This window comes from Paramisgurnus dabryanus, chromosome 4 (assembly GCF_030506205.2).
Source record: "Paramisgurnus dabryanus chromosome 4, PD_genome_1.1, whole genome shotgun sequence".
Lineage (NCBI taxonomy): Eukaryota > Metazoa > Chordata > Actinopteri > Cypriniformes > Cobitidae > Paramisgurnus > Paramisgurnus dabryanus.
Genome location: NC_133340.1, coordinates 33288171 through 33349118, shown reverse-complemented (window position 1 = coordinate 33349118; position 60948 = coordinate 33288171). Strand labels below are relative to the sequence as shown.

At 37.5% G+C, this 60948-nt stretch overlaps 3 protein-coding genes across 5 annotated transcripts; 1 reads left to right on the top strand and 2 right to left on the bottom strand.

Annotated features, from left to right (window-relative positions):
• Nucleotides 1–334: 334 nt before the first annotated feature.
• Nucleotides 335–8783, bottom strand: LOC135735735 (protein disulfide-isomerase). Its single transcript, XM_065254252.1, has 11 exons — nt 7727–8783; nt 6704–6910; nt 5676–5809; nt 5231–5368; nt 4942–5049; nt 4722–4847; nt 3085–3282; nt 2584–2704; nt 2271–2452; nt 602–691; nt 335–514 (listed from the first exon to the last, which is right to left on the bottom strand). The coding sequence occupies exons 1-11, from the start codon at nt 7887–7889 to the stop codon at nt 452–454; spliced, it is 1530 nt and encodes a 509-aa protein (XP_065110324.1). The 5' UTR covers nt 7890–8783; the 3' UTR covers nt 335–451.
• A 144-nt stretch (nt 8784–8927) lies between these two features.
• Nucleotides 8928–25904, bottom strand: ubn1 (ubinuclein 1). 3 transcript variants are annotated; one of them, XM_065254250.2, is made up of 17 exons: nt 24715–25904; nt 24331–24429; nt 23551–23649; nt 23304–23444; nt 22555–22649; nt 21440–21845; nt 20768–20838; nt 20552–20681; nt 19724–19842; nt 19203–19325; nt 18853–18996; nt 18707–18757; nt 18308–18347; nt 15443–15901; nt 14934–15123; nt 12273–12368; nt 8928–9286 (listed from the first exon to the last, which is right to left on the bottom strand). In XM_065254250.2, the coding sequence occupies exons 1-17, from the start codon at nt 24943–24945 to the stop codon at nt 9234–9236; spliced, it is 2547 nt and encodes an 848-aa protein (XP_065110322.1). In that variant the 5' UTR covers nt 24946–25904; the 3' UTR covers nt 8928–9233. The 3 variants fall into 3 exon arrangements, with proteins under 3 accessions (XP_065110322.1, XP_065110321.1, XP_065110323.1); XM_065254249.2 differs by having other exon boundaries at nt 14880–15123; nt 24715–25897; XM_065254251.2 differs by lacking the exon at nt 12273–12368 and having other exon boundaries at nt 14880–15123; nt 24715–25901.
• Nucleotides 25905–31596: 5692 nt separating this feature from the next.
• uncx4.1 (Unc4.1 homeobox (C. elegans)) lies at nt 31597–38134 on the top strand. The gene is made up of 3 exons (XM_065253906.2): nt 31597–34210; nt 34950–35125; nt 36846–38134. Exons 1-3 carry the CDS (start codon nt 33949–33951, stop codon nt 37806–37808), a joined length of 1401 nt encoding a protein of 466 aa, XP_065109978.1. The 5' UTR covers nt 31597–33948; the 3' UTR covers nt 37809–38134.
• The last annotated feature ends 22814 nt before the right edge of the window (nt 38135–60948 follow it).

The window sequence follows — 60948 nt, the reverse complement described above, 5'->3', positions numbered from 1 at the left end:
AATTTTTCTGTGGCGTGACAATCTCAGTCAGTACACATTTAATATCACTTTACACGGACTTCAAAATGTGCGCATGCGCAGTAATAGAATAACATGATAAAGATGCATTTAAGCGGAATTTAAACTAAAGAAACACAATTTTTGGTTGATGTCAGCGGTTTTACAGATATCGGTATCCCTGATTCATAGGACTCATATGAGTGAAACAGCTGTAACATTAAATCCTCTAACATGGATGAATACCATGGTACATGTGCAGAAACCATGGTAATACCTTACATGGTAAGTTTAATGCTTTACATCTTCCAGCATTTAAACAACTCGTTATGTCGATTTAAGGTGTTTTAAAGAATATCAGTTTAATGTACAGAGCACATTAACCAACTTTATATCAAGTTTCAAGTTTTATTTCAAAAACTAACAAATGATAAAAAATGAAATAGTGGATGATTTAAAGTTCATCTTTCTCTGCAGCATTCTGATGATTAAGATGTTGCTTTCTCCATTCCTCCTCCTGTGGAAAATACACAAACATAAAAATGTAAACACAGCACTGTATAATATTCATGTGTGCAATGATGTGAGAGAGGGTGGACATTACCTTGACTCTTTCCTTTTTGGCCTTTTTCATTTCCTTTTCCATAAATTTAATTATAGCCTTCAACTTCCATTTGCCAGAATAAGACACCACCTTTCACATATTTATAATACAACTATTATTAAAAAGAAATACAGAAATAGTGCACTTAAAAGCACATTATTTCTCACAAAAACACTAAAAAAAAATTAAAAGCATCACAGAAATTTTCATAGATTTAAAGGTTACATTGCGAATTGTATTCGTTTTAATGGAAAAATCTTTTATATTATAAAGGAACTATCCCAGGTGAAAAAATGCACTAAACACTGTATTTAAGTACACTAAGTAAATGTATTTTAATTGATTTTGTACTTATTAATCAATAAATTTTTTTTTTTTTTGGTATTTAGTATACTTATACACTACAAATATACTAATTTAAAGTGTAGAACCTAACACAAAGTAAACTTATTACTTATTACAAAAATAACAATGTACTAAAATTGTACTTGTATTTAAAGGTGACATAGAATGATTGAACGGGGTATTTATCTTTGTTCTGTGATGTGACATGTAGACAAATTTTTTGTTGTTTGGGTCTGTAATGCCTTAGAAGCTTCCTAAAAACCTCTCTCAGATCGCTCTATTAGGGTGGGGGATTTTAAACAAGTGGTTTTGCACCTATTTGGTTCCCCCTACTGGCTTAACTTGCAATGTCATTACTGATTGGCTGACTTTGCTGCCACTCAAAAAATGTAGCCAATTATTTTAAAGTGGAGGGGCAGTGAGATGCCTGTGATGTCATAAGCATCAGTTTTTCAGATTGGGACGTTTTCTGGAATTTCTATGAGACTGAGATGTTTAGCATGTCTAGAACTTTTTGTATGTTCGTGAATGCGGGTAGACTACCATTATTCAACAAAGACAAGGTAAAAATGGTTTTTCATTCTCTGTCTCCTTTAAGTATACTTTATTTTTACCTTGCACACAGCGTTCAAATTATGTCAAAGATTACGGGTCCCCTAGCTAAGCCCTTGAGAGTTTACATTTATTTCATTGCAGAAATCTTTTGGAATAGTATATTTCGAAATTGGGACAAATAATGGACATTATCACTTTGTGGCAGCGCAGCATGAGAATTTTAAATTCATGCAGTTTTTTTATTTTAATAAAAACCAGGTTACGCCCCCTAATTTATATTTTTGTGCTCTATAGGGGGTCCCTCAATGCTTATTCTGTACGAGGTCCAGGACCACCCCAGCCCCCCGTAATTTGAGCACTGCTTCAGCTTGCGTGTAATGGTTTTAATGGTAAATAGCTAATGGTTCATAATGATATTTATAATGGAAACCATTAGAATTCATATTAATTTATTATAACAATAGAAAATATAACACGTAACATTGGGGGGGTTTCCCGGACAGGGATTAGACTAGTCCTAGACTAAAATAAATGTAAGAGCTGTCCAAACTGAAAACCACTTGCACTGACATATCTGAAAATAGATCAGTGCCCTTTGTTTTGCCTCAAAATGCACACAAGTAATGTTTTTAGTAATGCATGTTTGTTGAAACTAGTTATATTTCCTAATTTATCTAAGGTCTAGTCCTGGCTTAAACTAATCCCTGTCCGGGAAACCGCCCCAAAGCAATGTAAACATTTCAGTTGAGATATGATATCAGTTTCTTACCCTCTCTGAATAAACTGCAGGAAAAAATTGTATCGATGGATATTTTTCTCTTAGATGAATTTTTACATCATTGGCAGTGATGTCAATCTTGGCGACTACAATATCATCTACATCACTGAAGAGTTTTGCAAGCTCCTCCCACAATGGAAACGCAGCACGACTCTCTGGATCCCAGGGGGCATCTGTCAAACATTTATACTGCTTTTATTAAAAGTGTGCATATTGTATTATGCTAATATAGTAAGCAAAAATGCAGAAATATTATGATTTAGACATGTGATATACTTAAAAACTATTCTTTTGAAGTACGTACAGAACAAGATAATGACATTTTTGTCATGGTTGAAGGCCACTTTTTCAAAGTTCATCCCAACCAGTTCTTTCACTGGCTGTTTGTCCCAGTTTTCAGGAATTGGTTCACTTTGCAGCTTTGGCTACACACATGCAGACAATATATATACACAAGATAATTACATTTAACAGAATTATTAAACCTAAGACTTAAAGACATAAGTGACCCAGTCTGTGAATTTAGGCTAAAGTCTCATAAACTGATTTTGAGATTAAGTTTGATTTCAGTCATTGATTTAAAAAATTGACATGACCATACTCAGTCAATATTAAAGATATCAAGCTTATATTTTACAGAATGTTCTTTACATTAAATAAGGTGATTTTAAATGGTAAAAGAATAACTTAAGACTGGGTCACATATGTTATAATATAATTTTTTCTATTTGTATATTACTATAAATCATGTTGTGCTCTGTTAGGAGTAAACCAGAACACACAAATAGACTATGTAGAGACTAACCTTAGCTTTTCCCTCCAGGTAACTCAGACAGAACGTTGTAAGATTGGGTTCATCAAACTGATCGGAGGGCAGGTGGTATTGAACGTTATCTGATAAATTAACCATACGGACCAGAGGCGCCTCTTCCACCCTCACGCGAAAATACTCCATTATGCGCCCATTTCGTGTCTCGTTTACATCAACCATCACAAACAGAACCTAATAACAAAGTTAGTCTTTTAAGTGAGAATATAGACAGTTTCAGCAGTAACAACATAAACAAGCGGCTTTCGTGGTCAACACGTAACTTCCGGTTAACTCCGCTAAGAATAAATAACAACAAAGAAATTTAAACGTAGTTTATTTATATAACAAGCAAACTAAACAACACATAGATTACCTAGGAAACCAATTGTTATTTTCAATGAGGTATTTGTTCAAGAGTTCAGTTTAGCAACTAGTCAGACCATTAAAAAACTGTAACCGGAAGTAATTTTATAACCAGATGCGTATTGCGTCTCTGCACGTGCGTCCGATGAGACCGTCTAAACAGTACTGTGCAAAAATCTTAGGCCACCACCAGTTTTGTTGTTTTGGCAAAGTTTTTATTTTTCAATCTCTTTATTTAACTCATTCCCCGCCATTGACAAGTTATCTCGTCAATAAACATTTGCCTGAAAAAAATGTGTTCCTGATTAGTTTTTATGGTATTCTGTAACACCGCGATTATCCACTAGATGCCGCTCTTATTTATAAAAAACTGAAGCAATTTTTTAAAAATTAATTTTACACTCCGTGTATGTTTTAATAATCGTTCTGAATCTGAGCTCTAAAAAATTACTTCACAAAAATTCTATTATTTCAAGTTTTTGCTCAAAATCTTTCACTTTTGAAGAAAAATACCCATATTTAAGAGTTTATAAACAGAGAAAAAATAAAGACAGGATGAAACGTTTTGTTTGTTTGAAAGCAGAGGGGCTGTTCTTTCATTTGGTATATTTGTACGTATATATATATATATATATATATATATATATATATATATATATATATATATATATATATATATATATATATATATATATATATATATATATATATATATATATATATAAAAAAACTTTCAAAAAAAATCACAAAACAAGCAGGCGGGCAATATTTAAAAAAAGGCTAGCGGGGAATGGGTAAATACAAACAGGAAAAATGTACACAAAATGTAACCCCCCACAATTTTTCAAAATGGCTTCCCGAGGTATACATTTGTATTTATTGTGACCCTGGCTCTTTTGAGGAGACTGAAGTCATCATATTAGAAATAGAAATTAGATTTTATTTCAGACGACTTCGGACCAGATCTGTGCCAAAGTTGTCAGCTCCGGTGCGGACACAATGTGAGTCGTCTGCTGTACGGGTTAGGTTTAAAGAGAACCTGCAGGTTCCTGCTATAGCTCAAGTGTAAATTTCATTTAGTTTTTATAATGCATACAAATTTCCATTTATTTTCTAGTTGTATTTTTTTAAAAGAGAGATAGAAATAATCATATATGATCTTTATATGATTTCAAAAACAACAATTCTGACGGTGGCATGGTGGCCTTTGACTTTTGCACATTACTGTATAATTTTATTCTTCCAATCTTTACATATTTATCACTAACCTTTCCTTTGAATTTCTCTGCAGTGTTCTCAAACGCACGATATATCTCCCCAAACCCTCCCTCGACCTTATTAATGAACAAAAGCAAGTGATTCAGCACCACAGAGTTCAGGATCTTAGATGCTGTCTGGAGAGAAACACAAGGTAGTTTGTGTATGATGTCATTTGTGTATATATTTGTGTGTATAATTATATATAAAAGTGTATGTATGTACACTTACCATTCCATTATACTCGGTCACAAGTTCCATCTCATGGTGTCTGATAAACTCAACAACAACTTCCTTCGTTGTGCCGATTTCCATCTTAAGCTGTTTGTCAGGTTTATTCTAATGAGAAATTGATTCATTTATATGAATAAAATATTCAGTAGAAGTATATCCATAATTTTGCACACTTTTGACATTCACACCATTTTATGTCTTTCTGTCTTGTTAAGATTCCCGGGAAAGGACAGGTAATGGAGAGAAAGGCAACCTCTAATTTTTCCACATGTCGACAGTTTCTCACCTTCCTGATGAGGAGAACGGTGTCCGTGCTTATGTCAAACTTGCTGGAGATCTCATGACTTCCTGTTACTCCGAACGGCAGGTCAGGAATGTGAAGCGCTACTTCATAAAACACTTTCACAACATCACCTTTAAGATCCTGTAATGCACATCAATTCTTTTAAACACCTGATTCACAAACCGGCATTTTCAATATTTAATGTTCCTTACTTTACTTATGAGGTAAATAAGTGGGATAATGTAAAGGCAGCCGGTTGTTATCGCGGCATAAGCCCCTTCATTGTGATACAAGATCCTGGTCCTGATCACACTGTCGTTACTTATTTTACAATAACAACTGGCTGCCTATACATTTTTCCTTACATTAAACGTGATATAAGGGCTACTATACAGGCTAAGACATTGAAAATAAGCATTCAAATGAACTGATTTTCAAAAAATATCACCTTAAATAATCCCAGAACCACAAGTTCATCTTCACCCATAAACTTTTCCAGATGGGTGAGATCACTTATGATGTCAGCACTCGGCCCATCTCTTCTTTTAAGCCATGTCAGGATGGAGGAGGAGCTCTTTAGATCTGAGGGCGGAGCCACACAACAAACATTATGACATCATATAACCATAATAACTTGTATTGTTATTTACGGTTTTCTACATAAAATCATCCTATATAATGTAAAGAACACAAATAAATATTACCTTGATATCTCTTAATATTGACTGAGGTAAGGTCATGTCAAAGATTGAAATTAAAGTGAAATCAAATCAACTTTGATGCTCCTAATCTCATAATTTAATTAGTTTAAAGGGGCCATGGCATGAAAAACGTTTTCCATGTTTAAGTGCTATGATTGGGTCCCCAGTGCTTTTTTCAACCTAGAAAATGTGAAAAAGATCAACCCAGTAACTTAGTTTTGGTAAACCATTTTCTACAAGCACATAAAAATAGGTCATTGAAATTTGGCTCTCCTTATGATGTCATAAGGAGCTCTTATTATAATAATACCGCCCCCTTAATCTGCACTATCCAACCATCGCACTGCCATTTAGTGCAGAGAAAAATATATATAGTAAGAATAATTGACAGCACAATTGAGTTTCAATTGCAACAAACCACCATCATTGCGACCAGTTTTTGAACTTCATCCGCTCATTTGCATTTTAAAGGACACACCCAAAACGCCAAATTTTTGCACACGCCTACAAAGTGTCAATTTTAACATGTTATAATAAATTATTTATATGTTATTTTGAGCTAAAACTTCACATATGTGCTCTGGGGAAACCAAAGATTTATTTGACATCTTAAAAAAAAGTCTTGTGCCATGGCCCCTTTAAGTGAATCTTATAATTTTCATTTAAAATATTCATCACAGTGCATTCATGGAAACCGAATCCAAGTCCTTTTGCAGAAATCATTTGAATTACTAGAAAGTCTATAAGCAACATGAATGAAATGCTTGGACATTACCAGGACAGTACACCGGGTTGTTCTTATCTCCAGACAGGTACAGTCGCAGCGATGGCACTGACGTGACATTAAACGTTGCGGCGAGCTGTTTTTCCTTATTGACATCTATTCCTCCCAGCCTTACAGAAGACTGCGTGTCCTTCAGCACACCGGCTGCCTTTCTGAACTCCAGAATCGAGCCAAGAGACTCACGAGAGACAGGAGCATCTACAACAGGTACAAGAAAGAGTTTACAAAGTTTCATCACGTCAAACAAGAGCAATTTGGTCTCAAATGTGCAAGCGACACTGCCTTTAACGTACCTCGTGCTTTACTTTTTCAATGCTTGATTCTTAGAGAAACATCATGCTGTGTGTTTATGTGTCTTCATTAGCGAGTGAATAGTCATTTAGCCGACACTTTTATCTAAAGCAACTAATTATGAAGAGCAACCTGATGTTGGGTGCCTTTAAGGGCACAATTGTGACAGCACATGGATCATTTAGATGTGGGGATCGAACCAGGAACTTTCCAATTACCTTGCTCGTCCCACCTTAACTGTTGCCATTATTTGTGGTGGGCTAATTTAAAGGGGTCATAGCATATAAATCAGACTTTTTTCATGTTTAAGTGCTATAATTGGGTCCCAATTGCTTCTATCCATTCTCGTTTAGCATGTGAAAATTAGGATATTCAAATGTTTTTTTTTTTTACATAGGCACTACAATTTAGTGCAAAGAGAAAAAAATTTAAATTGAAAGTTTCACCTACAAAGTGGCATGTTTTAACATGTTATAATAAATTATTTGTGGGGTATTTTAAGCTAAAACTTTGCATACGCACTCTAGGGACACCACAGACTTATTTTACATCTTATAAAAAATCTCATAATATGACCCCTTTAAGGACATCTTTATATGTTAAAATCAACCACCAGGCACATTTGGAGCATCACACATCAGTTCTTTTAAGTCTCTTGCATTTACCGTTGCTACATTTATGACAGGAACTTCATAAAAGACACACCCAAGTATATATACTCACAAAAGTGCACCAATAGCTGCTCATGCCGTTTAAGTGCTCGTCTGAAGTTGTTTTTGGTCAGGATCAGAACGTTGTCATCCTCTTGGATTTCTGTTGAATCTCCTTCCAGAGCTCCAATTAAAAACACACACATGCTCAAACACAGCACACTGTATGCCTTCATGGCGTCTTTACACGCTGAGACGCGCTAACCTTTGAGTCTGTGAGAATGTGTGAATGTTAAAAGGTGTGTGTGTGTATGCATTAACCTTTGTTGTAGGCGATATCAGTGTGTACTTTGATAACGGCCACTTCTGAGCCAATAGCAAGAGAGACAGAAATCAAGCACAAGTCTCAGGGTACATGAGAACAATAGACTGACTTTGAGAAATATAGCTATTAAACTCTGAATAACATACTTTTATTTATTATTAGCTTATCCACAGTACAGGGTTGCATTAACCCATGAAGTGATGTTACTATTACTGCATGTCGATTAAAATAAATACGTTAAAGTTAGAAAAAGCATTGTTGGAGTAGAATTGAGTTGACTCAACAGAAATGATTTAAACTGAGGTTTTAGGTGTGTCAAAATTGTACATTTAAGTGTACGTAAAGTGTATTTTAGTGCATTTTTTCACTTGGATTGTAGTAATGATCTTATTGATAAGGTGTGGACCAGTCTGTGAACTTTTATATGATTGATATATGCAGTTTTTGCTATTTGTAATATCAATAGTTTCAACACAAATACATTTATATTTTAGGAAACTTTATTTTTCCATATATAATTTCAAATAATTATTTTCAAAAGTCACATTTTAGATTAGAGCGAGTCCAAAAACAAAAGCGAGTGCATGTTCTCATACATATTTTGCAGCATTTCTTTATAAGAACCCAGCCATATTACTTAAACAGCCCTGAGATGATCACAGAGGCATTAATACCATTCCACAGTCGGGTAAAAATAAACTAAAGCCGTCTCTGCAATTCATTACCACGTACAATGCATTCACAGCTCATTGACATAGTACACAGCGACACAAATACAGGTAGTTAATACTGTAGGGTGATGGCCCACCTCATCTGTAATTACTATTGTTCCAGTTTCATTTCATAAATGGGTTAGGATGATGGTTGTTAACTGGTCGAGAGAGAGAGAGAAAGTTTGAAAAACATCATAAATAGGAAAGGAGAAGATTTAGTCAAGTATCCGCCACTAAAGTGAGTGCATTCAATAAGTGCAAAGGCCTGTACTGAGGCCACATGGCTGATCATGAATCAAATTATAATCTTAAACAAAAACACCATTCACAATTTGCTTGATCAGTGCATTCTTCTTACTCACTTTTTTAGGAGTTTTGATTCTTAAAGTGTCCAAACTAAAGGTATAGATGTAGCCACAATTTGCTCGGTCAATTGTAATGTAAATCTTCGACACACCATTTCAATCATCTGCGCTCCAGCTGTACAAACTCATGAGTTTTGCTTGAGGTCACTCTTGTCTTCCATCTCACTGTAATGGCTATTAATGTAGTTTTCGGCGAGCGTTGAGCCCATCTGCGTGGATCTGGCTTCCATCTGTGTGCCAAAACAAACGTTTCATTTTTTGTTTTCGCTCTCAAAATAATCATAAAACTATTCCTTAACACATTGTTACTCAACACGTTAAAGTCAACATGAAACGTGACTTCTTTTACGTAGCACAGCTGACAAATAAAAGTTCAGAAGTGAAGCAAAATAATACTGTTTGATGAAAAACTTTTTTCTTTAGTATAAAAGTATAAACTCAATATTATGATTTCACATTGACTTGACAAACATCACAAAATTATATTAAATGGTTGACATCATATTGTGTAATTAGTTATGAACTATAATTGAGGAATTCAGATGCAAAACCCTCTAAGTGTGTCTGACATGAGCATTTTTAAGGCTTTTTTCTTGTTTAGTTTCAGTAATTTCACTTTAATGGCAATTAAAAGGTTATTAGTCAGTAACTGAAATGCTTTATTTTTTTTCACAAATGTCACTTTAGTCATTTCAGTGGTATGTAACGCTTTCCCCAGGATTGAGGAGTTTTTCCAGCAATCCATATTTCTGCTATTATCCACCAGGTGGCGCCCTTACCCAACTTAAACCCGGAAGCAACCCCTTAGGGAAAACTGTAAGAAGTCAGTGTGTTTTGATGATCGCTCTGAGTCTGTTCTCAATCAAAAGTCATTCACAAAAATGCTCAGCTTTTTGCTCAATTTTGTATTTTTGAAGAATATTTGAGAGATGATAAAAAGAGAACAAATGAAGGTATGATGAAATGCTTTTTTTGTTTAAAAGCAGAGTCTGTTCTTTCATTTGATATATTGTATGTTTATATATTTAAGGAAGACCATTTTCTGCAAGGCATTAAACTTTTGTGAAAATCATAAAAAAATGCTGGCACTTTTTTTTAAACGCTGGCGGGGAAGGTGTTAATAAATTTGTCTTTTGCTACAAAAGTACTTTTTGGCAAAAACCTCCACTACCAAAAAAATCCACTTCTTTGGACAGTAAACTTCCGACATGTGGTGTTCGATTCCCGGCTTGTGGTCATTTGCCGATCCCATACCCCCCTCTCCCTATACTTTCCTGTCCTCTCCTTAATCACTTTCAAATAAAAGGCAAAAACGGCCAAAAAATATAACGTAAAAAAAGAAAGAAATGCAACTACAAACATCACAAATGACGGAAGTCAAATTCTAAAAATAAAGAAACTGAACCACACACATTAGGGGGCGCTGTGATCCCTGTGAGACTTCCACATTCAGGTTGTATTCAGGTCCAAGTTCTCACAAGGGACACAAGTTTGAATGTGATCCATTTCGTCTTTTCGCGCACACGGTCGTCCATCCAATTCATCTTCCAGTGCAATTGGAGGAGTTCGCTGAACAATCAAAGCGGATTCTGCCAACAAATTGGTATTTCTAAATGGCCTGAGACGGGGATTAAGCTCATTTGAATCGAAGGTAATGGATGAATGTATAATACGTGTCGACAGAATATTGATAAAGTCATTATCTCAGTTTTTAACGAAGGTGGCGTTTGGCGGGTTTTGCATCAGAGTTCCTCAGTTAGTTATGATAGTGTAATTAGTTGTCTGAAAAGCATTAAATAATATGATTTCCTATAACAATTTTTACGGTGGCCCTGAAGTGCAAACCACAACAACAAATTACTAAACAACAACAAAAAATTAAAAAAACACCACAACAAATTAAAAAACACTGCAACAAATTAAAAAAACAACAACAACAAAAAAACACTACAGCAAATTTAAAACCACTACAGAAAATTAAAAAACACAACAAAATAAAAAACACAACAGCAGGTTAAAAAACACTACGGCAAATTAAAAAAACACAACTACAAATTAAAAAACACTACAACAAAATAAAAAACAACTACAAATTAAAAAACACAACAACAAATTAAAAACACAACTACAAATTGGACGACACTGCAGTTCGGCTTTTGAACCGGAAGTTATGTTTTTAATTTGTTGTTGTGTTTTTTATTTTGTAGTTGTTTTTTATTTTGTTGTAGTGTTTTTTATTTTGTTGTAGTGTTTTTTTAACTTGGTTTTGTGTTTTTTATTTTGTTATGGTTTTTTATTTTGTTGTAGTGTTTTTTAATTTGTAGTTGTGTTTTTTAATTTGCTGTAGTGTTTTTTAACTTGCTGTTGTGTTTTTATTTTGTATTTGTTTTTTTATTTTGTTGTAGTGTTTTTTAATTTGCTGTAGTGTTTTTTAATTTGCTGTAGTGTTTTTTAATTTGTTGTTGTTTTTTAATATGTTGCGGTGTTTTTTAAATTGTTGTAGTGTTTTTTAATTTGCTGTAGTGTTTTTTATTTGTTGTGGTGTTTTTTTTATTTGTTGTGGTGTTTTTTAATTTGTTGTGGTGTTTTTTAATTTGTTGTAGTGTTTTTTTAATTTGTTGTTGTTGTTGTTTAGTAATTTGTTGTTGTGGTTTGCACTTCAGGGCCACCGTACAATTTCTTTAATATTGCGTCTGATTTACAGTACATTGACATGACGATTTCAAACTAAAAACAAAAACGTTTCATGCATTTTAGCTGAAAACGCAAGATTTTGAAAATGGGTTTCAAAGTGCAAGTTTTTGAAAATAATAATTTGCATGTGCAAATGAGTCAAAATAGTGATGTCATGTGCATAGATTCAGTGTGACATCATCTACTTGCCTGACATGCATATTATTGTTTTGACGATGTCACAAAAACAAAACAGAAAAACGTTGACGTATAAATGTACACTTTCTAGTTCCTAGTCAAATATTTCCAGACTAGCAATCGGTGGCCCTATTGTAAGGATATTGATTAAGTTTAAATAGGTTTTGCTCAAGTACAAATAAAGGCTTGACATGCATTGCTTTGCATTATCAAACTTCTATAGGTTAGTGTTACGCGTTCAGCTACAGAACAGCAGGCCAAAAGAAACAAATTTGAAGCCGTGCACAATGAACAGGTGTGTGTAGGCGTGTGATTTAAATGTCCTGTGGGTTTTTCAAAAGTTACCTAAACCAAACAGCCATGGTGTTAAAGAATGAAGAGCAGGAGAGGAAACAGGGACAGACACGAGATGAAGAGTGCTTGAGCACAGCATGGAGTTACCTGAAAGAGGAAAGAAAAGCAGGAAGAAAACAACACCAGAATGACATTGGGTCCCATTCACTGCCAGTGTGAAGCTATGTATGTGCCTAAAATCTTTATGGTGAATGTTTTAAACAATAACGATATTTATTTTGTTTTTGCTATGAGCACATATTAAAAAGGCAGAGCAAGAAAAAGTAAAGTTGTACAGAAAGATGTGATATTTAGAAATACTCATCAGTAATAGACCAAGGATAAGATCAAAATAAACTGTATACAAATTGGAAGACATTTCGAACTTGTTCTACACACATAAATACACAACTATTTAAGCAATTATTAGTGAATGTGACCCATTGTTTAAGTACAGAGATGGAGTAAAGTGCTTTAAACATCACACCAGGGTTTAATTCTTGCTAAGTGTATGAATGTGTATGAATTTATTAAGGCCCTGCAAGCAAAAATACCAAAGTGTGTAACTCCTTACCCAGTATACAGAAAACAGTCAGTAATTAATGATACTGATCAATTTAACCAATGTTGAATGATGTACATCCAACCGGTTGTTAACTCTTTCCCCGCCATTGACGAGTTCTCTCCTCAATTAAGAAAAAAAACATTTGCATAAAAAACGGGTTTCTAAAGAATTTTTGTTATCTGCAATACCGTGATTATTCACTAGATGTCACTAGATTACCCAATTTATGAAAAAAATGTTGAAGAAAAATGTTATTTACTTATTTTAAACTCTGTGTATGTTTTGATAATCATTCTGAATCTGGGGCCGTATTCACAAAGAATTTTAAGGCTAAAAGTAGCTCCTAAGTGGCGAATTTAAGAGCAACTCCTAAAAATACTGGGTGTGTCACTCCTAAATTTAGGACTCCTAATTTTTTTCACTAAGAGTAATTCACAAAGCATTTTAGCCCTAAAAGTAGCACCTAAGTCTGGGACAGCTTAAAAGAAGTCAAGAGGACTCCTAACTCACTAAGACCTATTCACAAAGGATCTTAAAATGTCTTAGGTGCTGATCCTCCTTAACATGGACAGTTTCACCAACTCAAAAGCATTGCACATACTTAAAAGCACACTTTAATGTAAGCATATTGTTTATAACATTTGTTTCATAATTCATTACATTTATGGCAAGCAGGAAGTTTTTTAGAATTACATGAAACAATAATGAAATTAAATATTTAATATTATAGGCATACCTGTTGCCATGCTAGTCTGTTTAAAGGCTGCAATCTCAATCCTCTACTGCGATTGTAATGCATACCACCGCCTCTCGCAGTCGTCCGGGGTCCGCGACACAAGCGGGAATGCTGCATTGATCTGCAACAAATCCTCTCTCATCAGTAATGCGCGGGTTGATCCGAAATGAGCGGATGCCTGAGGTCACCCGCGGATTTTTTGCGGTCCGACTTGCGGGCGGGTTAGTTGAAAACGTTGGTCGGGTGCCGGTTGTTTTGTACATTGACCCGCGCATCATTGTCTCGCATGTCTCACGCTTAGTTTTGCTTGATATCTCAGTGCCGAATTTCCCTTTTATTACGTTTCTTTTTTCCAGCACCAACTGGGACAGCAGCAGTAACTGATCCTGCATCCATTTGGGCTTTCTTTTACGTTTTGGCGAGTTCATAATCCACCGTCATTTATTTATTAGCCTACATTAGGATTCTTCAATATGGGCAACATTTCCTTGCTTTAAGTAGTCTATTTAGGCTAATAGGATGTCAATTAATCAAGCAAGTGTTAATGTAATGTCGTTTTTTATTATTAGGCAATTGGCGGTTTTCATTTGGGTATTAGGCTACCTTGATTTAATTTAATTTCATTCACAATTTTTCTTTAATATATGCATTTCGATGGCATTACTATTATTATTTTGTATAGGACACAGACATATTTCGATGTTGTAATTCCATGATTTGATGCGTCTGTGTTATGTTACGCATGACAGCCCTGTCATCTAACAACCAATCACCGTGGTCATTGCGAGGCAGCTCGTGCATGAGAATTGACGTCATCCGTAGCAACGAAGACTCACTCTTAGTTTAGGAGTTATCATTTTTCCTTACTAAAAGTAGGTCTGAAAGGCATTGTGAATAACTTTTAAGAGAAAACTCCTAGCTAAAATCTTTTAGTGCGATTTAGGAGTACTCTTAGTGGTAAGATAAAATGCTTTGTGAATACGGCCCCTGATCTCTAACAAAATTTGATTAAATTATTTTAGCTTTTTGCTAAAAAAATATTTTTAAAGATAAATACCCATATTTAAGAGTTTATAAGCAGAGAAAAAATATAGATAGGATGAAACGGTATCTCCCCGTTTTGTTTGTTTGTTTGTTTGAAAGCAGAGGGTCTGTTCTTTCATTTGATATATTTGTATGTTTATATAGTTTTAGGAGAAAAATTTCCTGGAAGGCATTTTGGCTGGCGGGGAATGAGTTAATCGCAACATAAACTGTCTGGGTTCATTTTGTGATAACAACTATCTTTCTGTATCTTATCACTTCTTTATCTGCTCACCGTGTGTGAGACCATGCTGGAAGTTTCCAGGTGCTGGACCGGGTATAACCGCACCTTTGCAGCCTTGATGTTGCCCAGGAAGCTTGGTGCCAGGGCTTAGTCCAGGAAACGGGAGAGCATGCAAGGGCGCAAAGCTTGGTAAGATGCCCTGTTGATGCTGTGCTGTGGTGGGGTACGTGGATGGAAGTAGGGACAGTGAAGGTGTGGGAAGAGCTGGATTCCCACGTGAGACCTCACCAGCAGCCTGAAATACAAATAAAGAATATATTATAAAATGTTATATAAACTTTAAGTAAACAAGACTCGCTTACCTTACCCAAATAACAACATTAACATGAAATCATATCAAACATTCATGCGTTTTTTTGATAAGGCATTGTAAACAGCTACCCAAGGGAATAATAAGTGACCCTGTCTGTGAAATCACAGCTAGTCATTTTGTTTGGGTGATTTACTAAATTTTTAGGCTTTAGCATGAGAATCAAATATTTTGTATGACGCCATAACTCATAATAAATTAGTCTAATAGAACAACATATATGGAATGCCTCGTTTCTACTCACTGCTGCCATGGATACAGGTGCATCACCCATTGAGGTGGTAGTAAGAAGTCTGGCAACACCCTGCATCACTGATGGGCAGTGGCCCTGAGCACCATCAGGGGGCGCCACCAACGTCAGCTTCGGGGTCGCCTTTTCTCCAGCCTGGAATCGCTTTGAATCCGATTCCACACCAACTCTGTTCCACATCATCTGAACCGATCCAACTCCATTATGGTGGTCGTCCGGCTTGGTATTAACAGTAGCAGGGAGATTACCACCTACTGGCCCTTCCCTGTGTGTCTGATTAGCTGGATGAATGGAGAAGCTGGTTTGTGTGTTTGATGGAGTTTTGGCGGTGGTGCTCAGCGTGGCTGCAACTTCATGCTGGGTGCTCACGGGGACACTCAAACGCTTGCGTTTCAAAGCTGGCGGACACTGAATATCCAGACCGTTCTTATTGTCCTCGGTGACGGCACTGGCCTGTGCAGTTAACATTGTGATAAAGGTTGAAATTCAGAAGCTCAATGACATTTTTCCTTAATATGTATAGCCAATTATGCTAACCAGTGTTGGGTGTAACGCATTACAAGTAACGTGCATTATGTAATAATACTTTTCTGAAGTAACGAGTAAAGTAACACATTATTTTATAAATGTACAATTAATCTCAGTTACTTTTTAAAAAAAGTAATGCAAGTCACTTTTCAGTTTAATAAATTCTATTTAAAAAAAATTATGTACTGAATTAAACGCAACGTAGTCCCGTAGAATTATGCGCACTATGCGTTCGCGCCTGAGCTGGAATAGTTTGAGTTAGTAACGCAAAAGTAACGCAAGTATTACTTTCCATGAAAAATAACTAAGTAACGCAATTAGTTACTTTTTTGGGGAGTAACTTAATATTGTAATGCATTACTTTTAAAAGTAACTTTCCCCAACACTGATGCTAACACACAGTAGCGAAATAGATTACTGGATTGTTTCAACCCATGATTGGGTAAAATATGAACAAACCCAAATATAAGTTTAAATTAACCTACGAAATGTCCATATTTGACCCAAACGTAAGTCGATTGATACTTTTACGTAGGACCTACGCCGTAGCCTCTACGTGTCAGTTTTAATTTATACTTCTGCGTCACAATATGTGTCAAAGCGCAAATGCAGCTTTCTAGTAGGCAGAATCGAAGGCAAAAGCCAAAGAAGCAGCAGCTTGTTATGTACCGTAGTGATGCGCGGGTCATTTTTTGTTCAACCAGCGGGTCCCGCTTTTCTGAAATTATTTGGCCTGCCCCAGCCCACCCCACACCACTGTATCTATTTTTACAACCCGCCCTGCACCTGGGTGATTCTCACGAAAACTTGGTTTTAAAAATGTCAAGCATGAAAATGTAAAAATTGCATACATTTACTTTTTTTCCCACCAGACATTGAAAAACAAAGTCTGGAGTAAATGGGAACATTAATTTAAACACTTTTACTTATCATTTAACACTTTTTGTAACATAATTTAAAAAAATTAGTCCTAAAAAAATCTCATTACCGCAACAGTCAGAAAACATCAACACTGACATATTTTCAAAATGACATGACAAACCTGAAAGAACATAATTTGGAGATTCTGCACATGCATTTAAAATCAAAGTATTATGCTTCTATTAATTAAATCAACATTTAATAAGCATCTGTTGCGGTAATGATAATCAAAATGTCGTGTAAGCATTCTGACAAGACAATATTTCAAATTAACTGTAAAAAAAATGATCTTACCTGGTAGCCATCTTGAAGTAACTGGTCCATGTGCTTGGTCACTCAAAATCAAACTTTATTAAAATTCTGTATGTGCGCTTAAACTGTTCTCAAAAAGTGTTGCGGAGGATGAGAACATCAGGCATGGACACATCATTTTCCTAATTTTTCTTCATTATTATTATACATGAATATTCAGTAAATATTTTTTCTGTCATCTAAAGTAGTCTAGCAAAACATCCATTTATTTTTTTTCTAAATATTTTTGTGTTAATTTGATTAAATTACAACATAACGCATGTTCAAACAAAGCCGGACACATTGCGGTAATGAGAATTTCAGCAGAAAATTGACAAATTATAAATTCTTATGTTGAAATCACACATTGTGCAAGGTAGAACACAGTATTGTGTTAATTCTGATGCTTTTTAATATTACTATATTACACATTTTATAGCTAAAATCATTAGTGCCGTGGTGTTTCAATGGTTTCGTGAGAATCACCCACCTATTAAATAGACATACTAGGCATTTGTAATGTAAATGAAAATAGGCGGGGCCTGCGGGTTCTGAGACTACCCGAGCATCACTAATGTACGATGTTAAAAATGCATCAGCAGTAATATATGCAAGCAGACAGCAACTTTTGTTGAAGCTTGAGTCAAATATTCCTTCTCAACTATGGACCAAATTGACTTGTTGTTTATCGTCACAAGCAGAAATGCGTATCAGGAAATGCAATGCAAATTTTGGCCTGAGGGAGGGTTTCTAGCAGACCCACCAAAGTAATTGTGGCTTGCGTAAAATCGTTTTTTTGGAGAGGTGCGCACTAGCCTACGGCATTGCTACGACATAGGTCCAACCCAGAACTATAAGGGGCGGTTCACATTTCGCATCTAAAACCGCGTGGAAAACGCGACCGTCGGTTGGTTCTGGTCACATGACCTGCAGTGCGCTTGCGGCATTCTGAAAAGTTGAGATGTTTTTAACTCGATGCCGTGCGGACGCACCTGGAAAAACGAGCGCATACCGCGCGCCTACATTTGAAATAATGAACTTGAGCGCGCAAAAGACGCGATGTGTGAATCGCCCCTAAATAATTTTTATAAAGCTTGTTTGTAAGTTTGTAAAATGTACCTTTTTAAGTTTCGTTGTGCCAATTGGTTTCTTCCTTGCTCTGCCAAATATACAGAATAGTGATTTTAGTTTTACACTTAGATTAATATTAAACTTAATGGTGCTGTGTGTAGATTTTAGCGACATCTGGGGTGAAGTTGGGGCTACTGCAGAAACATGGTGGCGCAAGATGGCGACTTCCATGTAAGGGAACCTGTGGTGTATGTAAATAAAGTAATAAAAACAGAATTGTTCACCGTTTAAAGTCTTTATACACCACTGAAAACATAGTTATCTATATTATATTGCAAAAGATTTTCTACTAAAATTTACACACTGCACCTTTAAGCAAAACAGTGGACTTTTAGAAAGATCTGAATAACTGGAAGATCTAGTATCAAGATCTAGAATCATACTTACACCACACCAGTAATGTGACCGTGTGTTTTTCGGGTTTCTATAAGCAGAATCCTATTGGGAACGTTATTAAATTATTTTAAAGTTTTACATCCAAAACAAAAGGGATAATTGTGACAGATTACCCAATTCGTTTTTTGTTTGTATACCTGGACTGCATCCATCCTCTAGGCCAAAGGGGTTTAACATCCCCCTCCAGGAACGTTTTGAGATACTCCTCCAAACTGGAACATGCTGGTGATTCCAGGTCATACATAATCATCTTCAAAGTAACAATCTCACAGAGCAACTCCCTGAAATTAAAATGACACGGTGAGATTTGACTGATCAAAGCATTACAAGATGTATTTAAAATACTTGATAATGATAATCATAATGATGCATTATAAGACTAAAGATGTTCAGCTGATTCTTATACAATATTAAATTATTCACTGGTAGGTATTAATGTTTAGCAGAAAGGATAGATTTATTAAAGTAGTATATAAGGAAACCCCACCTGATTTCTTCATTCCACCTAAATCTCTTTCGAGGTCCGAACACCCGTTTTCCACTCCTCTCCTCTTCTTCCTCATCAGAGCCATCGACCGCACGTTGCTCTCGCTCCTTCTCAGCCTCGAGCCTTAAAACACAACCAAAACGGTTTTCACGTGTGTGTTTCCACAAAACAAGTCATAATTTTTTTTAAATATAGATTTATACATCATCTGAAAGTTAAATAAGATTTCCATTGATTTGGCAGATATAAAAATCTGGAATCTGAGGGTGCAAACATCTAAATACTGAGAAGAGATATATTTATGTAGGAAATGTACAAAATATCTTCATTGAACATGATCTTTACAGTTAATATCCTAATGATTTTTAGAAAATTTAAAAAAATATGATAATTTTGACCCATACATTGGCTACAAATATACCAGTGCGACTGGTTTTGTGGTCCAGTGTCACATTTTTTAAAAAGGCTTAACAAATAAAGGGTATTTTCCAGCATTCTTGCAATCACTAAATGTGAATTACTTTGCAGCTCTGGCTTCAGAATGAGCTTGGCAGTGGTTCTGGAAACGGGCGATTTGTTCAGGCATCGATCTGGCAACCGCATTTTCCAGCTTTTGCAGGAGCTCCTTCATCTGTTCATCCTAGCAAGATACACAACAAGCATATTAGGGTTGTACCAAGGTAAATCATAGTTTTATTGAAACGTGAATAAACTAGGTTATTAAATAAGAGGCAGATGTCAGTGGAGAAGCTGCCACCACAATGCTAAGGTGTTGTATGAGTGGTTGCCAAGTATTTGCACAGTTCTTATAAAAGTTGGTGGTTGTCAAGTCAACGTGATCCCAAATATTTAAAGGTCCTGTTCTTCCTAGTTGGTGTATACTGTTCCTATAATAGCATAAATAATACCTGTAAAATGATAAAGCTCAAAGTTCACTGCCAGGCGATATATTTTCTTAAACAGAATTCGCCTTCAAAGCCTATGGCCGGTTCAAAGCGAATGGCCGGTTTGGACTACAGCCCTCTACTTCCTGCTTTAGTGATGTCAGTAGAACAGTTTTTTGACTAAACTCCACCCGCAGGAATATGTCAGTCGCCAGCTAAGCTAATACCGAATCGCAACAAACTACACAATCAGAAGTCATTAGGTATTTCTGAAGGAGGGACTTCATATAACAAGTAAGACATCAGCCCGTTTTAGGACAGTGAAAACAGTGGTATAGAGATAAGTCAATTGTGTAAAAAATACAGCGTTTTTTACATGTAAAACATGAACACGTTACATTAAACACTGTAAACACAATCAAAGCTTAAAAAACACAGGAAGAACGGGACCTTTGAGTCACAAACCTGTTGTAGATTGTATAGCTTTTTCGCTCTTTTAACCAGCGTTCCTTTGCTGCAAGACAGCTGTGATGCCAAGTAGGAGAAAATCCTGGAGCGTACTTTGCCGGTAAGCTGTTTAGCGCTCACTTCCACGCTGACCACAAAAGGAAAGATTGAGAACTCTGAGCGTTTTAGATACAGATGTTTTTGCACTGAGTAGGATATAAAAAAAATACTTACTCTAGTAAAACACTGTTGAGCTCAGAAGACAAGATCTCAATCTTATTTTGTCCTTCAACATTCATGATAGCCTACAGAACAAAATTAAGAACAGTAAGTCGTGTACAATAATTGCAATAACAAAGCTTAGAGTGTAAAGAAGTAAAGAAACATTTTATCATCAAAAGGGTTTGAACCCACAAAACCTTAAAGGGCACCTATTACGCAAAATCAGGACATAAATGTGCATTGACAGTGTGTGAACAGCACCACCCTACAATGAAAAAAATCCACCCACTCCTTTATTAATCCTGCATTAAACCAAAGCAGCCTTATTAGTCATGCAGTTTTGATTATCTTGTTAATGTGACATCACACTGATAAAGCCCCACCCACGGCCACTGACTGACAGTACTACATTACCACAGTTTCTGCCCTCAGCAAGTTGTGCGCTGTCTGTCATATCTCAATAGTAAGATAGTATTGTCTCAGATAGTGTTCACAGGAATCAGATCTTTTTGTCATTTTTGGCAAGGGAGTGAGGAGCACATTTTTGCTCCCACCTAAATAATAAATGATCTGTGGGGTATTTTGTGCGGAAACATCACAGACACTATTTGGGCACACCTACATCTTGTAAAAATAGGTATAATAGATGCCCTTGAAACTACCAGTTGAGCTCGAGAACATTACCTGAGTGAGTTCTTGAATGCGTTGCTCCAGCGTCAAAGGTAAACCTTCGGGAAGCGAAGCGGGAGGCTTCGTGATGACCGGCAGTACCTCTTCCTTTTCCTCATGGCTCGGAGAGCAGATGTTCGGCGGTTCCCCCAGGAGCCCGTCTAAGTCAAAGTCTTGCTCAGCTGCCTTCACCGCTTGTAGGAGTTCATCCGCACTGGCAGAACCAATGAGTGTGAGAAGAGGATCAGCTGATAAAGGCGTTTCGTGAACCTCGGTTTGCATGATGGACTCTCTCTCTCGAGTATCGAGCATCTGGAGTTGCTGAAGCTTTTCCTTATGGAACTTCTTCAGCATCTTATCGATACTCAGAGGCTTCTTGCTTTTCTTCTTGATCTTCTCTGGTGGCTCGTCTCGCTGGGCGCTGAGAAAGCAGCAGAATAAATGCAAAGGAGGAGAACCCAATGAAACATCTAAATCTCTACATTTGTAAAAGAAGCGTTACTGTAAGAAAAATACGAGACGAAAAATGTCTGCAAACTGGACTGAAGTAGATTTCAGGGAGCTTGTCACGATTCGCGCTGAAGCGAAGATCATTCATTCAGCAGCATAAAAGAGTAGGGCGTCATGCGCTTATATGTGCTTATAATAAACAAAAATGTATGCGCATTATTGCAACACGATATATCGTTCAGCTCTTTAAAACGGGGGTTTTAAATGCACATTAACAATCACGATGAGAAATGTCTGCAACTGGACTGAAGCAGAGATCAGGGAGCTTGTCAGATATCCACTATGAAGCTGATCATTCACCAGCATACTAGAACGGCACGTCACGCGCTTCTTTATAGTCTTATCATAAACAAAAATGCACGTGTGGTTTCTGGAATGAGAAATAACCGACAATAGGCAAATTGTGGATAAAACGCTGTAGATAAAACTTTCCAAGTGCAGGTCTTTAAACACGTCACATGACTTTACAGGATCCGTGTGAAAGCACACACAGATTCCAGAAAATCATTGGCAGTGTGAATTAACCAAAAATCAAACGATCCCGGACAAATCCCGAATGCATTTTTTGTGTATTTTCCATAATGTCTGTGTGAAAAGGGCTAGAGATAAAGATAGATTACCTCTTCCTAACATCCTCTTCTTCGTTCACTTCCAGCATGTCATCTCTCTTTTTCTTACCAATCTTCTTGTCTTTTCCATGCTTAAACTTCCGTTTCTATGGGAAGATTTGGATCAAATGACGAAATGAGACACGTCTGCACGTCTACCACAAATGAACAGTTCTGGACATACTCATGAATACAGTGACCTCTAGTGGTGAAAAACTACATATTGTGGCTTTAAGATCTTACTGCCCTCAAAAGTGATTACCGTATTTTTCGGTCTACACGTCGCGTTTTTTTTCCGTAACCTGGCCGGTGCAGCGTCTTATTCTCAGGAGCGCCTTGTAGGTCAGTATGAATTAATTTGGACATTTATGAGGCAAGAGACAACATTACCGTCTACAGCTGCAAGAGTCCGCCATATGCTGCTTCTGTAATTTAATGGATTCTGTAATGTGGAATGACGAGTATGCAAACTTCACGCTAGTTGGCTTGTTCGGTTAATTTAACCTATTCAACCTTCCAGGTAAGTTCTGTATGCTATGGTTTATCGTTTAAATAACTAATAATATATTCGTACAGACATCTATTCAGCCTGGTATTGTTTAGTTGAATAACTTGCCTTTCCAGATTAAATGTCTCTTCTTCGGCTTGGATTTTGTGAAATAATTTTTTAAATAAACGAGACATATAGTCGACTGTGACTTATATATGTTATTTCATCTTAATGACGCGGTTTATAGTCCAGAAAGTACGGTATTACGCACCTTGGGCTTGACATTGTCCTCAAATTCACTTGTCTCAATCTCCTCGCCCACATCAGAGGCTGGGCGGAACTGCAGAGTTCCAGAGTTGATGTAGAAACCGCCATATTTGGTGGTGAGAGAAGCTGGAACCAGCTCATCGTACTTTGGCGTGTCAGTAAATAAACAAGATGGGTTAAACTTGGATCTATAATGAAAAAAATAATCTAACATTTATTTTCTGTGACAGAAGAATCTGAATGGCACTCACAGCCTCCGAGTTATCGATGAATGAATCATTTTCGTCGTAACCAAAACCTATGTCCACCAGGTCCTGGAATCGGTCTTTTTTCTTTTTGCAAGCTTCACCCTAAAAAATAAATAAATGTGGATATGCACCTACCTATCTTGGTTAAATATTGTCCTATCCTAACAAACCATACATCAATGGAAAGCTTGTTTATACACCCATTGATGAGAATGCAAATTGACATAATTAATTCACCAAACCTGCATTGTGAGAGGAAACCGGAGTACAACCACACTGACACGGGGAAAACATGCAAACTTCATAAAGAAAGGCCACATTTATAGTTCAAAGTACAGTGTACATAAAGACATCTGCATTTATCTGCACTTCTGACTGTTCAATTTAACCATATTTTCTCAGCACAATACTTTAGACTAACAAATAAAACCTTACAGTATAAGATAACATTTTAAAGGGATAGTTGAACACAAAGGAAGATATGTTGAGGAATGTTTGTAATCAAACAGTTAATGAGCCCCATTTACTTCCATAGTATTCTTTTTCCTACTATGGAAGTGAATGGGGCTCACAAACGGTTTGGTTACAAACATTCCTCCAAATATCTTCCTTTGTGTTCATCAGAACAAATACATTTATACAGGTTTGTAACAACATGAGAGTGAGAAAATTATGACAGAATTTTCATTTTTGGGTGACCTGTCCCTTTAACGCAGTACCCCATATTGCCCTAAATCATCCGACCTTTTGGCACACAGATAGGAAGGTCAAGGTTATACTTACATATTTCTCTTCAAACTTTCTTGCAAGTGCCTCCAGTTCATCTCTCTCTCTATCTTCCACCGCCTCATCTAACGTCTGTGATTTATTCTCGGTTGTTTCCTTAAAACATACAAAAACAAGACAGTAACAAGTGTACTCCTCAAAAGGTTCCTATAAGGTCCTATATTGGGCTTTCTGACGCATAACGTTTCTTTGTAGTGGAAAGAGGTTTAACAGATTATCAAAAGGTAAGGTCCAGTTGGGTAACCAAGAACGGTTCTTTGTAGCATCACAAGAACCCTTCCAACACCTTAATTTTCAATAGTGTACTGTCAAAGGTCACAAGTACATAAATTCAGCAGGTAATGGGTTTCTTTAGTTAAAAGCGTCTGAATAAATGTATACCTTGGAGTTAATCAGATCCGGGTAGATGAACTCCGGGCAGCGCTGCTCGTCCGGCTCGAACAGTTTTAACTCCAGTCTCGTGGCAGCTGGTGGACATGGTTTCGGTCCAGACGCGGGAACCGGTAAACCCAGTTTGTCATGTTGCTCATCAGAAACAGGAGGAATGGAGGGAAGAGGGAAGTGTGCGTTGCTGGAAAGTGCGGTCAGTTGAATTCGCCTCGGCGCGGCCATTGCGCAGGACGCGTGCAACGCCAGCGGTATTCCCAAAACAGGTGCGATTAATTACGAGCCTCCAATTAAAATCAGTGCCATTTTCTTAGCTTATAAAGGAAGCATGCAAGATGCATTTGTGCGTTTCAACACGGTAGAAATACAGCGTTCCGACGACTTATATTTATCCATGTCATGTAATGCTGAATGAGTGGTGTGCTGTCTTGTATTGCATATTCAGATTAGGTCTCCATCAACAATTTCATCGCCTTTCTGAACCATTTTTGTCAGTATTTGCGGGCCTGTGCATCGTGAAGCCATGAAGAGCAAATGCAATGTTATTGTTTTCAATTCCAAAGCAAAAATAGGATGCAGTTTAGCTCCATGCAGCACGGATTGGTCGGTGGTTCGCGTTATCGATCGATGTCGATCTCGTCTTGACTGTCAGCTATATCTGTATCGATACATTGTAACCTGAGATTCAGATTTTATCACTGAAATGGACACCCACAACTATTTCCAAAATCGAAGTTCGGCGCGCTCATTGGACAGATTGCTGTCTAGTCAGATGGGTCGTCATCATTCTGCGCCTGCCTAAGCCTACTTTAGTGATGCAGTACAAATGATGCTCCTCTAGATTCACGTCGTTTTTGTGGGTTTGCTGAGGTATAGTAACAGGTAGGATTAAAGATAAAAATGTATGCATATTTTACATGGCATCCATTTTCATACCGTCATTTCTTCAATGGAACGGTAAACGTACTAATTTATAAGACATGCACGTTTGATAACGTACATGAATCATTTATATTATACTTTGACCAAACGTGTATTAACCAAACAGTTTTAAACCAAACTTTTAATTCATTCGGTAGTAAAAAATACAAAATGAGACCATGGTGCTGTCCTTGGTCCTGAATTGCTGTAGCCCAGCGGTCACCATTCATTTCTTTCTTACCTTATCATAATCTGTGATCATTTTTTTCCAAACAAAAACCGTTTTGTGAAACCCAAAGTTTTTGTGGATGATAAAGGTCGTTTGAAACATTTAAAATAAACTTTTAGGAACTTTCATTTTTGAGGGCCTAAGTGGTTGCATGTTGTGCGTAAGCACCTTTTTACGCACACTTACGTAAAAAGCCATTAATAGTTTTATATCTGTTCTAATCATATAATATTATTCTTATGAATATCTAAAAAGCAACAATTAATAAAACAAGATAAATAATCTACAACAAAATGTCCAGATTGTGGCAACTATGGCGCAATAGTTCGATTTAGTATTATTGTGAATTTGTGATCCAGCCAAAGAAGGAAAACACTGGTCTCAAATGGCATCTATATAACTTTCTGGAAACCACTAAAATAAGCTGTACTACTTACAGCTGTAGCTGTCTCTACTGTGTGTTTCTATGGGTGACCAATAGATGGCAGCAAAATTCTTAAAAGTGAATGAATGGATATTGATCAACCTAATATGGGTTGTGGATGTCAGACCAACATTTAGATGAGATTTGTGCTAATGACACAAAGAGAATGTTCTGCATCTAAGGCTCTTATCCATTTGTAAAAAAACTTTGCCTGTTTATCATTGCATAAAATATTTACTTTTTATCCAAACAATTATATAATATTATCAATGACAAAATTCATGTTGATTCAATTCAATTTGATAAACTACAACATGTATAATAAAAGCGAGCAAACACTTATTTATGCAAATAGAGTATTCAAATACTTCATTGATGTGCTGCAATAAAAAAAAGTGAGCCACACTTCAGTTTCCATTACACTTGACCATTGTTATGATATTATTAATTGTTCACGCACAACACAAACACAGTATGCTCATTGTGCACATGTGATAGGTCCAGCTGAAGTATATGTTAATTGTAGCTAATTTGCATGATTCATTATTATATTTGTAATACAACATATGCATATGGCATTTAGTTTGAAAGCGAGCATAATGTTAAAATAAATATATGTTGTTGGGTTGATTGATTTAGTAAATCCTTTTTTGGCTATTGCGGTCCTTTGAGAGAGAGAGAGAGAGAGAGAGAGAGAGAGAGAGAGAGAGAGAGAGAGAGAGAGAGAGAGAGAGAGAGAGAGAGAGAGAGAGAGAGAGAGAGAGAGAGAGAGAGAGAGAGAGACTATTTGCCAGATGGCTGCACACCTGGTACATCATCACCAGTGTCTGACTCTCTTATAGGCCAATCTGATATGAATGACAGAAAAGATCACCTTAAAATGATCTTGGATCACAATACCTATCAGTTTGTCCACGTTTCTGTGTTTTATTGAGTCAGCTTTTTGCCACACACCATACGCTACAAAAAATAATGGGTTGTTTCATTCAATAGTTAGGTAAAATATGCAAAAGATGGGTTAAACTTACATAGAACCTGTCTATTTGACCCATGCCATAGTTTGAAATAACCCAGCATCTTTTTTAGTGTGATGTATTGGCCAAGTCAATACATCCGGAAAAACTATCCTGTTTGGAAATTTAAGTACTTTATACTGACTCTATTATTGTAGTTGGTCTGCATTTTGATTTCTTCTATAGTGAAAATATTAAAGTATTTTCTTTAGCTACATTAAGATGCACCTCACTTTCTACTCTCACGGAGGCACAAGCCTCTTATGAATTGAATTTGACAGTCACAAAGGCGTCATAATTGCTGTCTGTCGCATTCCATTCCATGTTAACATATCACAAACTCATTCAAATGTAATTCAGGACGCATATGTTTTCGCTATCTCTCTTTCTTTTTCTCTCTAGCAATTATAAATGAATTTCACGGTGTAGGCTTTTAATGCTAATAAGATCCCCCTCCCTGCTGCCTGGCGAACGAACAGGCCAGTCTTTTACTGACAGACCCGTGGTGGGCGCGAGAGAGAGACGTGCGCGGCTTTTTACTTTCTCCGAGAGAGAGAGAGAGAGAGAGAGGAGGGTACAGATCAGATTGCAACCTTTTTGTTTAACCAGACTCCTGTTTCAATGAGCTAATGGAGCGGAAGAGATTGGCGCCCCGCGGCTACAGGAGGCCGACAGAAGCGCCGAATTAAAAAAGGTGTCAATAAATGTGCGAAAGACAATGAGCTAAAATACACAAGCTTTATAAGCAGGACAAAGAGGGACAGATGGAGGGTGGAGAGGGGGGTCCGACCAGTGACAGGACCCCTCAGAGAGTTTCATCAGAACGGAGAGGGAGTTACAATATTGTCCCGGGATGATTTAAAGCGCTCTGGGACACGCGGTCCCCAAAGTGAATAATTTAGTCCTTTATTAACTCGAGCAAACATGAGCTGTTTTTAATTAACCAGTTAGATCAGAGTTAGACGAGCGCGCTTTATTCATCAGTGGGTAGTTAAAAAATAACTGATCTTAAAAGTTAAACATAAGTTTGAATAGATAAGAGTTTGGCAATAATACTTTAACAACGAGAAGTTAATGAAACTTTTATATTTAAAACAACTTACAACATTGATAAAAAACAATATAGTGCGTTTTATTATTGAGAAGGCAATAATATGAAAAGGCCAAAACAAAGTTACAGTTTCAACAAAAAATATTTTCTTCTGGCTTTCTTCTGTTGTCGTGGCTCAGCTATACATTAGCAAAAAATTTGCATAGGTCATGGGTTCACATGTCATAAAGTATTGAATGCAGTGTAAGTCGCTTTAGATAAAAACATTTGCCAAAACGCACGTAAAATTTTAAAAGTAAATAACACATGCAGACATAGTTTTGTTCATAGCCTTATGTCTCAGTTTGATATTAATATTTTCATTATTAAATATTGAATTTTTATATGCCAAGCTTCATCATTTATAGTGGGATGACGATATGCAATACAATTTTTATTTTATTGATACAACACATTTTAAAGGGATATCACCCAAAGATGAAAATTCTGTCATTATTTTCTCATCCTATTGTTGTTCTGTATGAGTTTCTTTTGTGATGAACACAAAAGAAGATTTTTTTGATAAATGATGGTAAGCAGCACACATGTGATTGTATTAAATGATGATATTTTGCACATTGAAGCGGTTCCCTTTAAATTTATAAGATTTGTTTTTCCTGCTATGGAAGTCAATGGGTTCCACCAGCTGTGTGCTTATAATAATTTATCAAAATTTATTCTTATGTGTTCATCAGAAAAAAATAATTCATACAGGTCTAAAACAACATGAAGACAGCATTTTCATTTTTTTGGTGAATGTTCCCTTTAAGCAGCATTATCCACGAAGCAATTACTCGGATTCCCACCGGGGGGAGCTGTAACATCTACCATTATATTCATAGCCTAATAAGGCAAAAATTATGAACACTTAATTAAACACTTAAACAGACTTGGGATCCATAAACACAATTATGCATTTAGTTAGCCTAATTATTTAATTACACGAATTCGACCTTGTGTTTAAACTTACACCTTTTGGTACGAAGTAAATATTGCAGAACAGATGACAATATATTTAGGCCTATTGAAAAGCTTTTGACGCATTATAGAATAAACATAACCTACCATTTATTTTACTTGTTGTTAATTGTTATTAAAAATAAGTAAATATAAATCTGAGATAGTGAAGTTTCAATGAAAGACGCTGAACTGTTGGGATACTTGAATATGCAATAGAAGTCTATTTTGTTTTAGTGTTGGGACAAGATTTTTGTTTTGGACAACAATGGGGAGGGCAATGAAGGCAATTCATTAAGAAGCAGAGTTAACCTGCCTCGTCTTAATTAAAACATCTTCTCTAGTTTACAGTGTAGATGCTGGGACGTCTCTGGGGTTTTGGGTTTCATGCGCGCGGCAGATGGTCGCGAGCCCAAAATAATAGTTGACGCTCCCCCTCCCTTGCTTCATTGTACCAGACCCGAACAACGTGAGCCTGCGAGCCACCGGGGGATTACAACAGCGTGGGTAACAAAGAGATATTAACTATTCAAGGCCCTCACCAACCACCTCGGTCAATGCACACCGAGAAACTGATTGATATCCAGGAGGATGACAAGAGTCACGTGATGTGTATGGGATTTATCTGTTGAGACTGAGAGAGATAAATGATTCAAGTTTTTGTCAGATCAAATCTCCCCTGGGTCAACACTAATAATCATTTACGCACAGCTAAAAACACAATTTTATAGGAAAAGAGACTATTTCGATCTTATTACCAAAACCATTTACGAAGTTTACATAATGAATAGTAACAAAATGTATCTTGAATGCACTGTAAGGATAAAAGTGAAGCAAAATGCATAAATGTAATTTAATTTAGGCTAATGGCAGATAGTAGCCTCGAGGCAGCAAAAATGTGATATTGCTAAGCCAAGGCTTGTTTTCACACGTTTTACTCCAGTGGATGTTTAACTGGTTATAGGTTAATAAGTTAATGTTGTTGACCCTCACCTGAATATGTGCTAGTATTTTTATTGCGTCCACTTGTTTAGAAGCCTTTAAAAATATTGTGGGTCGTAAAACTGAAATAATGAAAAATATATAGACCTACCTGTGACAAGGTCTGACGACATACTGTACAGTATATGGACAAAACTTACAAAATCACACACGTGCAAGACCCCATCGCTGGGTGGCGATAAAGCAATGGTTTCTTTTTACATGCTGGTTTGTTTGAAGTTCAAGTTTATTATTGTGTCACCTCTTGATCGTCACAGAAGTTTGTATAGCCTACAGGTTTATTTCGCTCATTCTCATGACGTTTCTTAAAGAATGAAAGAATTGATGCGCAGTGAGCGCAAAAAGCGTTTACGCACTGACCCCAAGACACAAACACTTGCAAATACTTCTATGTTAATGTGCCCTTCACTTTCTATATGATTAACTGATTAAAATCGTGGGCTGTTAATAGATGCAAATGATTACGAAGGCTCGGCAATAAAAACTGGCGTCACCATTCCTCAACCGATATCATTACTATATTTTGAAAATGTTAATCTGTTCAATGGATTTCCCGCGGGAGGCGAGTAAATTAGGTCTATTTCCGTGCGTGCCAGCGCGAGGCAAAGGGACGCGACAAGCACATTCGATTATTACAATTAAACAATCCCTGCTCAGGGTCCGTCACGCATTGGTTATTTTTGGCATATTAAGCACGTTTTAGCAAAAGGTGATAAGTCAGTTTTAATTGAAATACATTGTTAAATTTAAAAGATTATTATTGTTATTATTATTGTACTTTATAATAAAGACTTTTTTTCCCAAATGCATATTGCATATAAATGCAGACCAGGGCAAAATTCGGCAGGGCATTGTTGGTTGTCAAGGCTGAATAAGGTAATTTGAAGGTGAATTATCAGAAATGAAATGAATTAAAAACTCTGAATTTTCTGCGGCCGGCCCAACAATTGCAGATAATTATTGCAAGGGAAAGTTTTAATTGCGTGATTAGCTGAGCGGGATTAGAGGGAAATTTGCCTGGTGGGATAGCCTAGTTTCCAACTAAAACAGCAAACTGTGTTTGAGTGAAACACAAACACAGATGGGAAAATCATTTTGCACTTTAATTGGTTCCGTTTGTGGATCAAATGACTTTCAACAATTAATTTACGTTTCACACTTTAATTATCTGTGAATCGAATAATGTGAACCTCAGTTTTGATAGCTAAAATTAACTCGCGTAAAGTTAATTTAGCAATTAAGATATTCAAAAAAGTAAATTGATTTTTTTAATTAAACGTTAATTATAGACTAATGGTTTTTATAATAATTTTTTTCCAATATATTTTTACGTTTAGTGCATTTTTAACTCCTGCAGAATTACAAGTGTTAAAAGTCTTGCTGTTCTGCAATAGCATATTATATGGACCACATTTTAATTTTGTTTTTATAGTGCATTCTGTTACGAATTTAAAGTAGTAAAAGTGCGATACGAGTGGGCAAAAACTCACTGAACCCGTGCACGAGGCTTGCATGCGTCCTGTTATCAAGTTAATTAAAGATTGCGCTTCATCCTCTGTCACACGGCCGGATTAAAAACAAGTGGCGCCTTGCAACGCTTCGTAGGGGCTTCGTGTCAAGGGCTGTCTGGGCATGAGCAGCGTGCGTCTAGCGGCAGGATGCTCAGAAGTGGAGGGGTGCCCTTTCAGAGACCAGCTTACAAAAAGCAAACGACAAGTAGCCAATTATGGGACTTAAATGTGCGGGGAGGGGGCAGAATGTAACGATTTCCATAATTCCTGTATGCGGCTTGATGAAATGTTTAGGAATAGAAAGTGGAGGAGAGAGATGCAAAGCAAGCATCAAACAATCACTCACGCGCTTTGAAAGCGACCAGAGAGGCCTGTGCTGATTTGAAATGAACACATTGAAATGCAGAGAGGCGGCCAGCCAACAGACTTCAGGGTCAAGTGACGAACGGATTATATGCTTCTTCTTAATAATATTAATTAAACAATTTGCATGCTAATAAGGTAACAATTATCGTGCCTCTCTGTTGAAAGATTTAGGTTATTACTACATGCCGCGCGGGTGCCACCGAGGGTCAGCGCGAGCGAGCGAGCGGTGAGAAATTTCAGCTCAAATTAACATTCTGGCAGCTGGAGAAATTGGATAAATAAAGTGGAATTAATTCCCGGTAATGGAGGAAGAGAGCAGGGAGAAGGAAAGGCCCGTGTACTTACTTTACACATGGACAGGACTGATTACCATCCTTTATTCACAACCATGCCTCCCTCACACATGTAGACACGTGCTCACGCACACATTTTCCAAATGCAAAACACTCGAGACAAGTAAACTCCAGAAATAGACACACCAAGGAGAATTTACCTTTAGCATTTATAAGGGCAGGAAATTTAGTTATAAATTAAACTGGATATTCAGTCACAACACTTTGAGATAAAGTAAATATTTAATAATTATAGTTAATTTTTCTTTACAAACGCTATAGCCTACTGACCTACTGTATCTGCAAAAGCGTATGTTTTTATAAACCCGTGTATATTCCAGTAATAACAAGCTTTACTGAATCTATAAAACATTTTATCCCTGGGTTAATAAGGCTATTTATTTTATGCCTCATTTTCTTTGCAGAATCGATTAATAAAACCTCCCACATCCAACTCCCATTTGTGAATAGATGATCAGTGGAATACAAGCATAATTGATTATACACACACCAAATGGCTTAAACATGACAGTGATCTATAGGAAAGGTGAAGAATGTTAATACAGTCTTCTGAACTCTGTACGCCAATAATCAAACAACTGAAAACAATGTTAAAGCATTTTCTGATCTTCCTTTTTCACTGTCAGGCACGCTTGTCTTTTCATCTCCATGTCTATATCACAACGCATACGTTAAAATGCACTGACCTCTACATATGAGAAAGTCAGAGGAGCTTGTGTTTTTTTTATTCATCTTGACAGCTTGCAACAGGGTGGGTGATGCTTCGTTTGTTATGAGATATAGCTCTATTTGGGCACAATGCCTCCTGCGTAATAGGAGAACATCATTTTACGCATTCAAAGAGAGCCAGACATTCATTGAAAAATAGGCGAGGTTTTCTGTTCTGTGCGTTGTTTAGAAAGTGCAAATGTGACCAGTGCTCCCAAATTAGCTATTTGGACAGAAGCACTGTATGTTTATGCAGAATTTGGTCAGGAATCAATCAATCCGCCGGTTTCGCCTCCTCCCTCTAGTTGTGATGTCTCATGTTGTGTTGTGACAGCGCTGGTATTGTTTATTGAGGTAGATGTCAGGTATAATTAGCAATCGATATGGAAAACGTTTTGTGTCGTGGGTCTGACGTCACCGGCGACTGACGTTCCCCATTGGTCGCGAATTCCCTAGCGCGAGACCTAGTTATTTGGACAAGAGGAGAGTTGATGTTGACAAAGTAGGAAAGAGCAAAAACCTCGACGCCTCCCTCGGTCTCTTTACTTCTCGTAGGGAGCGCAAAGCATGTCCACGTTCACCGCTCCACGGCTGCTGCGTGCGCTCTGAGAGGGAGCCTGTTTGCTACGCGCGCTTCCTTGATCCGGAGATGCAATGATGGACAGCCGGATCCTCGAGCATCCTCATGCCCAGTTTGGAGGCTCTTTGGGAGGCATGGTTGGAATGGGTTTCCCCTACCACCTCGGCCACCATCATGTTTACGATCTCTCCGGACACCAGCTACAGTCGGCAGCCGCTGTGCCGTTTTCCATAGACGGATTACTTAACGGATCGTGCTCGGCGTCTGTTGCAAACTCCAACCCGTTGCTCGGATCTGGATGTCGCGTTAACGGGGATAGTCAGTATAAACTCAGTGGTAAGACAACGAATATATGCTTGCTCTTTTCTGTAGAACTTGTTTACATTGTTAAAAGTAGCCTTTTGTATTGTAGGCCTATATATTGTATTATGAACAGTATGGGGGTACATAATATTTTACAAAACAAATTACGCGAGGCCTTTCTAGAAATAAATACGAAAGTCACTTTACTTGTAATAACACACTCTTAAAATTCAAATTGCTTTGCTGAATTTATAATATGCTGGTAAACTCAGTATTTAAAGCAGCCGATAGCATTAATATTGATGAAATGTAATGATTTGATAACCACAGATTATTTTACGTGCGTTTTAAGCCTTTTAAATGTTTTGTTTTTGTGGTAAAATCGTAGGCAGTTGATTTGTGGGCAATAAAAAAAGAAACGAGTATAAAATTGTTATGGTTTATAATTTAAACGTGTTAACAATTAATGCAAAATAATAATAATAATCGTAACGACATTGTTTCAGGTTTAATTTTACTAAGCTATCATTTAAGAATCGATTTATTAGCATCACAAGGTTTATTAAACCTACATTTATTGTTGGTCAGTTGCAAATAACTCAAACAGCATTTATGTGAAACCCTTACTGCCATCATTTTATTTTACAACAATTAAGATCTTAAAAATCGCAATGTTTGTGAATGATTTAAACATTTTATGTTGACATTTCAAACTGCATTTGTGCATGTTGATGTTTGCCCGCACATGTCCTCACAGCCTCTGTGATCTTAGATGCCGGAGACGCCGACAAGGAAAGCCCTGGTTGTAAAAGAAGGCGAACACGTACAAATTTTACAGGCTGGCAGCTGGAGGAACTGGAGAAAGCGTTCAACGAAAGCCATTATCCGGACGTGTTCATGCGCGAGGCTCTCGCGCTACGTCTAGACCTTGTTGAGTCACGTGTTCAGGTAAATGATGGTGCTTTTATGTCGTAACAAAATCTAGCGTTTATCTTTATTATGATGGCTATTAATCAGAAGTGTTACAGCTACTAGAAGTTTAATGTATTTGTTTTAATGCTGATCTAATGTTGTAAAATAGGCTGAAGATTTCAAATGCAAAGTTGGAGTTGTCATTTTACCTTATGACTGCAAGGATAAACAGTTGTTGATGTTGTTTTAATAATGGTAATGGTTTATGAAATTAATCGAGAAAATTAAACAACGAATGAACCACAATTAGCTATAAAAAATGACAAACATATATATTGATATTAATTGGTTCAAATGCATGCAATTCTAATGCAGTTTATTGTTAACAATTTTATCATTTTATCATATTATATATTTAAACAGTTAAAACATTTAGATTATATAAATATATAAAACATCTTTTATAAATAAATATAGGTCAGTGGGTTGATAACTGATTACTGGTATAACCTAACATTTTCCTCATTGTAGAAACTCGACAGTGGATGTCAAACATTCTTCTTTGGGGAACTAAAAGCCGAGCTTTGTATTATTCGTATTTCTTAAGAAAGATTAGTTCGCTCTTTATCGTTTGGTTTGTGTGCTCACAGATTTGAACGACATTAGCATATCATGTGCGTTGCGTATACACGGCTGTCATCATATAGCCTCGATGTCTGTATGTTAGTGTGCTGCTTAGCCTGCTGGTGGATGTTAACTGTTGTGTTATCAGCGCTGAACAGACGGCGGTCGCCATGTGAGGGGCCTGGGTGCGAGGTGCGAGCCTGCTGCTCTCTTCCTCGTTTGGGCCAAGTCTGTCCTAGCGCTTATACGCGCCTAAATGAACTTCAGGGGAACAGGCCCAAATTAGGCACGCAAGAAGCAGGCTAAATTGAGAGCGTGAGCCATTACACTGAATCAATTGACAATTACAGGGCAAGCGCGCATCTGTGTAAGCTTTAGCTTGTAAAATATAGAGGGCCACGTTGTAGTATCGTAGGTTAAAGGAAAAAACTTAACAACATGTTTTTCGTTACAAAAACGAATAATATCAATCGAATAACATCGAAGAAAGAATAATTGCCACTTAAACCATTTTATTTTCAGCTCATGCATGTTTATATTGCTTTCTCAAAGTATACGAAGTAAATAAAAACTAAATTAAATCGAATTCCACATGAGAAAATACTGTAGTATATTAGCGTATTTACTATAATAAACTGTGTGTATTGTAGTATACTATGGTATATTATAGGTATACTACAGTATTCTGTAGTTTTAACTAAATTGATAGGCCTAGAGCTATTACAAACTGTAGTTTACGAAGGTTCAAAACATTAGGAATTTAACTACAGTTCACTTACTACAGTATTTTATAATATTAATCTATTCCTGAACAAAACAGTATTGTAATAAAATTACACTATTGTGTGGTTTCATTTGTAGATTTCAGATGCTTGTCAGATGTATTCCAATTTTTGGATTAACCATTCGATTTTAGGCCTACATTTTTCCTTTTGCAGACGCTTTTATCCAAAGCGACATTGATGCATTACATTTTATCAGTATGTGTGTTCCCTGGGACTGAACCCACAACCTTTTAAACTGCTAATGCAATGCTTTACCACTGAGCTACAAGAACACTAATAGATTTTGCACTGTGCCCACAACCTTATGAATCAGGCAATTAAAAATGTCCAATCTTTTCTGTCCCCAGGTGTGGTTCCAAAATCGGCGAGCAAAATGGCGCAAAAAAGAGAACACGAAAAAAGGGCCTGGTCGACCGGCTCACAACTCTCACCCCACTACGTGCAGCGGCGAACCGATGGACCCGGAGGAAATCGCACGACGAGAGTTGGAGCGCATGGAAAAGAAGAAGCGCAAACAGGAACGCAAATTGCTCAAGTCCCAGAACAAGTTTTTAGCGGGTGAGCTCTTCCATACACCCGGATCTGACAGCGATAGCGGAGTTTCACAGAGCACAGATAGCGAGTCTACTCCGATCAGCGGTCCCCAGCTTAACACCCACCGACAGCAATCAGATATATGTGACCAACATCTACGGCACCAAAGATCCTCCGGGTCCATCCTCGAGTCAGCCGAGCCCACGGACCCCACAAGGAACTCTGCCATGTGTCCTGCGAGTGGCCTCACGCGAGCCTCCACGCTCCAGAAACTCAGTCCATTTAGTGTGGAGAGTTTACTGGCCGACTCGAGTCCCAGAAGGAAAACTATTGTGGATTTTTCCCAGTTACCACCGCAGCGACCGCTGGTTGGTAAAGGCCATTTTCTTCTGTATCCCATTACTCAACCCCTGGGTTTCATAGTACCACAGACAGCGACGAAAACAAATCAGGATTCAGGGAACAAGTGTGCCACCACAGACACCTCGAACCTGCACGGTTCTGGACACGTTACAAAAACTAACAATCAGCTGCGCAAAGACGCAAGTGCGGATGCGGTCGTAAACGGTGAGCTGCAAAGACAAAGTCAAAACTCTCCAACGCAAACTGAGAAATCAGTGGAAAGTTCTGCAGAATCAAATTCACCACCAAACGAATCCGAATCCACTGTCACAAACTCTACCCAGAAAGAAAGCACCTCGTCCGAAAGTTCGGAAACGAAAACGTGCAGTTCTGCTGACGCAAATACAGATGGAGAAGACGTTGACATGGATTGACATTTAAGTAGACCAGCAGTGGAGCCGAGCTGACCTGTCACAAACCCAAAGCTGATCACGACACGTTTTTGTATACAAGACTTTGAATTAGTTTTTATACTTTTCAAAAATGGATATACTTTATTCAGGTGGACGATCGTTTTTCTATTATTTTGGCTTTAATGTCTGTTGTTATTTCAGCAACACAGCTAACTTGAAGGAACAAGTGGGCTCACGAGCAGGATACAAAAACAACACGAATCCTCAAAACGTTGTATAAATGATAAAGTATCGAAGATATTTATATATGTAACATTTTGATAATAATAATAAAAATATTGTGAAAGAAAACCCTTTTATTGCCAGCTACTATTCACTACCCCCTTGCTTGCCTGTCTGTTTTGTTTATCGCTTTGAGAGGTTGCTGTACTGCAGGCTCGTGTTTATTGCTTTAACAAATTCATTCATTCAAAACCCCCGGTTGAAATGAGGTCTCGCGCCGCGGGCGGTAGGACCCGGTCAGCTCCTGTGGAGTTTTGATATGAAAGTAATTATTTTCCCGGTGGCGGCTGGGAGGATACGGTCTTTTTTCTGTTAGCCTGAAGGGTTATTATACATTACCGATTCTAGCGATATGAAATCACATAAACTTCCAACAATAATAGAATTAGCATGAAAGGCTGGCGAGTCGGATTGAAATGGGGAAATAATAGCCCAGGCAGCTGCGAGCGTACGCGCGAGGTTGCGCGTGTGCGCGCGCGCATTGTGTGGCGAGCCCGGGTGATTCGTGGGGCGGAATTTTCATGAGGCGGGCCTGTCAGGGCACGCGTGGGTGCAATATTAAGATAGATGGACGATGATATCCCTCATTGTTCTGTCGCGTACACTGATGTTCGTGCCTTATCGGCCTATTGATCACGTGTCGCTCTGTAATAGAAGAGTTCCTTTCTCTCTCTCTCTTACTCTCTCTCTCTCTCTCTCTCTCGCACGCACGCACGCACGCACGCACGCACGCACGCACACACACACACACACACACACACACACACACCATGTGACTTTAATACTGTTATAGGGTCCAAAAAACAGCATCTGCACTGGAAAATAATATAGGTGCCTAAGTGAATTCATGAAGGCATTGAATAAAGGAGCAATGTCAAGGAGTTAGCATGTGTCTATGGCAGATTTTGGGCTTAAACGCTTCCCTCATTTTACTCAACACACACAAGAGTCTGTCCAAATGGACGGTTTTTTATAAATGTAGCACCACAGCCCTGCGGTCATCGTCACCGAGCTCTTATATTTGCAGATAAATTAAAAGTAAACGGAGGGGCTCGAGAGTTACCCTTTGAATGACATCTACCAGCCTTAATAACATTTACATAATTTCTTATTTCGGTGACTGCTGTTTGCACTGCACGAGCTCAAGCTTATAGGAAAAATAATGAGACTGGGACTCGTCTCCAGGGGGAGTGCAGACTACTTCAGCTAGGAGAGACATAAATGTTTTAGTGTAGTTATGAGTGTAAGGAAAATATAGGCTATATTTTACAGTGGCACATTTTAGTAGTAGGCCTGTGTGAGCTGAATGTGCACAGCCATTATCTAACGCGCATGCTCACCGGGGATCCCGCCGGCACGGGTGGGCATAATTTACTAAGACAAACAATGAATTGATTCATGCTAAATGAATTGATGATACTACAGGCTCGAGTCTGGTCAGTCCTCTAGTTTCTGCAGGCATTACGACTCGGTTTATAGATTTAGGGAGTAGAAAGTTTTCATTTGGAGCCTTGAGACTCATTATAAGCGAGGATGGGAGGAGTGTAAATTGTTTTTACGCTATTATCTGCCCGTACGACGCAATTTCTCTTGCTAATTACGAAGGTGTTGCTTCTCATTGACAGCCGGCTGCTGATTTTCAATTTAACTGATCATCATACATTCATTTCTCCGCATGAGAAATCCACAAGACCGCCATGCCCCGGGTTTAGAGTGGAGAAGATGCGGAGAGAGGGGGTGGAGGAGAGCGCGGGCTGTCAGGACGAGTTAATGGGGGAAGTGTATGCGCCAATGAGTGCGGATCAGGCAGCTAATTTACCACCTCCCGTAGCCTCCTATCTCCGTATCTCATTTCCTCTTTTCTCCCGGGAGAGATTGCCATCCTCGGGCCGCGTGATGTGCAGACAACGGGTTTGTCTTATAACTCACCCGCCCAGCCTTTAATGTGGATGAAGAGCAAAACACTTAGAAATTTATATATTTACGCTTTTCATCATTTTATTGGAGACTCTAGGTCCAAAGCAATGTTTAAAATAAAGAAATGTTTTTAAGCATTTATACTCATTAAAGTCAGTTTTGCTTTTGCATTTTTATTTAATAAAAACAAATTTGTACAATTAATTTTCGATCAGAACGCCTTAAGTTTCAAGTTTGACTTCAAGCGTTGTTTCTTTGTCAGACTTTATGGTTAGATAAGAGAACCTTAACATCTGTTCTGGTGCACAAAATGTTTGTTTAAGGTTCTACAAACTATTAAGGACACCCCCCAAAAAATAAAGGTTAATAACGGGATTTAACAAAGGGATGTTGGTTCTCCTTACATGTAAATTAAAGAAAATGTTTCTTAAATAAATATTTATTTACTAACTTTTATAGTCTGTAGAAAGTTTTTGTGGTTGTTTAAGGTTCTTTATGGGACCCAAAAAACAAAATTTTTATAAGCTTTATTTTCAATAATGTACTGAAAAAAATCCTTAAGAACATCTGACTGAAAGAACCATGGTTCTTATGGCATTGCTGCAATGCACCTTTATTTTTAAGAGTCTAAACCACTGTAAATTTGCGCCAACATTCTTCCTTCGTTTTGTGACTTCTTTATGCGTTTGAGCATCACTTTTTATCGACCAATAATGCGCTTCTGTTGAACATAAGTCTGGATGGTGTGGTCATAGGGATGCTTTTTATGAGGTACGCCGGCCGCTCGAGGGGTTAGCGCAATTTCCTCGGTCGTGTCTTTAGGCCTAGGTAATTTGATAGATAAATCAAGTGCGTTTTGGGCTCAGGTTTAACCGTTCAGGCTCGGTGATTGATTCGGGACCCGCGGTACTACAGGGTCACTGACAGTCTGGATAAATTAGACCGGTTCTAATGAGACCAGATTATTTCAACAGCCTGCAAGTGGCGTGAAAACTAAGATCTATACCTCATCCTGAGGTGTCAAATCGATTCAAGATCACCGCGCAAACACACATTGCCTTATGCACATACGTTTGCTCACGAATGGGTTTATTGTTTAACTGGACCGGAATAGCCTATCATATTAAATTGTCACAATTCATCTAGCAGTAAATGTAAATGGTAAGTGAAGAATGTTTCACTTTATTTTTTAAAAGCGGCCTTGTATGAATTAGCCTAACATTGTGAGTACTGTCAAATTTGTCTCTTACTAGATGAGGTGGCTTTAAAATGATTCTGCTGGTTAAAAAGAACTTGTTCTGGTTAACAAAGGCACAATGTGATTATTTAAATAGACTATGTGATGCATTTCAAAACAAGATAATAAAACTTTCCACCTAGTATTTGAGGATGGCTGAAAACAAAACATTCACTTAACAACACAGAAATAGAAAATCAAAACAAACATGCGCCAAAATATTAATATTATGGGCGTGCGCTATCGCCTGTTTTACGCATTAGTCGTGCATGAGTTTTAATACCTTTGTCCCGTGTTCATGTATTTATTATTTAATAAAAGACAAGGAAGAAATAATTTACTTTGTGTGTCGAACATAAATGGAAAACGCATAACTGTTAAATCGTAAAAAGATGAATTAAGGCACGCGACAGGATGCATAGCAAACATTAAATAAAACAAATTGAAATGTTCAGCCTTTGTTGTAAATTTATTCCATGGGATTCTCGTTCCAATAAAAGATCATCCAAAATTTGTTTTTGCACCTCCAAAAACACCCTGCTATGAATTTAATCCTATTTAATATCAACTATCAAATCAGTTTTAAAAAGTTTAAAAACGAAAATCTTTTTGATTTACTGTAGAGAGAAAAGCTTTTCTAATGAAAACCTGCCTTTATGTTGGACATGTTGGTGATGACCTCACACCAGCCACTCAGATTCTCCAATCTTATTCTGTTATTATCACCTGACCAAATGTGTTTCATTATAAGCCTTTCCAATTTAAAGAATCACTGTCAGAAAGATGATCACACACGCGCACACAGGGTTAACCCTCTATGTACCACTTTGACTTGAATGAATTCAAATGCTTTATGAACAGACCATAGGAATCCAAACATGGATTTAAAAACCTCATGGAAGGTGTTGAAGCAGTCAACTGTAAACTTGTTGAGGTGTTGGCACATAAGGCACATGGAGAGGTAGCAGTTTGGCACACTCCGAGGCCGGGCTATATCTTCATTTTGTGCCAGGGCAGGGTATAGAGCGAAGCAGCTGGGCCAGATCTTGCACACACGTGCCAACAAATACCCCTGGCCTGGCATCTATCACCAGGAGGTCGGGCTGGTAATGACCTGGGGATGAAGTTGGGGGAATCAATAGAAGGAAATGGTCGAGAGAGAGAAAAACAGTGTTAGTACAGAAGATTACAAAAGGAGTAATGATGAAATTATGAAAGATAAAATATAAAAAAGTGCTTAAAACGTTCTTCAAAGTGATAGAAGAATAATTTTTGGTTCCTTACAGAACCATTTTTATTTTACCTTTTTATAAACTGAAAAAACTTTTTTCACTACAAAAGATCTTTTAAATGTTTCTTTATGGAACCATAGAAGAACCAATTTTCCTATGACATTGTGAAGCACCTTTATTTTTAAGAGTGTCATAAAACAGAAAAATTATCCATATTATGATACCATGTCCAAAATAAAATCCAGGTCTTGTCATTCATAACTAACAAAACTTTAGAGAACCTGCAAGGACTCTCATAAAAAGTTATGAGAAACCAGTAAAAGATGCAGCAACCTAGGAGTTGGGTTCTAACTTTCTTTCCATTTATTTATAAATAGCTTTTCAAAAGGATGAGTAGTGAACAATACTTTTAACAATTCAATTCATAACCTGATCAAATTAAATATATTCCTACCGTCTGTCCTGTCAAATCTATTGGTCTACCTGCTTTGGCTAAATCACATTACGCCACATAATTAGGGCTTTGTGTTTACAGTATGGCAAAGTTAAAAAGCAGTAAAACAGAGTATTTTATAATATCACAGAGTATACAATATGCAAGTTGTTGTCAATTTGATTACAGATTTTTTTAATTAGCACTGGCAGGTCTGCTTGTTAAATGGGCATTCCCAATCCAGAAAAAACAACAACGATAAAAAAGAAAACCACATTAAACCCAATTAATTAGTTTTAATTTCATTCTAAATGCACTGAAGCGCTTGTTAAATGGAGGATGAGGCGTATTAAAAACGCCAACCTCCGCGCACACACTCGCATACACGCACTCACAAGCAATTGTAAATAAACAGCTTAAGCTTGCTTTCCGGTGGAATGGGCAACAGACTCCCTTGGTGGCACCCGGCAACCATAATCTGGCGTAAATAATGACATCTCTCTTCACGGCCGCGAGCTTTAGCCAAATTAAAACACGCACACACACGTACGTACACACGTACACACATGACCACAGACAAAGAGCTCCAGCCAGTATCTCTAATTATTTACTTTGGGTTGGACTATGCTGACCCCCTGGCCACACCGAGGCCTGCCAGCACCAGCAGGGAGAGATGAGTCAAGCATCTGCTGGGAGAGAGAGGAGAGAGAAAGAGAGAGAGCGAGGGAGAGAGAGAGAGAGAAATAGAGAGACCAACAGGACCTACAGGTGCGTGTGTGAATGATGGAGGGCAAGGAAAGTTAAAGAGCATTTAAAGCTGTAGACGAAAACTAAATCATTCAGATATTATATTTATTTTCACCTGGAACCTACATAAATTTGAATGTTTGAGATATGCAAAATGGTTGTAACATCACGTTTTTTTTTCAATGAGAGAGGAAGATATGTTTACCTGACATTATGACAATGCAGATTTCTCTTCTATTTAACTTATAAATATTATGTGATTGCCTAAAGTCTGTTACTGTATGTACTGTAGGTAAAAAGCTGTCACTGGGGTGGTACCCTTTCATAAAGCACACCTTTTTACCTAAGGGGTGCATATTAGTACCGCAAGGGTACGTATTGGGCCCTCAAAGGTACATATCTGTACCTACAATACATGGTTCATTTTAGGACATTTTATAGGGTACCGCCACAGTGACATCTTTGTACCATATTTTTGACAGTGTAGAGATGCAGGTGAGTGAAGTCAGATGATCATAATCTTCTTTTGAAGTTAAACATCTGTAAACTATTACACTCATCTAAAGGATTATTAGGAACACCACACTAATACTGTGTTTGACCCCCTTTCGCCTTCAGAGCTGCCTTAATTCTACGTAGCATTGATTCAACAAGGTGCTGAAAGCATTCTTTAGAAATGTTGGCCCATATTGATAGGATAGGATCTTGATGGAGATTTGTGGGATGCACATCCAGGGCACGAAGCACTCGTTCCACCACATCCCAAAGATGCTCTATTGGGTTGAGATCTGGTGACTGTGGGGGCCATTTTAGTACAGTGAACTCATTGTTATGTTCAAGATTCGAGCTTTGTGACATGGTGCATTATCCTACTGGAAGTAGCCATCAGAGGATGGGTACATGGTGGTCATAAAGGCATGGACATGGTCAGAAACAATGCTCAAGTAGGCCGTGGCATTTAAACGATGCCCAATTGGCACTACGGGGGCCTAAAGTGTGCCAAGAAAACATCCCCCACACCATTACACCACCACCACCAGCCTGCACAGTGGTAACAAGGCATGATGGATCCATGTTCTCATTCTGTTTACGCCAAATTCTGACTCTACCCTCAAAAAATTCTCAACAGAAATCGAGACTCATCAGACCAGGCAACATTTTTCCAGTCTTCAACTTTCCCATTTTGGTGAGCTCATGCAAATTGTAGCCTCTTTTTCCTATTTGTAGGGGAGATGCCTGGTGGGGTCTTCTGCTGTTGTAGCCGATCCGCCTCAAGGTTGTGCGTGTTGTGGCTTCACAAATGCTTTGCTGCATACCTCGGTTGTAACGAGTGGTTATTTCAGTCAAAGTTGCTCTTCTATCATCTTGAATCAGTCGGCCCATTCTCCTCTGACCTCTAGCATCAACAAGGCATTTTTACCCACAGGACTGCTGCATACTGGATGTTTTTCCTTTTCACACCATTCTTTGTAAACCCTAGAAATGGTTGTGCGTGAAAATCCCAGTTACTGAGCAGATTGTGAAATACTCAGACCGGCCCGTCTGGCACCTTTCTTTCCCATTCTGACTTTCAGTTTGGAGTTCAGGACATTGTCTTGACCAGGACCACACCCCTAAATGCATTGAAGCAACTGCCATGTGATTGGTTGATTAGATAATTGCATTAATGAGAAATTGAACAGGTGTTCATAATAATCCTTTAGGTAAGTGTATAAAATATACTTTTGAAAAAAAGTGCGTACACACACACACATGCACACTCTGGCACAAGTCCACAAGATATAATAGGTTTTAGGCCAGTGTAGCTCATATGCTGCTAAATAAAATCGAGTCTATTGTTTCATTTGAAAAATCTTATTTCAGTTTTCATTTGCTTTGGTGCGGCCCAGTAGGCCCAGTCCTTTGCAATTAAACAGGGTTTGATGTGAGACTCTCTTCCTAGAGACATTTAAACCTATTCACTTTATATCTTAACCTATAACTGCTAACAGACTTTACTGTTACTCTAAATATTCAATATTACTATGTTATAATATTAAATATTTCCTGATATTGATCAACTTTGGCAGATAGAGCATTGAAGAAGTACAATAACTTTGTATTAAAATTAAAATCTGTTCACTGCATTATAAGGCAAAGCTGGTATGTTGTAGAAAGTGCCAAACCACCATTACTAAGATTTTTTATATTTCATGGCTGTGAAAACCCATTTGAAGTATTTTTTTTGACTTACTGATTTCTGCATAAAAATCATCCTACATACTGTAAAGAACATTGTGTGAAAATATAACCTTGATATATTTAATATTGACTGAGTAAGGCCATTGAAATCAATGTGGATCAATTATTGAAATCAAACTTTGATGCTCCTAATCTCATCATTATATTATGAGACTTTCACCGACAGGGTCACATATCATAACTTTCTTACAATATATCAAATTAAATAAAAAAAATAGTGTAGGAAAATAATCTTTTATTAAGTTAAAGATAAGTGACATAAACAAAATCAGCACTTGCTATTCAGTTATACACAACTGCTAAAAATGGCATCTCTATACCAATAACCATCATGACAATGTTAAATGTATAGGTCAGGAAAATCTGCCTCTGCTCTCCTGCTGCTGTTCGAATGATTAAGTAACTACATTAAATAATTAATTACTGCTGCATGAATTAATGACTCCTATTCTAATTAGGTCATTAGTATTAATTACCTGAGTAAAACACAAATTAATTAACCTGCAGTCATAAATAAACATCATGCAAAATATGATTTCATACACGCACACACACGTTGCAGTAATAAATGCTCCGTTCATATAGTTTTATTACTGATTATAGCATATATTTAATTAATAATACACAGAGCGACACACATTTGATCAAAAAACAAGAGTTAAATGTCTAAGGAACACATATTGATATCTTACTTAAAAAAAAAATGTCTGCTAAAATTAATATGAGTATAAATATAGCTGCAAGCAGCAATTTCCGGGGTCAAGAATGAAGTAAAGTTAAGTTTGAATGAACAGTTTAAAGAACCTAAGGAAACCTTATGATTTCAGATGAGAAAAATGCAAAATAGATCAACAAAAATAATCTATGTTCTTGCCCATTGCAATCGTCTCACTCTTATTGAGAATCATGGAATGCTAGGTCTCCGAAGAAAAATATGTGAGTGGTGCTTGCAGTGGCAAAACTCAAGTCACAAAATGCTACAGTGGTGTTAATGCCCACCACGATGTCTCTAAAGATATAGCTATTGCAAAACAATTCATAAGGTATTCTCATTGGTTGGTAGGGAGTGAATTGGCATCCACCATTAATTATACTCCAAGCCATGAAAGGATTAATGCATGGTTTTAGATGTACTTTTGTAGTAGTTTTACATTTAATTTTCCTATTAAAACCACTAGGTGGCGCAATAACAAAATCATGCATTCAACCTTGGGTCATTACTGTGTTACATCTAGCTAGTTTTATGACTATACACTTAAGTTTAGTGAAGAAATCAATAATAAGGCCAACTAGTGGTGCAGGCATACCAATGTTTTTGTGTGGCCTCAGACTCAGTTTATACATCAGCGTATCAAATCTGGTGAAAAAATTATATTTCGCATATTTCAAAACTCCAAGGAAACAAGTCCCGTGAAAATATATTGACCGCAGCAAAAGTTATTGGCGTCTAATACATAACGTCTGGCCACTACATACCGATTTTCTTGACTATCGGGCAAAAGCTCTAGGAAGAGTTAGCAAAAGTAGGTTTTACGAATAATTCAAAATTTTCTTGACGAAAAATTACGTCATAGGGTCCAATCGAATTGTCTTGAGCAAAGGAATCAGAGGGAACAATTATGTGTTTACGACTTACGGGTCAAAAGTTATAAGCAAAAGCATAAGTGCAACTTTGGACTGTTGGTGGCGCTAGCGGGTTTAAAATAGAAACTCCAAATTTGCTGTGGAAACTTTTTGGACTGACCTATATCAGTGTGCAAAATTTCATAACTTTCCTATGTAAACTGCTATGCGCTGCCATAGACGCAATGGCGGAAGAAAAAGAAAAGGGAAGAATAATAATAAGAAAACTAACAGATACAATAGGGGTCTTCACCCATTTTGGGCTTGACCCCTAATAATCATGATACTTTTTTATAAAGACAGAAAACCAACGAGATTTGGGAACAGTACGGGACGAAAAAGTCTAAAAAATAGAAATAGATATGGTACCCAAAGCAATCTCATGGCAATTCGTATTTTATTTCAAGACTGTATTTTACAATTCGTAGTTATTTGTTCAACCATATTCGTATTTTTTGTACAATGTGTTGTCGCCCACACTGTAGAAAAATGCAGCATTTTTGTCAAATTAACGTATATTTTTATGCTATACTTTAACTTAAAAAATTAAGTTAAACAATTTCAATATGTTATGTCAACTATTCACAGGTCAAAACTTAAAATAGTAGGTTGAACTGACTTGCAAAACCAAGTTGTTTTAACTTGCTGCATTTTTTACAGTGATGACGTTGGGATTAGGGGCGGGGTTTCATTATTGTGCTTTTATAATAGTCAAACATTTTTATATGATTTGCTTCATACGAATTAGCCAACTCGTAAAATACGTATAAATTTTATTGAGATCATTTGTAGTAAGAACACGATTTACATTTGAAACGATTTACAAAAAAAAGTGCCCCTAAGGAAGTATCCAACATTTAAGTTGTGTAGAGACCGCTATTTATTACCATTTGTAACGGACACATAATAGAAGTGCGTCTTCAAATAGATTTTTTTAAGAAGTTCTTGTCTAGCTCAGTTGTAGATCATTGTGTTAGCAGCGCAAAAGGTCATGGGTTCGAACCCAAAGAACACAAATACTGATAAAAATGTATAGCTTGTAATGCACTGTAAGTTGCTTTGGATAAAAACATTCACCTAACGTAAAATCACCTAACATTTACTGTTTATCAGCTCATATATTTGTTTACGAAATATTGTTCACATGGTTATTGTCTTAGAATATTCATTTATGACTTTTAATTATCACCAAGACCAATATAAAACCAGCAGTGTTATCCAGGTAAAGCACTCCAGTGGTTCCCAGGATTAGGCGTGACTAATGTTAGGTTGAACTCTGCCCAGGTAGCTAGGTTGAGCAGACACAGTAATAACAGCCATAGCTCATTTAGTGTGCAACCTAGCAAAGACAACACACGGCTTCACTTCTACACATACACCATGCATGTCTTCACACATTTTATATGCGTTATCTTTGTGACTTGTGTTTGGTCCCTGAAGGGTTCCAGGTTCCGGATGGTATTTCCCTAAACTCTCATGTGCTAAATGGGAGATGAAGCATCTTCCACAGACTGTGAACGAGCTTCGTGAATATTTAACACTAAACAACAAAGCGTGCGAGAGAAGGACAGACATAGATTGAGATAAACAGGTGGGGAGAGAGAGAGAGAGAGAGACAGAGAGAGAGAGAGAAAAAGAGAGAGAGAGATCACCCTCTTTATAATCACCTGGAAACCTTTCAATGTTTTGCTCACAGATTTTGTCAAAAACACCAAGAAGCAAATGTCACCAATCCGACACATACACGCTCAAACACACACAGATATTGAAGGTAAAAAGCCACCGCTTCTATTTCCTTTTACCACAGTATTTCTCCAACCTGTTAAATCAAAATGTTCCCAAGTTAGGTCACACACACGCAACCGCACACACACTCTAAACCAACACAATAATTGAAATATTTTCAACCTGATTAAACCTAACGCCCCAGGCTGTGCCGGTTGCTATGGCTCTGCGCCTCGGTTGCTAGGGGGAGTAAATCATGGTGCATTATTTGATTTTTGTAATAGATATGAAAGCTCGATCCGGCCGATTAAATGTCTTTCCGTCTAGCACCTACGAGACCCGAGGCGAGCGAGAGAGTGAAGAAATGAAAAAGAAATGGAGATTTGATATGGCTTCAAAATTGCAATAAAATGTTAATGGTAAATGAGAGAAAATGTATAAAGTATGTTTAGGAAAATATCTCAATGTCTTTTAATACCATACACACTGATGAGAATTACATAATACATTTATTACCTATATTCTTATTTATTTCAATATTTGATTTAAAAACCCAGACATTCATTTACTTTTAAGAGTTTAGTAGATTTAGAGAAACTATTGATATATCTGTTTTTATAAATGCATCTTATTCAGATTAAAGAATAGTTAGTATGGTCCTTTTATAAACTCTATGTTGATTTCTATTTAACCCTCCCAAGGTGCTTTTAAATAACCTGTACTGCACTGTACACAATAAACAAAACATCTTTACCCCACAGTGTTTCATTTTGCTTCTCTGTTTTATTAGCTACAGTACATTATCTTATATTGTCTAAATGTTACTTCATGTTGTCATATCCTGTTAAACAACTGATAGAAAAATATATGATATTTGTTATTTATCCATTTTGAGATGATCTGTATTGGTGAATAACCATGCACACAATTTTTCAGGCATGCCCATTGTGACAAAATGCAATGCAACCCCTGGGCTACAAACTACATTCTTCTGTATGCGCATGCGCAACCTACACGTACAAAGTAACCTATGCGTTTACAAAAATCCAGCGATACGCATACAGTTCTGATGACGAAATCTGCGTCATGCGCACTGAACGTGGACCTTCACATATGAGTAAAAACGGTTTATACTTCTAGCTTTAAGTCTGAAGTGTTGTCTGTTTTTTACGTGTATGTAAATGCAAGGTTGACACACAACATATGTGTACACAGATGTTCGACGCATGCACATTGTGACAAAATTGAATGCATACCCTGGGCTACATACTACATTCTTCTATTTGCGCATGTGCAACCTAAACATACAAAGTAACCTATGCGGTTACAAAAATCCAGCGATACGCATTCAGTTCTGATGACGAAATCTGCGTCACGCGCACGGAACGCGGATCTTCACATATGAGTAAAAACGGTTTATACTTCTAGCTTTAAGTCTGAAGTGTTGTTTGTTTTTTTACGTGTATGTTAATGCACGGTTGAACGCACAGCGTACATGTACACAGACGTTTGATGCATGGGCATTGTGACAAAATGCAATGCAACCCCTGGGCTACAAACTACATTCTTCTGTATGTGCATGCGCAACCTACACGTACAAAGAAACCTATGCGGTTACAAAAATCCAGCGATACGCATACAGTTCTGATGACAAAATCTGCGTCACGCGCACGGAACGCGGACCTTCACATATGAGTAAAAACGGTTTATACTTCTAGCTTTAAGTCTGAAGTGTTGTCTGTTTTTTACGTGTATGTAAATGCAAGGTTGACACACAACGTATGTGTACACAGATGTTCGACGCATGCACATTGTGACAAAATTGAATGCATACCCTGGGCTACATACTACATTCTTCTATTTGCGCATGTGCAACCTAAACATACAAAGTAACCTATGCGGTTACAAAAATCCAGCGATACGCATTCAGTTCTGATGACGAAATCTGCGTCACGCGCACGGAACGCGGATCTTCACATATGAGTAAAAACGGTTTATACTTCTAGCTTTAAGTCTGAAGTGTTGTTTGTTTTTTTACGTGTATGTTAATGCACGGTTGAACGCACAGCGTACATGTACACAGACGTTTGATGCATGGGCATTGTGACAAAATGCAATGCAACCCCTGGGCTACAAACTACATTCTTCTGTATGTGCATGCGCAACCTACACGTACAAAGAAACCTATGCGGTTACAAAAATCCAGCGATACGCATACAGTTCTGATGACGAAATCTGCGTCACGCGCACGGAACGCGGACCTTCACATATGAGTAAAAACGGTTTATACTTCTAGCTTTAAGTCTGAAGTGTTGTCTGTTTTTTACGTGTATGTAAATGCAAGGTTGACACAAAATGTATGTGTACACAGATGTTCGACGCATGCACATTGTGACAAAATTGAATGCATACCCTGGGCTACATACTACATTCTTCTATTTGCGCATGTGCAACCTAACCGTACAAAGTAACCTATGCGGTTACAAAAATCAAGCGATACGTGTACATTTCTGATGATGAAATTTGTGTCACGCACTGTACGCAGACAATTGCATATGGGTAAAAACAGTTCTATACTTCTAGCTTTAAGCCCCAAGTATAGTCAGTTTTTTACGTGTACGTAAAGGCACGGTTGAACACACAGCGTACGTGTACACATACGTTCAACGCATGTGCATTGGGACAAAATGTAATGCATCTGCTGGGCTACATACTACATTCTTTTATTTGCGAAACCTAAGCGTACATAGTAACCTATGAGGTTACAAAAATCCAGCAGTACATGTACAGTTCCGATGACGAAATTTGCGTCACGCGCACTGTACGCAGACAATTGCATATGGGTAAAAACGGTTCTATACTTCTAGCTTTAAGCCCATGTAGTTCGTTTTTTTAAGTGTGCGTAAACTAGGGATGCACCGAATTCATATTTTTTGGGTTCGGCCGAAATACCGAATCCACTGTTTAAGATTCGGCCAAATCCGAAACCGAATCCCGAAACCTACTCGCATCCTTATTCCATTAACATAGTAAAATACATTAATGAAGTAAACAACGTCCACAGCAGTGTATTTTTCATTTTGTTTGATTTTAACTGTAAAAAAAGGATAGGCAACATTATGCCAGGATGACAGGTGGGAAAAACTATTTTGACAATTACCATAAGCCTATGCATAATGAAAGCGATGCAGTGCGCTAGTTTTTTCCAGGTGCGTCCACGAAATGTGAACCGCCCCTAAGGCTCACCAAAAAAAACGCTTATCTCCATGTCAGCACCCGATGTGTGTAATCAATGGCTGAGTGACGTCGACCAGCCTAGCGTTTGGTTCTGTGAAAAAAAAATACAATTCGGCCGAACCCAAACCCCGTCAAAAAGCCCAGTATTCGTCCGAATCCTGGATTCGGTGCATCCCTAACGTAAACGCACGACTGAACACACAGCGTACTTGTGTACAGAATGATGTTCGACGCATGCGCAATGCGACAAAATGCAATGCATCGGCTGGACTATATACTACAGTATGTGCATGCGCAACCTATGCAATAAAATACGCATAGTTACCAAAAATTGCCGGTACACATACAGTGCGCATACAATTCTGATATGAAATTGGCATGCGGTATGCGGATTCTTGCTTACGCGTAAAAGTGGGCCATACTTCAGCCTTTACATTGCATTCAAAGTATACTTTTACAGAGTATGTTTTTAAAATCGAACCCATGATTTTTGCGGTGCTAATGCAATGCATTATCAATAGAGCGACAGGAAACCCACAAACTTCGATTCCAAAAACACTAAACCGTCATTACTGCAATGAAACCAACAGGTTTTTTTGTATTTTCTGGAACACATGAACTATAAGTGCCCAATTTAGCCTTATTTCACAATGTGTGCTTCTTTTAACAATTTTTTTTGTTAAAAGATCTCTTGATCTCTTGTGTAAATACTGCTATGTATGTGTGAACAATCTAGCTTCACGGACATTGAGGTCCAGTAGGACATTAGTAAAGGATATGGTAGTAAGTAACATGCAGAAGTTATAGATGATGCTAACAAAATATGATTGGCAGCAGTATAATTGCATTTTATATGTTGATGTGGATAAATGTGTATGTATGAATACCTGCCTTGAGTGTGTGTGTGTGTTGAAATCTATGTTTGTGTGTGTAGTAATTAAAGCCTGACATCTAGCTTTGTTCATCCACTAAGATTGTAATTAGCAATGAGCTATGCTCTCAAAAGACAGTTCTAAAATACACTACACAAATCACTATAATACTGCTGTTGACATGAGAGACAGAGAACAGGAGAGAGAAAGAGGGAACAGAGTGGAAAAGAGAGAGAGAGAGAAAGAGAGAGAGAGAAAATGGATGGTGTGAAAGCAGGCTTTGAGAGATTAGAAATTTACATATCTTAATAGACAACCACATACTCACATTCTTTCGTCGGAAAAGTCCCTGTGCAGCACTGGAATTGTGGGTAGTGGACTGGCAAGGCGTTAAAACTGATTGTCTAATAAGACACACGGGCGCACACACACACGTTACAACATACAAGAATAGGCCGACTCCGGCCTGATGGAACAATTAGCATTTTTGGAGCTAAGCAGCGTATGCGTTATCCGTAAAATGGAAAGACATTTTTATATTTACTTGTAGTTGAACTTCTAAGTCCTAATAAGTTTAAAGTCGCAGAATAGAAAGATATAAACTTAGATGATAAACCAATTATTTATACATGCACAAATATGCAATGTTTAAGGCACATTTATGACTTTCTGGAATACATAATTCAGACTTAACGTCAATCGTAACGTTTTGCGTTTAAATATTAGTGCTTAATCCTAAACTGTATAATTAAGTGTTGTCCCACACAACCGGTTTCCTATATGAGTTAATTTCATGGCTCTTGTAATGTTTTGCCACACATAATAAAATAACTGAAACTCAAGTCAATATTATGTCTTTTATTCAATTGCAGCCATTTAACGATGACCATAAAAATCATTACAGTCATTAAAGGCGCTCTAAGCGAATAATGTGCGACGTCACTTCCTGTTGATGTTTGAACTGTTTTCAAACAGACAGAGCGTAGCTAACTCCTCCCCCTCCCCCTCCCTTCCGTGCTTTCATGAACGCGCCCAACCCCCACCCCCAAATCCTTCTTGTCGTTTATTGGCTGGAATACTTTGTTTTGTTTTGTGCTGGCTAGGTTTGGCCATTTGTTGATATTGCCGTTTGTGAAGCCTGGGCTGTCTACAGAGATCGCGTTTTTTTACAGTTTGATCAGGAGACAGGCAGCAAGCAGATAGTGAGGAGATGTTTCCGGTATGTAACAAAAAATGTTTTATGGTCTAAAACGCTTCAATTCGCTTAGAGCACCTTTAAGTCGGATTGTAAAAGTGAATAGAAGTATGTATATACAATCAAGGTTGGTTTTTAAAAGAAATTAATTTACTCACCCTCAGACTTTTTTTCTTCACCACAAACAAATCATTTTATATTAAAATGTCATCATGTTATCATCTTACACGAGGGTCAACATAGCACAGCTCCATAAAGCACATACATTCATCTCTAAAGTAATCCAAAAGACTCCTGCAGGTTGATATATGTCTACTGAAGCGAAACTATATGATTGTGATGAAACTTATTCATATTTTAAAGGAAAACACCACCGTTTTTCAATATTTTACAATGTTCTTACATCAACTTAGACGAATTAATACATACCTATCTTTTTTCAATGCGTACACTTAATCTTTGTATAGCGCATTTAGCCTAGCCCCATTAATTGCTTAGGATCCAAACAGGGATGAATTTAGAAGCCACCAAACACTTCCATGTTTTACCTATTTAAAGACTGTTACATGAGCAGTTACATGAGTAAGTATGGTGGCACAAAATAAAACGTGCAATTTTTTAAACAGATAAAAATGAGAACTATTAATATTGACGGAAGTTTGAACGAGAGGGGGAGCAGTCAGGAGTGATGATGTTACTGCCACCGAGGTCGAAGTGCTGCAAACTAAGTGCTCTTCCGCCACACAATATAGTTCTCATTTTTTGAAACTGATACTTGACTACAACGAAACTTTAAGCTTATTTATTAGTGATTAATATGTCAGATATAAATGAAAACATACATATCAGCACAGTAAATTCAAATGTTGTGGTAGTCAAGTCAATAACTTTCAATCCAACTATCTGCTTTCTTGTCTGGTGTCTAGATCCTGTGCCCCATTAAAGAAAATAACACAATGGCATTTTAACATAATTTTTTTGTTTGTGTTCAACTGAAGAAAAGAAGTCAAACATCTAGGATGGCATGAGGTACAGTAAATTATGAAAGGGTGAACTATTCCTTTAAGGCCTTGCATTAGCATGCACTATACACACATTACACTATTCAGGCATTTAGGGCAAATAACGTACCCATTTATTTATTATATGATATAAACACGGCAAACAAAACAGTCACAACTTTAAAAAAAATAACTTTACATATTCCAAGTGTACCGAGGTCAAACGATCTATTTATTTGAAGAAAAGCTGCAAAAGTGATGACAATCTGCTGTAAATATCATGATTCAAAAACTGCCGCCAGAAGAAGCGATGCTACGTCATCTATAATTGTGAAAAGGCGTTGGCTTTCGTGTGTCTCGTGACCGATTGCATCATTACGTAAGCTAAGAATGTGAAGCGCTATTGGCTCCTGTGAACGACTATGTCATGCTGGTTTATGTTTGAATGAGATCTGACTGTGCGTTTTGATCACAGGGTTCTTCATATAAAGTAATCGTATGGCTTCAGTTTGCAAGGTTTGCAAGGTGAATGGTTTGTAATACTCTTATACTAGTTTATGCAATAAATACCTGACTGTACTTCTACCTGTGTGTTGTGTTATATATGGTTGAGAAGTGGTTGGGTTTAGGGTAAGGGTGAGGGTTGGGGTTAGATGCTCCAAAATATCTTTAAAACCATAAATGTTTATGAAACCGTTTCTACATTTACAAATTCATAAAATTAAATGTGTCTAATCTGATATATAATGCAAAAACTTTAAAACGTAACAACAGGTTGTAAAAGCTACTGCCGCTAGAGAACACTAATCCCTTAATAACCCGCTTAACCTCCGCCTAATCTCCTTAATCGTTTTAATGTATATATAAATATATCTCCCAAGGGTTTTTCCCTCCTAGGACTTTTTTTTACTTCCCCGGCTAAGCCTGGGGTTTTTTCTCCTAGGGGGTTTTCAACCCGGGGAGGCAGCCTTCTTGGGCTTAACTAAGCACCCTCTTCTTTACGTTACATTAGCAATACGCACGCTTATAATGTTGATTCATAGCCGCAGCAAATTTAGCTGCTTGTGCTATCGTGTATTATGTTGTGCTATCTGTCGATTTTCTGTGCTTTCCACTGCTTCTATTAATGTAAAGCTGCTTTGAAACAATCACCAATTGTGAAAAGCGCGATATAAATAAAATTGAATTGAATTTAATTGAAAATTAATACGTCACTTTATGTCGTAATAAGGTTGCACAAACAACCTATGAGGTCGTTATTTTTTGAAGGACAGTCTCTTTTAATGACAACGTGTCTGTCAAAAGCATAAATAAATAAATCCATACAAATGCAAACATGCACTTAAAGGTGGGACTTTTAGCAGCATCCGCAGTGAGATTACACTCAGCAGCTCACTCCTCCTTTTTCGAAACGCAAAGTGAAGCTACGGTAGCCGACACAGGACAAACAGGTCATTGTCTGAAACACGTAGTTACAAAATGCGCTCTATAGAACAGTTTGTCCGTTTAGGGCTACTGTAGAAACATGGCGGTGACTAAAATGTAAGGGGACCCGCGGTGTATGTACATAAAAACGGCTCATTCTAAGGTAATAAAAACAATACAGTTCATTATGTAAAGTCTTTATATACCACTAATAACATAGTAACGTATACTATATTGCATTTCTGTCAAGCGACCCTTTTTAAAAGTCCCACATTGCACCTATAATGTATACATAGGCACATATGTTCTATTTGGAATTATAAGTTGTTTTAGTATTGTATGTGTGTGTGTGTGTGCGCGTGTGTTTTTAAGTCTAGCAGTGTCTGACACTTCCTTCTCCCCTTGAGAATATGACCTCTTCCCCAGTCTCACTTAGTAATTGGCTAACTAATGTGCAAAGAGGGAGGGATGGTCTGAACACAACACGGATATCATGTTTGAGCAATGCAACTAGTGCTAAGGCCATATTCAATTTCAGTCGTTGCTTGGGCTTAATTTTCCAATGGAAATTTTTCCTTAATAACCCTGGTTAGCTTATTGACAGGTTGTCGATACTAACAGAAACAAATTGCAACGTTTACGTTCGCACGTGTCCTCGCTTGTCTCTCGGGCGGAGCGCGTGAATGCTCTCAGTGTGGACGCTCTAAACTGTCTTGGCAGGTGTTGATTGGAGGTCATTGGTTTTGGTGTAGTCTAGATGCTCAGATCAATAAAACACTCCAATCTCTTTATCTAGCACCTAACAGCTATTAGGATGTGAAGAAAGAGAGTGAGACAGACACCTGGGGGCGAGTAGAGGATTGTCTGTTTTGTTCTTGCAGCCGTTGAAATTGATGTAAAGTAGCATAGTAGAGTGGCAACCAGCTTACCGTAAACTTAAATGTAGAAATGTGCGTGTTTCGACGAGCGAATGAGATGATGCGGATGGTTGCACATGCACATTTCCTCCGTTAAGCGCTGGTCCCACGAGTAGATCAGGTAAAATCCAATCAACGGTAAATGATTGAGATATTACAGCTGCTGTTCTTTTGCTCGCACTTGTTAGTAGCCATTAAACTAGACTGGCAGCTTAAATTACACTAAACCTGCTCTTAATTCGATGCGAGTGTTAGTGAAGAACAGAGAAACTGAAGTGGAGGAAGAATCAAATTAGGAGGTGAGAGAGGAACGGATTAGACGAATTAGAGCTCAAGTAAGTGCTGGACATCATGTTTCCTTTTAAGTTAACTTGCGTCCGGTGTTCAGCAGTGTTCATGTATAAATCAACTAGGTAAGCAAACAATGATTGCTATAAATGACTCTATTACTCAGCCATGTAAAGAGGTAACAGAGTGGAAAACTAATTCTGAGATTGGAACGAGACAAACTGCCTCACAGGCGCGCACACACAAACACACACACACACACACATATGCTCAACTGTTTTTATACAAGACTAAGGAGATTTTCTATTCCCTACCTAAACTTGGTCGATTTGGCCGATTTATGAGCTTTTTTACTACGGAGGAACATCCATGTCCTCATGAGATGATTTTTCAACATGCTTTATTATATCTTTACACAACCACAGCAAAAATATATCTCTGTCCATAACATTATGGGCTCTATCTTACACCCAGCGCAATACAGCGCAATGCGCGACGCAAGTGTCTTTTGCTAGTTTCCACCCTGCGCAATTATCATTTTCACATTTAGCGCCACGTTGTTTAAATAGCAAATGCATTTGTGCCCCCTTTTTCGCCCATGGGCGTTCTGGTCTGAAAACGAGGTGTGTTCAGGCGCATTGTTGCGCGTTGCTAATTTTAAATGTTTTTTGTTATTTAAAGAGCGCATTAGTAATATGCGCCTATAAACGGGACGATAAGGCAGGTTTGCTTACCACATACATGAATGCGCAGCAGCACAAAAACGCTTTTAAATATGAAAGATTAAAGGATTGAATGTAAAAGATTATTATTGAGTCTCTTGGACATAAATGAGGACTTATTATGAGACGTTAGAAGGCACAAAGAGCTGCTTCACCTGTAGCCTGGTAAGTAATTAAATGCTTTGCTTTAAACAAATGCATCTGTTTTTAAATGTTTTTTTTTTTTAAATGCAACCTCACGGATTTATTGTATATGATGACTCTGTACCTGTGGATATGGTGAGATGAGAAACATTTTTAAGTAATGCTTAAAAAAAACTCATGGCGCTGTCCAAGTGCTGAAACTTGCGGAGAGCCGTTTGTAAATTCTTTATCTCCTGTTTGTTACAAATAAAGTATTTTTAGAGTACAAACCTTTTCTTACATACTTGTAAATTATTTTTTGATGATTATGGATAGCCATACATTTAAAGCAGTTAAAAGCCTGCTTTTTTACTTCTTTTTTACTAAAAGAAAACGGGTTTTAAAGGTTTTAATAAAAAAATAAAAATTTATATACAAGTGAAAAACAACACAGTTATTTAACATTATTCTTAAACTGGGGATCTTCTTCCTCCGCTAAGTTTTTCAGTTTACAAAGTCTGTCATCTAAATAGGGATTAGACATAGAGCCAGCACAACTGGCTTTTAAAGGGGATGAGAGCTAATTCTCATTGGTTTATTGCACGTTACGCCCAAAATACTCCCATTACTCATTAAAAAAAGGACCTACCCTTTTCGATCATGCGCTCGGCGCACAAAACATTTTTCCCGTTGTTAAATTAGCAAAAGTGGATTCGGACATGTCCATTACGCGTTGCGCTGTGCGCTTTAGACAATGCGCTTAGATCGTTAAAATAGGGCCCTATCTTTTAAAATACTTTTTTTTCAGAAAAATTGTACTTTTGCCCCTGCTCTCCCCTACTACTTTTACAATTTTTACAATTTCCCTATGCAACGTTAAAAGTGCACTCTAAAAATGGCTGGGTTATTTTGAACCTATGGGTTAATATTGGACAAAACACATGCTGGGTTAAAAATTAGCCTATGCTGAGTTAAAAATGACCCAATTTTTCATTGTTGTTATGCAACCATGGGTTAAAATAAACATATATTTTAAGAGTGTGACGGCGACTGTAATTTTTGGCCAATCACAAACAGCCTATAGTTTCAGAAGCCTGGTCAATTTATTGAGGGTAATCCAAGGACTACATTTCATCATATCATATACGGACTCTCAACAGAACGATTGGAGCCCATGTGACTCAAGCCAATCTTAGCTTCATTCTTCTTCTTATTAAAAATAATAATGAAGTAAAACATCACTGAAACCTCTGAGATGATGAAAACATTGGGTTTAGTAATTTCTGTTTTAATTGCCTATAGTGCAAGCTATGAATAATAATAAAAATCTGCAGGATTTAATACATACGATAATATCAACGCAATCTCATGGCAATTCGTATATATTTTACGAGGTGGGTAATTCCTTTTGTACCACATTCGTATGTTTTAGTACAATTTACTTTCGCCCCTGTGATTAGGGGCGTGGTTAGTTTTTTTTAATCATAATCATACAGTACACTTTTGGATGATTCACTTTAGCCAACTCATTAAATACATACGAATTCAAGTGAGAACAGATTGGTTAATGTTTTGGATAAACAAATGTTTTTAGAAATTCCACATTCATGATTTGATACTTTTTTGATTTATTTTTGGTATATGAAAGTGATAGTCACGAGAAAGAGACAGTGAAGCACATACACTTAAGTTGTCTGAGGCAGTGTAAGTGAAGCATTGCGAGCTAAAGCTGCTTTTTGATGTGTATAAATTGCACCTCTTTGATGTGACTGCTGCTTTTTGAATCCCGTTTGATAAGCTTGTCAGTCTCCTCATCTACAGTAATTACCGTCGCTTCTCGTATCCCTGTAGATGAATAGAGGATGCAGGCTCTGCCACACTGATGTCACTTGTGTAAAGAACGTCATTACATTTATCAATGAATCAATTAATCCCTCATTTAAT

Coding starts and splice junctions, on each gene's coding strand:
- LOC135735735 (XM_065254252.1), bottom strand. CDS start 7,889: ATGAAGGCATACAGTGTGCTGTGTTTGAGCATGTGTGTGTTTTTAATT. Junction 4,848..4,941: donor TGACCGAGTATAATGGAATG/GTAAGTGTACAT, acceptor GTTTCTCTCCAG/ACAGCATCTAAGATCCTGAA. Junction 2,453..2,583: donor AAATGTCATTATCTTGTTCT/GTACGTACTTCA, acceptor AATGTTTGACAG/ATGCCCCCTGGGATCCAGAG.
- ubn1 (XM_065254249.2), bottom strand. CDS start 24,945: ATGGCCGCGCCGAGGCGAATTCAACTGACCGCACTTTCCAGCAACGCA. Junction 24,430..24,714: donor CGGATCTGATTAACTCCAAG/GTATACATTTAT, acceptor GTATGTTTTAAG/GAAACAACCGAGAATAAATC. Junction 15,902..18,307: donor GCACAACGAAACTTAAAAAG/GTACATTTTACA, acceptor TTAACTGCACAG/GCCAGTGCCGTCACCGAGGA.
- uncx4.1 (XM_065253906.2), top strand. CDS start 33,949: ATGATGGACAGCCGGATCCTCGAGCATCCTCATGCCCAGTTTGGAGGC. Junction 34,211..34,949: donor TAGTCAGTATAAACTCAGTG/GTAAGACAACGA, acceptor CTGTGATCTTAG/ATGCCGGAGACGCCGACAAG. Junction 35,126..36,845: donor TTGTTGAGTCACGTGTTCAG/GTAAATGATGGT, acceptor TTCTGTCCCCAG/GTGTGGTTCCAAAATCGGCG.